We start from the raw sequence: 72,089 nt of genomic DNA, 5'->3' as shown, positions 1-72,089 counted from the left end.
AAATTACACAAATTCTAAACAATGATTAAAGGTGCATAAGCCCATTTTATCTTGCATTTGTCCAGACAATTATTAAAATCTTTGATAACCTAATTCTATTTTTACTTGTTCTTTTTCCTCCAGAAAAAGTATTATTTTATGTTAGTCTTCATAAATCCATCTCAAAATGTTGCTCCATTCCAACAGAACCAATTAGTAGAAATTGGGGGCAAGATAAGGTTCTAATTGTGTGTGTATGTGCATTAAGGATTTTGTGCTTAACTTGTTTCTGGCTTGCATTTAAAATATAAGCAATGTTTTTAAAGATCTACAAAAAAATGACCACCAATGGATGAAATAGGTTCATAAAAATGGTTGTAGAATCAAGGCTGGTCACATGGTGCCTTGATTTACAACAACAACGATTTAAAACCAAACTTCTGATCCCAATTTTGATTGTAAATCAGGGACTAATGCATTTCTGCTAATAATTTGGAACATACTTATGCATGAGTAGCTACAAACACCAAAAGAGATAGAACTTCATATAGATATATAGGCTAGCTAGATAACTAGATTAGACAGCTAGATGGATAGATGGGTAGAGGGTAGATGGGTAGAGGGATAGAGGGAAAGGGAGAGGGGGAGAGAGGGGGGGATAAAATATATAGACATATAGAAGATATATATATATATATATATATATATATATATATATATATATATATATATATATATATATATATATATATATATATATATATATATATATATATGTTGTATTTGTGCTGATAAAATAAAGGGAGACTGATTTGTGCTGATAAAATAAAGGGAGAAATAAAGAGGTATTTTAATATTTAGGCATACCAGGGGTTGTAACACAAACAAATATATATATATATATATATATATATATATATATATATATATATATATATATATATATATATATATATATATATATATATATATATATATATATATATATATATATATATATATATATATATATATATATATATATATATATATATATATATATATATATATATATATATATATATATATATATATATATATATATATATATATATATATATATATATATATATATATATATATATATATATATATATATATATATATATATATATATATATATATATATATATATATATATATCACATAATATATAAATATATCAGATATCCTCACCTTGTGGTCCAATGTTCCCCCAGCCTGCAACCCAACAACCCAATCTGGGAGGGAAGATGATGGAAGATCCTGGTAGGCAGGCAGGCTGGATATGCTGGGTGAAATTCACAGGTGTTTCAAGTTCTATTAGTGCAATATCTTTGCCTTCTATGAGCGCAGTGTAGTTGGAGTGCATGATAATTTGCTTCACATTTACTAGTACCGACTCTGGTCCAGGATTGGAGAGATTGTAGGATCCCAAAAGAATGGCAAATAAAGAGGGATCTGAGAGACTGTAGACCGAGAAAATAGCTAATATAACATAAACAGGAATATGGGGATGAAAACAGATATATTGTTTAAAATTCAGCTAGGAAGAGGAGGAGGTTGAAATTAGGCAGTTAAGAGAAAGTTGAAGAGGTATTTTAATTGTGGTTGGGAAACAGGAAAAGAAATCTTGTGAGGAGATTGGACTTTACACACACACACACCCAACCCCCCCCCCAAAAAAAAAAACATGATAGAATCTACTGGACAAGGTGTGACTGACAACTCACTTCCTCAGAAATGGGAGAACATGAGTCATGAGTGGCTAACAATAGCTAATAGCTTGAATCTATGGTTTCTCCGTGAAAGAATGGGAGAAACGTATAACCAGGATGCCAGATCTCTTAGTAAAAGGAATGAAGCTTAATTAGTTTAAATTAGTTCCAGAAGTCTGAGAGGTTTTGTATGAAGGGAGTGAAGTTTGGAAACTGATCTCACCTGGCAAAGCAATGTGCTGCTGAGAGAACCCAGCGTGAGGCAATGAGGGTTCCCCCACATTGATGTGACTTTAACATCTGTATGCTGGCCTGCCATGGCCATGAACCCACCTCAGCTTCTGAACCTCCTACTATTCGGGAAGAGGGGATAAATCGGCCACAAGCTATGGGGAGAGCAAGATAGGCAGATTAGTGTCTGGATCCTGAGTTCCCTGCAGCTGAAATCCACAGAAAATTTTATTCACCTGGAGGTGGCTGGGCCTCTGTAATGCCTGTGAAGATAAGAAAATAAATATCAAAAGAGACTGAATGGATTGAACAGGAAAGCCAAAGATAAAACAAAAGAGGGCATATATATAATCTAGAAGTTATATACTACATTAGGATCATTTTTAGATCAGGAATGTCTATCATGGCATGGAAGATACATTTTTGAATTCATTATTCATTAATTCATTCATTCATTAACATATGAGACTTGGAACTTTAAAAATGTGCTGTTATTAAAAATGACCATTCTCAGTGCAGCAAGTATCACTACTTTGTTTATCTCTGGTAAAATACAGAACTGAAGGAACTTTTGACCCAATACCATTCAAAGAGTTTCAGAGCTCAGGAGGATTTGTATGACATAAAACGAGTGAGACATCTTCAGCACTTTTCTTAACATTGCCTCTATACATTACCGTTCTCTTCCTTTTAAAAATTAAATTAAAGTATTACTTTAATTCCAAAATAAAATAAGAGTAGATGAGATATTTGTAAAATTCTGTTTTCACTTTGACATTATGGGATACTGAGTGTAGATTAATGAGAAAAAATGAATTTTAGCAAATGTAGAATCAGACTGAAGCATAACAAAATTGACAAAAGTGAAGAGGGTTTGAATACTTTCTTAATACACACACACACACACACACAGAGAGAGAGAGAGAGAGAGAGAGAGAGAGAGAGAGAGAGAGAGAGAGAGAGACAGACAGACAGACAGACAGACAGACAGACAGACAGACAGACAGACAGACAGACAGACATATGTCTGTGTATTTGTAAAACAGAAATAGCATGAAGGAAGAAAATGTTTCAAAAGAAACCCAGGCCTGGCCACAGAATATAAGTTGTGTGGGTGTAGGTGTGTGAAAACATTTGAATCTATATTTTTCAGTCCAAAGTCAACTTTCTCCTTAATGCTTTTTAAGAGAGAGAGTTAAAAGAGCATGAGAATTAGATTACTGAGTTTAACATTAAATGGCAACAGATCACACATCTCTATTAATTTTCCTCAAAAGAACACAAGTAAGCCAGTTGTTTTCCCAGGTGGCGAATCAATTCCTTTCTGTCCTTCAAACTATAAAAGAGAGCTTCTGTGGCAGGATAGAAAAATATTTTTCCCATTTTAAGTATAGCCCAAATGATCATTCCTTATATGTGCTTGATCCATATCTGAATGTAATCAAATATCCAATGCAATATGCTCTCTGTAAGTGAAGAAACTTAGCAGTAGAATGATAAACTGTTGTTGTTGTTAGTTGCAAAGTCATGTATGACCCATCGTGACCCCATTGACAATGTTCCTACAGGGTTCCTGTTCTCTGCCATCCTCTGAAGTCCATTTAAGCTCACGCCTACTGCTTCTGTGATTCCATCCAGCCACCTAAATCTGTCATCTCCTTCTTCTTTTGCCCTCAATCTTTCCCAGCATTAAACTCTTCTCCAGTGAGTCCTTCCTTCTCATTTGGTGGTCAAAGTATTTGAGTTTCATCTTTGGGATCTGGCCTTCTAAAGAGCAGTCAGGGTTGATCTCCTCTAGGACTGACTGGTTTGATCACCTTGCAGTCCACGGGATTCGCAGGAGTCTCCTCCAGTAAAGCCTCAATTCTTTGGCGCTCAGCATTTCTTATGGTCCAGTTTTCACAGCTATACATAGCCTTGATGATACACACTTTTGTTGGAAGGTGATGTCCCTGCTTTTTAGTATGCTAATAATATATTAGCTTTGGCAATAGATGACAGTCCATATATAATAAGGTTTAGAGTGCCCAATTAGCACCATGTAAGAACACCACAAATTGAAGTATCATTTCAAGAATAATTCTAGACAACAACAAAGAAGCAATGTCTTTTTTAATTTTTTGCCAATATCTAGTGATTTTCAACATTTTTGCAGCCAAATTATGGTACACCTTACTATGAAAATCAATATCTGATCCTGGATGCACTATAATTAGAGTATGGTAGTCAAAGCAATCAACAGAAAGACAGAAAATGTGAATGATCTTTTTTTTTTTACATATTTCTGAATTTACAATTAAATCTTTCCACCTTTAAACTTTTCTGCATTAATGTAAGTTTTCTACTCTCTTACTTATATGCTATATTCTTATAATTCTTCTTCCAATGCCCCTTAGTGAACATTTGAACTTATTTTTTAACTTCCACTCCTATGGGTCTATAACACAAGTATACAACTTGAGGCTCCAAGCTACATATGGCCCAAACACCTTGAGAGAGACAAAAATATCCCCAGAAGGGAAATATGTCCTAGACACTTGTGCGAATGTATATTGCAATATACAGCCTCTGGAGCCTGGGGAGGGCAAAAAATGGCTCTTAAAAAAGGGTGAACTTGCATGCCCTGACAAATGGCTCCGCGTGCCACCTGTGGCATGTATCCCATAGATTCGCCATCACTACTATATACTTCACTCACTGGTTACCTGTGCTTCACGACAAAACTATGTGATCAGGGAATGCAGAAGAAATCTGGTTCACTCTTATTCGATCTGTTGGCTCAGTGGTGGTCAGTGATTGAAGCACGTAAAGGAATATCATTCCCACTGCCTTGAATCTGGAAGCAGTTCCTTAGGTGGAAGGCATAGACATTTTAGTGAGGTACTGACATTTAGTACTATAAGGAGCCCCAACTGCTCCTGAGTGAAGAAGTGAAACATCTGCCAGTTTGAACTGAGGTAATGGAATGTGTGGCAACTGGCAGTTGGAACAGAGTTTTTTTCAGGTGGGGTGGGGGAGTAGAATGTCTATCTTCTTAGCATCACAGCATGTTAATTACTGTATAAGAAATACTAATGATCTGATAGTCATTTCAAAAAATACTTTCTTAGCGAGCACCTAGAAGCCAAGAGGAACATATGTGCCAAATTTCAAGTTTGTAGGCTTTAGGTTCTGGAGATTTCATCATGAGTGAGTGGTGCATATATAGCTTATCATACATACCATACTGATTCTGAGGTTACAAATCTAATAAATAATTGCATTCAACAGAAGAAGCATTTTTGAAATGGCAGTAAGCAAATGAAAACCATCCTTCCAATTATGCCTTCTAATATTATAGCCGATATATAATTTTTGTCTTTACTTCCTATAGTTCTGAACCATGGGAATTAGAGTCCAGAAGTACATTGTGTTGCTTTCTCCTGATTTTTAATATTTATCTAATATTTATTTAGATTAATCTGGAAAACAGTCCTAAAGGTATATTTAACTCAGCTGTAGGTCTCAGCCCATGGAGAGATACCATGACCTTCCACTTGCCGTGCTTGAAGAGCTTATAAGGAGCTGGATGTGGAGCAACAGGTTGAAACTGAACCCTGGCAAGACCGAGTGACTCTTGGTTTAGAGTTCTTTGGTCCATGGAGAATTGCCACCTTTGGTCTTGGATGGAGTGGAACTGTCCAAAACAGATCCTATGCATAATCTGGGGTTTTACCTGGACTCAAAAAGCAGGTAGCAGTTATGCAAGGAAGGCCTTTGCACAACTGTGCCCTTTTTATGCCCTTTCCTGGACCAACAAACTCTACTCATGGTCACTCATACCCTAACCACCTCCTTTCTTGACTATTGCAATGCGCTCTAAATGGGCCTGCCCATGAAAAGCATCTGGAAACCTCAGTTGGTACAACTGGAGCATGGCTTTGTGTAGATATTGATGCACACATGTATCATCTCTCCTGTAGAAGCTGCATTGGTTACTGATTCACTTATGGGTGCAATTCAAGATACTGGTTGTCACCTTTAAAGTCTTTCGTGGCTTGGGACCAGGTTATCTGAAGGGTCCTCTCTTGCCAGTCACATCTACCTGACTCACCAGAGTGGGGAGGCAAGGAATGTTGTAGGTTCTGTCCCCAAGGAGATACATTTGGCAGGACCCAGAAGAAGGGCCTTCTCTGTGGTGTTTCCCTCCCTTTGGAACCTCATTTCTCCAGAAATTAGACTGGCCTCCATTCTTTTGGAAAGCCCTGAAAACGTGGTTCTTCCAGCAGGCCTGGGGAACCTAGAGCGGGATAGAGCCATTTAATGAGATAGAGTCCATTAAATGGCTGGCATGAATGTAAGTTGTCACCTGGGTGTAGGGGGGTTATTATTTTACTTTTTTATTTATTTTTTATTATTTTATTTTGTGTTTTTATGTCCTGTAAACCACCTTGAGTTGCCATATGAAAGTAGGTGGCAATATGTGTTTTCTAAATAAGTAAATAATAAATACATTTTAAAGAGAGAGAAAGAAGGCACCTGTAGCGTAAACCTCAGGAAATATTCCATCAACAAATGTATGATTCTAGAATAATCACAGCTTAATAAATACTGCTAATCCCAATGTTGGGAAAATAATATTAAATCCAAACATATTTCTAAAATTTCCATTAAAACAAAACAAACCCTTTTTCAGAATCCAAATAACAAATTCAAATTATTTTTTAGTGAACAAAAGGAACATTAATTAAAAATCTGCTATTTAACAGTCCTGTATAAAGCCAGTCTCAGCTAGATATACAGGAGTTGGAAGACTGCTCTGGAATTTATGAGTCAAAGTAACTATTATACTCTTGTTACCACATTTACCAAAGAAAAGCATGTATAATTGGATTCTTTCCTGCCTTCAGAAATTTATCTCCTTAAAAATAAAATAAAAGATTTCTTTTAAAAAAAAATGTTTCAATTAAAATAGGAGATAAATACATAATATATTTTCATACCATTCTAGTATCAGATCTAAGATCTTAGCCAATTGCATTGATTTAAAGTAGAGATCCTTTCTAAAATCAAAACAAGTAAAATAAAATTAGTAACCTGTCCTGGATTAAATAGGCTAACCTTTCCCTTTTGTAAAAATAAAAAGGAGGAGTGATTTCTCTCATTATCTGTTGGTGTTTATGTTTAATTTTTCAAAATAAAAAAATGGGTGCCTAGTAAATGAGAGGAATGAATCTCTTTGTATTTTATACACCCACCTATTTTGAAAAAAAAAAGTTCCTTAAAGAAAATATATTCTCTTACCCATCAGAAGAGAGAGGAGGGTCAGACTTTCAATTCCAAGAAATCTCACCATCTTTGTTTAATGAATCTATTTTGATTTAAGTCAAATAATAAAAGAAGGAAAAAGTGAACAGGTAGATAAAGTATAAAAGAATATAAATAACTTTCACTGTACTCTGACCTCCTTTTATAAACTTTATACTCCCTATATAACTCCTCCCAACATCATAAAGGAAACAGATTGCTGTTTTTGTTTAAATAATGAATTTGATACTGATTTTTTCAAGGGGACTGAGAGTTAACACTTGACTCTTTCCCAGGGTAGGGTGGAGCCTTTTTAATTGTTTTACTCCAAGAAAGGGGTAGGTCCGTGAGAATCCAGATAGATCAAAGACCAATGAAGTATTTACAGAGCTTAGAAGGAATACACGAAAGCAACTGTGTTATGTGACTGTTCATTTCCAAAGAATGATTCTGTATTTGGACATAGTGCATGCATTTAAGGTTTCTTTATAGATTTCTAGGACTGTCCATGTCCTACTTACCCCACTGATTTGAGCTTCTGGATATAGTCAGGGGTGGGCTGCCACGGGTTTTCCCGGGTTTGGGAGAACCCATAGCTAATGTTATGGCCAGTTCGGAGAACCTCCAAATCCCACCAGGCCTTGCCACTGCAACCCCACCACGCCCCTCCCAGGAGTCTCCACACAGCCCATTTTGGATGCAGCCCATGGAGGCTCAGAGGGGGGAACTGACCACCTAGAAGGCCTCCAGAGCCCGAGGGAGGAGGTTTTTGTCCTCCCAGAAGCTCAAGGAAAGCCTCCAGAGCCTGGGGAAGGTGAAAATGCCCCCCCTGCCATGTTGCAGGAGTCTGACTAGGCCAGTGATGGCGAACCTTTTTTGGCTCGCGTGCCACAAGTGGGGGGAGCGCAGGGGGGTCAAGTGCGGGCGTGCCGCACCCATAATGCAACGCGCGACCCCCCAGTGCGCATGCGTGCACAACACGCGACCCCCCCCCCCATTTTTACATGTTTTTTTTTGCCCTCCCCAGGCTCCAGGGGCTTTATAGGAGCCTGGGGAGGGCGAAAAGAGCCTCCCCCGACCCCCCGGAGGCCCTCCGGAGGCTTCAGGGACTGTCTCGGACGGTCCCTGAAGCCTTCAGAGCGCTTAAAACCACCCTCCGAGCAAACCGGAAGTGACCCTATTTTCTTGCCACTTGTATGATTCATGCACATAGTATGGCACTCACAATTAAATGCTTGGTTTTGCTTGACAGAAGGACTGATAATATTACCTGCACAAACATCTATGTTACATGGACTGATAACCCTATGAGCTTTAAATTGCTGGCAATAGAAATGTTCTGTATCAATTAATTCTCTGTCTCCGCTGTTCAGTTTAAATGTTTATCCAGAAAATCTGTGAATTTAATGCCAAGTAACTCAGTCCCTTTCTTGGATGGGTGCAAACCATTTCTTTTGTAGAGGACCTGTCTTATTATCAGGGAAATACAGTAGCTATGCAGCCTATACATCTTGTATTCTTTCTATTCAAATATCATATAGTCAAATATTGCTCAAGTCAGATTCAGTTTCTGACGACTTCATGGATAAATTTATTTGTTTATTTTATTTTTATTCATTTTTATCCCAACTGTACTATTGTGATAAATAACTCAAGGTGGGAACAAACCCAATACTACTTCTTCCTCCATGCAGGCTTCTTAGTCACAATATGCAAATATTTTTTCTTTGTGTTCTGTTGTTGAAAACTAAACACTGGAAGATCTGTTCTTCACGAAGTTCAAATAAACCAGGCACAATGACAAAGCTGACTTTCAGTAAAACTCTTATACAAAAAATATTCCTCCAACTACAGGTATCCAAAAGAGAGAGTTTGAAATTATTATATGCACAATACATTTATGTGATAATTTCTATAACAATATGTGAAGTAAATACAAGATGTTAATGTCCATCTGGATATTTTCAACATTCCCTTATTTTATTCTTTATTGTTGTTGTTGTTAGCTGCAAAGTCGTGTCTGACCCATCACAACCCCATGGACAATGTTCCTTCAAGCTTCCTGCCGTCTATCATCCTCTGGAGTCCATTTAAGCTCATGCCTACTGCTTTGATGACTCCATCCAGCTACCGCATTCTCTGTGGTCCCCTTCTTCTTTTACCCTCAATCCTTCTCAGAATTAGGCTCTTCTCCAGTGAGTCCTTCCTTCTCATTAAATAGCCAAAGTATTTGAGTTTCATCTTTGGGATCTGGCCTTCTAAAGAGCAGTCAGGATTGTTCTCCTCTAGGACTGACTGGTCTGATCGCCTTGCAGTCCAAGGGACTCACAGGAGTCTTCTCCAGCATCTTATTCTACACTTCCATTAGAGTTTTACTATCTAAATTAAATTGCAGGACAATGGCACTTATAGCATCCCTTCTAATTCCAGGAATAAACAATCCAGCATTCATGAGTAAAGGTTTGCCTGGTATCTATAGGTCATATCTAGGTCACTCCATTATCCAGTTCTCCTCTTTTTATCTGCTTTTAATTATTATTAATATAAAATAACTTGCTTAATAAAGTGGTCAAGGTATCAGACTAGGAACTGGAAGACTGTGAATTTTAGTCTCATCTCTGTACAAAGGCACCTCAATGACCTTTTATTTTTATAAATTTATATTTTTTATTATTTATTGTCATCTTTTCTACTACCTTCTCCTACTGGTATCTTATGATTGTATTACTGTGTTGTTTGTACATATACTGCACCAGTTCAGTTCATGCACCAGAGAAAAATAAAATAAATTTGGCCAGGTATGAATATTCTATTTTAAAATACATCTGATGCACTTTTATTCATTAAAGAATTTTCTTTCCCTTCCCCCTTCTCCCCCCACTCTCCAAGTTAAAAAAAACATTAAGAATTAAATGTTTTGTAGTTCCTGAACACCCCCCCCCCAAAAAAAAAAAAACCACAGATAAAGATAGGGGGGGGAGTACAACCCATAGGAAAATATATAAAAAGCAGTGTAGTCCCCACCAGATGGCAATGTTAACACAATTTTTCATTTTCTCACACATGCACAAACTTATAGCTAGAATGTAAATCTTCTCTTAGTCTAAATATAATTTCCATGTATCTTTTTGAATGTCTTTTGGGTTCTCTTATGTTCCAGCTTTTGCTTTTCAAATTAATATGCACATTGCAGACTAAATTGAATATTCAGACTTGCACTCCATATGACATCATATTAACTTTTTCAAGAACTTTGAGTCCCAACAATATGTTTAAGCTGGATACCCATTTAATATTTTTTTAGAGTTCTCACATTATGTTCAGCTTTAAATTAATAAAAACAAGCAAAAATTGCCTAACATAAGTAAGACTTGGAGTAACACCCACCTAACTGCAATTCAATATTTAATAAACTTAGCATGCTGAAGAAGAGCAATTGCAACTGCTATGTGAAGAAAATCGTATCTGGGTTGTAATGGCAGCACAACTATAAAGGTTTTTGCATTTTTTTAAAAAAAAGTGATATCTAGCTGGCTTTTAACAGAGCAGATATCATAGCCCTATGTTAAACGTCTTGTGTCTTACTTTTTCTTTGATCTTTTAATATGTATTTTAAGTCAAAGCTTCTGCTTCATAATGGGATATTGATATACAGTATAACTTTGTAGTTCCAGGTCCTAAGTACTGTAAAAAAAACTTTATGGAAAAATTGGCAGACCTATGTAGAGTTTAAAAATCTGGACAACCCTTAGATAGAAGTAGAGAGTTATTTTTTCTACCTTCTTGGTATCTAGTGGTAGCTACATTTATAGAACCAAAATATGCTGGGCCTGCTATAAAGACTTTCACTGATGTGCTTGTGCATTAGGGAAAGTGCAGCCAATCTATGCATTTTGCTTAACATTGGTATTGGGGTCTCTATTGGATGAAGGGGACTGGCTTACCACTTCCATACTATCATCTATCTATTTCTCTCTCTCTCCCCCCTCCCTCCCATCCTCCCTCTATAGATTAGGTCAACAAGTCAAATTCAACCCAAAGGAGATTTTGTAAAAAATAAAAATTTAGCACCACTCTTATACTGAGCAAACTGAACATAATTCAGTGTAAGAATTATATCCAAAATAATTGAAAACCAAGCTTCTAGTAATTACAGAATCCATCACCAATTCTAAAGGATGCTGACAAATGTAGTTCTAAACCAGCTGGCGAGCCACCAGTTTGCTACTCTTAGCATGTGAATCGAAACTTTATTGATTAATGATGTGTCATCAACTCATTGATTCTTAACAACCAGGTAAATATTTAGTCTCCATGATGATCTGTCCCTAACCTGATCCTTCAGCTGTTCCAACAGTGCACTCTTCGCTGCAATAATATCAATGTTTCTTGTAATTCCTCCCAGCATTAAAGCATTCTTCACAGAGCTAGATTGTCCCATAATGTGCTTGAAGTAGGAAAACTGAAGCCTGGTCATTTATGTCTTAAATAAGGATTGTTTGATGATCTGTTTGTTCTTTTGGCTGTCCACAGAAATTCTCAAGAACCTTCTCCAACACTAAGTTCAAAAGCATTAATCCTACCCTGCTTCTTTAAATCCCAACTGTCACTTCCATAAGGCAGGGGTCTCCAACCTTGGCAACTTTGCAACTTGTGGACTTCAATTCCCAGGATTGCTCTTCAACTCCCAGGAAGTTATGCTGGCTGAGAAATTCTGGGAGTTAAAGAGGAATTCTGGGAGTTGAAGCCCACAAGTCATAAAGTTGCCAAGGTTGGAGACCCCTGCTACAGGGTCTCTTGAGAATATAGCTTGCCCAATTCTGATCTTTTAGGCACAATATAAACACACCACAATATTAAAATATATTTTCGAAGACCTTCATGGTTACTCTAAATAATTCCATTAATCACTTTAGCATCTCCTTCAGTGCTGTCCAGATTATCAAAATTTCTGCATGCTGCACTTTCTTATCCCCCCCACCAAAGGAGATACAATTTCCTCTCTCTGCTTGCTTGTTTTTTTTTTTATAAAGGGGCTTGCAGTGTGTTTTCTTCCAATTGTCTGTCAATTTGCAACTCCGAGTTCAAACTGGCACACTCATAACTTTTACCTCCTGGCAGATATATTTTAATTGGTATTTTAGGGGAACCATTTTAAATTTAACTTTCGGGATATTTTTTTTAGGGGTTTTTTAAAGATTGTATTTTAAATACTTTAATGTACAGTTCTTTTAACCTCCTCCATCTAAGTATCTAAGTTTTTAACTATTTATGTATTCTATGTATCTTTTATGTATTGACTGTACACCGCCCCGAGTCCCTTTTGGGAGAGGGGGCGGTCTATAAGTGTGAATAAAGTAAAGTAAGTAAAGTAAACATTATTAGGTGAATATTCAATTTACTAATTATACCGACTTTGCAGGAATTTGAGATTAAGAAACTGGTAAAAAAGAAAAGAAAATTTAAAAGAAAAAAAAAGTTCAATTCCTGCACGCCTGTTTGCACAGAAGGGACGAAAATGGCTACACACGCCAGGAAAAATATATGCAAACTTCAGGATGGAACCGAATTCCTCCTCAGAAACGCGTCCACCTTTTTACTACGGTCGGATTCTTTTTCTTCTCCGCCCATAAACGCCTCTTTGCTCTCCTCCCACGCGTCATCTTTCTATCAACTTTGAGACCTTGGTAGACCAATCCGCGCCACCTTCTTTATCTCCCTCCAGCACGGAGAAGTAGCGATGCCTTCTGCCCCCAATATGCTTCTTTTCATTTTCGCTTTTGACTCCTTTGCCCCAAGCTTTACAGAACCTGGCCCGGTACAGGTAAGGTAGCAAGGGGGTAGGGTCGACTTCTTTTAAGAACTTTTCCCCGTCCCTTCTGCCTGCCTGATGCGCCTTAAGCTGTGCGTTAAGATCAGCTGGCCGAGAAAAAAGGACGGGCGCTTGATTTTTGCTTCTTGAAACTTAACCAGTCATTTGGCGATATTTGTGGCATTCGCGATCAGTTCGCCTTTCACTTCAACAAGGAAAAAGAGGTTGGGAGGGAGAAAGGAAACGACGTCTCACTTTTCTGCTCGCTAGAGAGTATTTTAATTCTGCCAGTGAAGGATCAGAGAAAAAGTGGCAGTGGGCAAGAAGTGGGGATGGAATACCTATCAGGCGTGGTTTTCAAATAGTTTCCTCTGCTGTTTCACCAAACAACAATAACAATAAAAAGGTAAGATTTCAGAGGAAAATCCAGTTGTTTTACTGGAACTACAGGATCTGGTCGTTTTTGCTTGCATCACCGAAAATGAAAGGGGAAAGGGGAAACAACCAAGATGATTATTTTATTTTTTTCCTTACTACTTGCCCTCCAGAACAAAGATAAGGAAGGATGATTAAAATAGAACATGGACTTAAGGAGCAGCAGATAAGGTGCTTTACAGCTTCAAATAAACATAGTTGTTGGGGCAAAGCTTCCTTTCAAATCCTGCACATTTCAGAATTAGTGATAAGGGCTGGGCAGGGTGGATTAGACCTACAGAAAATCAGTGGGACAAATTGCTATTCCAGTTTACTGGTTATTATAGCATAGCCAACTTCTTCCCAAAGGAACAGAGATGCCATGACCTGAGCGCCATATAAATTTGGTTAAATAACTAAATAGCAATAACTTCTTCATCAGTTTCGTTGTTGTTGTTAGTCGTAAAGTCATGTCTGACCCATCATGATCCTATGGACAACGTTCCTCCAGGCCTTCCTGTCCTCTATCATCCCCCGGAGTCCATTTAAGTTCACGTCAACTGCTGACTGCGTTAGTGACTCCATCCAGTCACCTCATTCTCTGTCGTCCCATTTTTCTTTTGCCCTCAATCTTTCCCTGTTAGATTGGGTAATGGATAGGCACACACAGGCTTAACGGTAACAACAGCTCTTTATTAAGTACAACAAGTGAGAACAATCCAGCAATGGTTGAGTCTGATAGCAGCCCTTTTATAGGGAGCTGTCAGATCCTTCAACCAATAGGATTAAACCTCTGTTCCCGCCAGAACAGAGGACCTTGGTGGAAACCACTGTAGTTAGAACAAATATCTAACATTCCCAACATTAGGCTCTTCTCCAGTGAATCCTTCCTTCTCATTAGGCGAAAGTGTCATTAGCTATTCATTAATTCATCACTTTGTCAACATCAAAGCAGTCTTTCCCAGGAGAGTGTTCTCCAAATTGTTGGACTTCAAAATCCCAAAATTTCCGATCAGAAAAATGGCTGTGAATTCTGAGACATAAGATAAGTATAAGATGCACCAAGGTTTTGAAGAGGCAAATTAAGAAAAAAAGTAGGTAGGTAGGTAGAAAGAGGGAGGGAGAGAAAAAGAAATACAGTAGGTAGGTAGGGAGAGAGAGAGAGTAGTTAGGTAGGTAGGTAGATAAAGGGATAGAGACGGAGAGAAAGAGAGAGAAATACAGGAGGTAGGGGGGGAGAGAGAGTAAGTAGGTTGGTAGGTAGAGGGAGAGAGAGAGAGAAATACAATAGATAGGAAGAGAGAGAGTAGGTAGATAGATAGGTAGATAGATAGAGGGGGAAAGAGAGAGAGAGAAATATAGTAGATAGGTAGGGAGAGAGAGAGTAGGTAGATAGAGGGAGAGAGAGAAATACAGTAGGTAGGTGAGAGAGAGAGAGAGAGTAGGTAGGTAGGTAGGTAGATGTTTCCAGGTGTACTTAGCCATGTGCTGGAAAAGGAAATTGCTGACAATCTGCAGCACCTAAGACTTTGTTTCTGCTGGCACAGCACTTGATCAATGTAATTCTCATCAATCAGTTAAAGAGCTTTCCAAAAGGGGGGAGGGAGTTTTTGCACACTGCAAATCTCCCAAAAACGGTATTTCCCCCCCCCCCCAAAAAAGGCATGAATAGCCATGGGGAGTTTTGCAGAGTGCTCCTGGAGAGTGGGGTGGGGCCAAAAACAAGCAAAACTGGAAGTCTTTAAGAAGATGTTGGATAGCCATCTGTCTGAAACAGTATAGGGTTTCCTGCCTAGGCAGGGGGTTGGACTAGAAGAGCTCCAAGGTCCCTTCCAACTCTACTATTGTATTGTATTATTGTAAAGTAATATGGCTTCAATAGGGACTTAAAAACGAAAATATGAAGAGGAACATGTGAAAGGCGTATTATTTCCTGGCAGGCTTTTCTTGCTTGGCTGGCTTTTCCTATGTCCCCACCCTTGCTAATCACACTTAAATACAATGCTTTATTTTTAAATACCTAACGTTAAGACATTCAGGAACAGAATCAGAACTATGGGTATGGTTGAATACAGCCAGCCCTGAAATAGGTTATTTACAGTAATAGAAAATGAAACTTATTACAAAACGCTTTGTCTCTAGCAGTAGGAAACAAGAGTAGATGTTCCGAAGAGTGGAAGAATTCATTTTCTTCTCTCTCTAATTAGCATGGTACTGAAAGCTACAGTGTTGTAAAAACAAAAGGCAATATATTTTAACATTTGCTCTTTAGCTTACTCAACTTGTTTTTGAGTTCACTTAAGTATTAGAAAGATTGCACTTAAGAAGCTACTGTCAAAGATTGAAATTAAAATGTATAATATTTGGAGCACTTCCTTACAAAAAGACTTTGTGCTATAAAGACTTTGCATCTTACCTCAAACCCAATCATCAAGAACAGGCACTTCCTTTCTTTGTTATGAAGTAGATGAATGGCAGTGATGAAAAATGGCAACTCACTTTAAGCTAATGGTTGAAACCAGTGGTGGGTTCCGGATACCGTTCCAACCGGTACAGTTGGAACGTGCCCGGCGGCATCCACATGGACGCTTGCAGCGTGCACATGAGTCTTACCGCCTCTGCGAGCCTCCGCAACACTCCAGCTGCTCAGCGCAGCATTGCGCAGGCGTTGTACGTGCCATGTGCGGAAGCGCAGAAGCCTTAAAAGACAGGTAAGGAGCTTGGGCGGGCGGGTGGGCCCGCTGGAGCACCCTACCAGAACGGTATCCAGTGCTCCAAGCAGGCTCCTGTACGCCCATACCGGGGCGTACCTCCTGCAACCCACCACTGGTTGAAACCATATAAACTGAGATAAGCTTCCTGCAGAAATAATATTCATAATACTAAATCTCTCTTGCAAATTTACTGTGTAATACCAAATTAATGAATTCTACCAGCCTTTCTTAGCTTGGTATCCCCTAGATACTGTGGACTATAACTTCTGTTATCTACAGCCCATTTTTGTTTTAATGAACCTGTAATCCCTTGCATCAGGGTAGAGTTGGACAACTCAACAGAGCTCAAGTGTTTACTGGCCAAATGCCCTTCCTGATGCCTGTGCGGAGTTCACAGCAGATAGTTACTCATTGCGCCTAGATAGGGAAACATCTGCCACTACCTAGGATCAAACTCACAGCCTTCTGATTGGGAGGAGAGACCTCCACGTCTAGGCCACCATGCTGCTCTATCTATAATTTAACCCATTATAATATTCTAAACCTAAAATTAAGTCACTCTCTTTCATCCCAATCCACCTCGCAGAGTTTTTGTTGTCGGGAAAATAGAAGGAAGAAGATGTGTGGTATATGTTCACTGCCTTGAGGTGTCTGTAAAAACAATAAAGATGGAATATAAATAAATAAATAAAATAAACCCATTAGGATTTCTACTAATTAAACAGGCTGACTAAAATTAGAAGCGGGTCTTTTTGGCTGCACTCACCCGGGTAACTAACCCTAACCTCCTTTGCTTGATTTTGACAGAGTTTGTACTCAGATAAGAGACCACAAGGCAATCCCAAGTCCAAATGTTAGGCTGAAAAATTGAACAACTACAGCAACAAATTACTAAAGGCCATTGTAAACTATTATAGTATTGTTTCCTTTTCATAGATGTAACATAGACATTCCCATAACATCACCAGAAATCAAGTTTCACCTTTATCAGTGAACAAACATACATGATAACTTTAATGAGAATGTCCTGTTCCTTTCCTTCTATTAATCGAATTTCTAGAACTAATGTTTACACATGATCGGAACTGCAAATTCTTTTCAGTGAGCTTATATTCCAAACCTTCCCTGGATAGTGGGGAAGTGAACAGAGGATACTTTCAAATATATAAAAAAGATCCTTAAGAGGAAAATTCCAAGGTCCTCCCCATAATAAAACCTAGGATTATCTACAAGGTCCCTTATATATTTATCCCATCCCACTGTTACAAAGCTTTTTAAAAAAAATAGTTTGAAGCTGATGTTCTGTACATTGGCATTTCCCAACTTATCTGATTCCTAATATCTTGGACTACCGTCCCCATCATACCCAGCTTTGTTTTTGTTTTTCTTAGTGTTTTTTTAAATTCCCATCACTTAATATTGCTTATCATACATTTGATTTAAAATCATTATTAAGAATACAAAAAAAAAGAAAAACAGAGACCTTTGTTCTGAACTGTTTTGTATAGGATTCTGCTGTTCGTGTATAATGATCAGATGAGGGCCATTAAACTTTGCATTCTTGTTCACAAATGGTTCTTTTTATTTCTTCCATCCCAAACAAAGTCAAAGGACTGGTCTTTAATGACCCATGTCCTGTTTTCTTCTTTCTGTGCCCCATCTTTATTTCTCAAAATCTGGATAAGATAAGGAAAATCCAGTTTAGCCTAGTAGTTAAAGCACCGAGCCAGAATGCAGGAGTCCATGGGTTCAATTCCAGCCTTAGCCATGAAAGCCAGCTGAGTGACTTTGGGCCAGTCACTTAGTCCAGTGGTCGGCAAGCCGCGGCTCGCGAGCCACATGTGGCTCTTTACACATTTTAATGCGGCTCTTCTGTGTGCCGGGCGCCCGCTCCCCTCCCTCCTCTCGGGCACTTCAAAACAAGCGCCCCTTTCCCTTTTTTCTTTTCGACCCACAATGATTAGAGAGGATCCTGAAGTCGGGCGGGGACGAGAAGCGAGGAGACAGAAAAAGAAATGGAGGCTAAGGAGCTTTTCCCCCCCCTGCCCCCTCTCAGCAAAAATCTAACCGGGGAGCCGGGCGGGCAGTAGCAAATTAGCCGATCACGCTGCGTGATCGGTTAATTTGCTACTGCCCACACGGCGTGATCGGCTAATTTGCTACTTCCCGCCCGTCTCCCCGGTTAGATTTTTGCTGGGAGGGGGCAGGGGGGAAGCTCCTTGGCCTCCGTCTCTTTTTCTCCCTCCTCGTTTCTTGGGGCTCCACCAATGGGGGAGCAAGGCCCGCCCAGCGCCAGGCTTTGGGCTAACACAGAGGTCTGCAAAGTTGGCTGTTTTAAGACAGGTGGACTTCAATTCTCAGAATTCTGGGAGTTGAAGTCCACCAGTCTTAAGAGCCAATTTTGCAGATCCCTGGGCTAATATGATTGATGCCCTTGGTGGACTTCAATTCTCAGAATTCTGGGAGTTGAAGTCCACAAGTCTTCAAGCTGTCAGGTTTGAAGACCCTGGGGTTTTTTTTTTCTAAAGGGTTTGGGGTGCGAGGGTCTTGCAACTTGACAGCTTTAAGACTTGCATGCTTCAATGCCAGAGTTCCTGAGCCAACATGACTGGAGGAGGAATTCTGGGAGTTGAAGTCCACAAGTCTTAAAGCTGTCAGGTTTGAAGACCCCTTGGGGTTTTTTTCCTAAAGGGTTAGGGATGCAAGGATCTTGTAACTTGACAGCTTTAAGACTTGCGTGCTTCAAATGCCAGAGTTTATTGAAACTAAAAACAGTGTACCATCCTATGTATTTTCGGTTTTAAAAATGTGGCTCTCAAAATAAATTTCAATCGTGGTTTTGGCGAGATTTGGCTCAGTTGAAAAAAAAGGTTGCCCACCACTGTCTTAGTCTAACACAACCAGCAGGATTGTTGTGAGGAAAGATTTATTTATAAAATAATAAAAGCATATGATAGATTAGATAGATAGATAGATAGATAGATAGATAGATAGATAGATAGATAGATAGATAGATGATAGATAGATAGATAGATAGATAGATAGATAGATAGATAGATAGATAGATGATAGATAGATAGAATAAGGAAAAAAGGAGATGACCCACTTCTTAGCTATGTGATCTTTTCTCTTCTAGAAAGGAGGAGTTTGGAATCCCACAGGATCCTGGTCACCACAGAATGGGAAACACAAATAGTGCTGAACCGTGAGTTGGTTATTTATTTTCCAAAGAAAAATTTGGGGAAATAATGAAAGAATTAATGTAATAACTTGATCTAATTTCTGTGTTCTCATCATCTTCACCATGATCCACTTTGGTTTAATGGAATATTGGTAAAAATGGTAACTTCATAGCAACAAAGAATCATACATTTTTAAAAAATGGTTGTGTGCTAAGAAATTAAAATTCTGTGAGATGTTGCTATTTATTTATTGACAGAAATTATGCTATTTCTGTGAATTTTTTTAATTTTTAATTTATTTTTATCTATAAATTTCCAGTCATTTCAGAATGCATTGCAACTTTTGTATTTTTCTGCTTATTATTTAGTATTACTGTATTTTTTATTTCTTTTTGTGATCACTTTGGAATGCTGTGGAAAATTGATGTAGTCTGAACACTTTAAATAATATGTAAGCCCTTCCTAGAGTGAAGAAATGACAGCTTTAAGAATTCAAATCAGCTAAAAGAAAAACCAGAAAAAAGAAATCAGTGTTATCTAAGTCCACCTATGATTTCTTTATCAGTTAACTCTGATTATCAGTTCACTTTTCAAACACTAAGCATTTTATTTGTTTACTTTTGATGAGTCACAGAAGAAATAAAGGTAAGGCAATCATATATGTAGATTGCATTGTTCCACTTAAACCATAAAAATATGTAAAATTGCAAAGTTGACTTTCCCACCAGAAAAAAAAGGTTGTCACAAAGGGATATGACAAATATAAAAATAAGCCAAAATACTATGTATTATTAGTATACTTGTTTTGGACTGAGGAATGTAGGGTTTTCACTTTCACTCCCTGGAGACAAACAGAGATCACAGGCCCGGATAAACATTTTTTGTTCTGTGAGAATAACACTCATTGGAAATGGATTTTAGGAGGAAAGATGCGGATAGAAGACTGAAGTAAGGGATAGTGTTGTAGGGTCCAAATACAAAGCAGATGAAGTAATTGATTTTCTTCATTTAATATTTCCTTTTTCTCTCATTTAACATTCCCTTTTCTCTGGTTTTTAATCTTTCCTCCTCCTCCTCCTCTTCCTCACATACTGTGAGCCTCTTACCTGGGAAAATAATATAATCAGATTTAATCCCTATGAACTATCTATACATTTGGGCTGTAGATAATGATATAGTTTGGCCTTCTCTCATAACTGATGCTCATCCTTCAAGATGGGGCTTCTGGATTTCTGAAGAGCAGTTTGGTCCTACAATATCACATGAAGCAAAACTAGAGCTATAGATAGGAGTCTTGGCCTCCCACAATTTGATTCAATTCTTTTTCTTTGCCTCTTTCAGACCAACTTCATCAAATGTCCCTATATCAAAGTCTGTAGGTGGCATGATTCAGGACCTTCAGGAAGACATCAGATGTTCCATCTGTTTGGAATCCTTCAATAACCCTGTTTCCATAGATTGTGGGCATAATTTCTGTCAAGACTGTCTGTTTATACACTTGAATAATTCACAGTCTGAGTTCAATTGCCCTGAATGCCGCCACCTCTGCCACACTGAACACATGAAGCCAGATGCACGGATGAAAAGTTTGGTAGAAAAAATTTCACAATTTCCTCATCTGGAAGATACCAATAAGGTGAGATTGGATCTAGATGGAACTAGGAAGTTTTTACTGCATTGCTTGTCAGGTGCAAGAAATCATGAGCCAGGATACAATTCAAAAGCACTACAAGTTTATTTCATGCTACCTAGGCACAAGTGTCTGATCTACTAATGGTAAAGACAAATTGGTTCCAGATAAGGGTCAATGGACTTTAAAGGGAGACTTAGGTCTTCTGTTGGGTGGTAGCGATTCCAAACTGATGATGCGTTTGACCCTCCCTCGGCTCAATGAGGTCATCTCCTACATTGCATGTAGTTAGATTGATAGATGATAGGTAGATAGATAGAGTTTTAATTCAAAGACAGATTGATCTGATTCAATAAGCAATAAGTGAATACAGAAAATAAGCAATAAGTGAATACAGGGAAAAACAGTTTTGCAGATGACCAGATTCAGAGCCACAGAGATCCATAAAAGTGACAACCAGAACCTTGAATTGCATTTGTAAGACAAGGTGCAGCCAGCTCAGCTCCCAAAACTTGTGTGGAGCCTTGTGTACCACGGACCTGGCGTTAAGCGACACTAGGGTCCTGTAATCTTGAGCACCCGGGGGTGCAAGAAGGGCGATGAGCTGTCACCTATCTATAAAATGAAGAATGATAAAGAGCTGCATGTCAGTGATGGGATTTTACTACTGGTTCTGTGGCTTTGTGGGTGTGGCTTTTTGGGTGTGGCTTTGTGGATATGGCAGGGGAAGGATACTGCAAAATCCCTGCTTTCCAGCTCCATTCTCCTGTTCAGGGCAACAAAAGAAGATCAGCTAGAAGGCAGCAGGGGCATGGCCATCCTATTTGCTGGTTCTCCGAACTACTCAAAATTTCCGCTACTGGTTTTCCAGAACCTGTCAGAACTGGTTGAATACCACATCTGCTATAAGTCAAAAAGGATCCCAAGTGGTGGACCACTTTGAACCAATGAGTACAATCTTCCATAGAGTTATGGGACAGCACTTACATTGTTTGGTGTGGGGTTGACATATTATTACTGTTGATACATGACTGTGCCGGTGGATTCCAATGGTTTCATATAGATGTGAAGATAACCTGGGCCACTCCACAAAATAGAGGTCTCTGAGCAGAGCTGTCATCTCCTCCTCTGTTGAAAACCACCCTGTAGGAAGAGAAAGAACTATTGAAAGAAAATATGTCAGTGAGAACTGACTTCTTCATTTTCCATTCAAAATTATACAGTCCCTTTCCAAAAAAGCTCACAAATAGCAAGTTCTCTACCACTCCTGTCAATCTGGCATTGCCATTACAATTGCAGTGCCCTAGTTTCTTCTATATTGGCCCTCTTCAGACCTGAGACTGTCTCCAACTGAGTAAACATAAAAGTTGTACATAACTTATTTTTACCTGGTTGTCTTCCCCTTTTCAGATGATGCCAACAGCTTCATTGGAATTGGGGCAGCCAGTACAGCTAGTATGTTTGGATGAAAATGGGGATCTCTACTTGGATGCAGAGGCCCTGAGTACTTGCTTAGAGCGGGAAGAGGTGAAAGATACTCCAGTTTGCTTGATTTCCATCGTTGGGGAACATCGACAGGGTAAATCCTTCTTGCTAAATTTCCTCCTACGGAGACTTAAAAACTTGGTAAGTCTGAGAATAAGTGTTTACTTTCTTAGTGTTTTAAAATGATTCTGATTGGTATGGTCTTTTTTATTTTTTTAATATATTTTTTTTTATTTTTGAATAAACACAAACAAACGGAATACAACAAACACCACAAAAATATCTTCCATTACAAATTGTAAAAAGTGTGTCAATTGGTTACAAAGAGCTTTCGTGCATCCCTTCCACAGTCATCACCTACCATTCATATCAAGTTATATATTTTAAATCAAATATGTATGTATGTATGTATGTATGTATGTATGTATGTATGTATGTATGTATGTATGTGTGTGTGTGTGTTACAACCCCTGGTATGTAATATATATTACTATCATCATACCTCAATCTTCATATGACTATAATTGTTTTTAAGTTCCTTTATATAAAATATTCCAAAATTTAAAGCAAAACCATATGATGGCATTCTGTTATCTATTTTCAATATCATCCTGCAACATTACATCTTTATAACACTTTCTAAATAAAAAATAATTATGTTTAATAACAAAGTTTCTAAGCCTCCTTTCTTAATCACGGTTTACAATTTATAGCCAATTTCCTTATCATGTCAATGCAAATATTACATTATCATTAGCAATCATTTATTTAACAATATCCATCATCATGTCATATATATATATATTTAGAATTTAGAATTTATACCAAATTTCCTCTTATTAAACTAATATATATGTGTACATTGTTATCATTATCAATTATTTATCTAACTATATCCATTATCACTTCATTTTTAACATAATGCTCCAATTTTAACTAAATTTGAATAATATTTTATTATTAGTTTTCATATCTCAACCTTTCCAGTAATAGTGCAGTCTTATGTCTATTGCCATTTGTGGAATTAATCTTCTGATTATTTCCTTAATCAAATTTGTGTGGACTTCGCTTCGGAACTTGTTGCTTTTTACTTATCTTGTAAAATCTCGAGACCCTCCGTCAGCTGTAATCAACTTATCTTTAGTTATCAGTGGTGTTTTTGTCAAAGTTTCTCTCATTGAATCCATCAATTCTTCTCTTTTTTCTTCTTCTATACCTTGAAATCTGGGGTAGAGCTCGTTTCCATCTATCTTCCCTTTTCATGTTCCACTCTTTCCATCTCCAACCACACTCAGTTCACTGTCAGTATCCACAATTATCTTGCCTCTTTGTTCATTTCTCTCCTGGGTTTTTAGGACTCTAACCTCCACTTTTTCCATTTGCTGGATATCTTCAACTCTTCCATCAAATTTCACTGCATTACAATTTATATTTTCCAATCTCTTCTCAATTCTCTCTGTTGTTTCTAATAATTTTTGAATTTCAAACATAATCTGTTGTAATGTTATGCTTTCTTTTTGGAGCTGTGCCATTCTTCCAACTAGTAAACACTGCCACTCTAGTTTCAAAACAAGGTTTTGTTTTCACTTCTCTCCAGCTGCCAAAGAAGCACCCAAAGAGCACTTGCATAAACAACCCATGCTCTTCTCCTTATCACTTCTGTAAACAAGCTGAAGCCTTTGAAGTGCAAAGTCAAAATGATCAAAGAGAAAAAAAGAGAAACCAATATTTCCAGGACTCAACCTCCAACCTCCAAGTGGCAGTGCAACTTCTTTTCCCTCTGATATTACTAAATGGGGCAAAATAAAGAAAAAATCCATCCGAACCAATATTATAAAAATAAAGAAAAAAAGTATCTCATTGGCAGAGTATAAATGACTCTCAAGGGGTTTCTAAATTCCCAAGAGATTTATGCCATAAATAAATCATAAAAGATAATTTAAAAAATAAATAATAAAATGAAGAATAAAACAAAACCATCCATTTCACCGAAAGGCAAATTGATGAACTTTGCAGAAATACAGAGCAAAATAGGGAAAGTTGCTTGGCCAAGTGATTTTTGACATATTATGAAATATGTGTCATTTGACTAGCCATGCTATTGCAGCAGCTATATGTTTCTTATCTCATTTATTTCTTCCTTGCTGACAGGCTGCTGCGGATAACTCTTGGCTAGGCCAAGAAGATGAGCCATTGACAGGTTTTGAATGGCGTCCAGGAACTGAGAGCATTACCAAAGGGATATGGATATGGAATCAACCATTTTTGGTCCCTGATGAAAATGGAAAGGTAAACGTTTGAGAGTTCAATCCAAGAAGTAATTTCTTGTGTTTTCTGTCTTTTGTCTTCTTCTTTGTAGCCTCTATGCAGGTTTTTCAACAATTTTCAGAATGTAATGCATTTTCCACCTCCTACACATCAAACTAAATAAGATTTCATTAATGCTACCCAAAAGGTTGATAGTATGATAGAAAACATAGATCTTGCCATAAACAATGTCACTTGGCCAAGCCAGAGGTTGATTTAATTGAGATGTCTGCATGTTTGATTTGCTGATTGATTGCTTTGTTGATGATATGCCATCAAGTCAATGTTGACTTCTAGCAACCGAATGGACAGTTTTCTTCACAATGATCTATCCCTAACCTTCAGATCTTCCAATGTGCACCTATCATTGATGTAATAGTATGTATTCACCTTGTTGAGTGTCCTCTTCTCTTTCCTTCCATTTTTCCCATCATTAAAGTCTTCTGTAGAGAGCTAGTGTTTCATATAATATGTATGAGGTAGTATCTGATAATTTGTGCTTCAAATGGAATGACTGGGGTAATTTATTTTATTTTCCATTTGTTTTCATTTGTTACAATGAATGACTGTTTTATCTCTCTGTTTTTTATTCCATTTATCGTCATTTTGATTTTTTTTTAAATGTTAAGAATGCTGGGAGTTGTAGTTTAACCAGGACAGAATCTAAAAGATTTTCCATCTTGGCTAAGAGCATATAATATACTTCAGAAATGAATTTTGTAACTATGGACACACAACATTCCTAAAATGGTTATTAAATAATCCACATTGTACAACTTATTGAATAAGAAATTAAATGAAAAGGATTATATATATCCATTTATTTCTTTTCTCTGTTCCATCTCCAGGTAGCCTTGTTTTTGATTGACACTGAGGGCTCAATGGATATAGTGAAAAGCAAGGACAATGGTGTCAAGCTTTCAGCTTTCTCCATGCTGTTAAGCTCCTATCAGGTGGAGTTCTAGAAATGAAATCATTCTTTTTTTCTCTAGACTGTGAAATCAGCACATACTTACCACACCTTTCTTGTGTTTATTAATTGTCTTTTAGATTCTCAATTTATCCCATAAGATGAAGGACCCAGATCTGGAATACATGGAAGTGAGTTGGGCTTTAAATATTAAAAATGAAGTCCTTGTTGCAGGACCCATAGCATGTTGATCTTAGAGATCAAATTAACCCATTGTCTGAATCTGCACATCCATTGAATCATTAACTTACCTCTGGTGCTTGGTTCATGCAATTCACTGAATCATGAAAGCACTCCAATGCAACCTTATCAGGTAGAGGTGATATAAAAAATATTGCTAAAAGAAGGTGGCATAAACCAAAGCCTAGACTTCTGGTATCCTTTGATTCAGGTAACCAAACTGGAAAGATCCTAGATTAATTTACTTGATTACCTTGATTGAAAGCAAGAATCTGCCAGCTGTAATACCCAAGCAGTTTGAATCCGTTTCAGCATACTACAAGTAGAAAATCCATGCCTTGCAAAAGATTCCATAAGTAGTAGGGTTATGCAGGGCTTCAGATCCATTTACAGAAGATGCTGAGGAGGATGAAAAATGGTAAATGTAATACCCTTTAAAGCACCTGTATCTTTTCCAGGATATTTGGCAGCTACAAAAAAGCTAAGTTAACCTTAGAAAAGATGTGGGTATTTTAAAAGTTTTGATAGATGTTACAATCATACTCCAAAGAATCTTTTCCAAAGTGTTCCCAAAGCATTGCTAAGTCTTATTGTGGAGTAAATATTAACAGGAATATCATATGGCCAAGTCAGATTGCAAAAAAAGCCATTTAAGTTGGATGATTAGGCACAAAGAGTAATCTTTGTCCCAATGGAAAACATGGGCACCTAATAGTTATTATTAGATCCCTATCACTGTTGCCCTAGTGTGTGCATATGTGACCTACTCTCTCTTCGGTTTACTATAGTCCACAATGAAGACATCAAAATAGATTAGGAAAACCAGTAAGGTCATTTTCCAATTTACATGATTGACTCAGCCATGAATACAATCATTGAACAAAGCTTGAATCCCCACAGCATGTTGATCTTAGAGATCAAATTAACCCATTGTCTGAATCTGCACATCCATTGAATCATTAACTTACCTCTGGTGCTTGGTTCATGCAATTCACTGAATCACAAAAACACTCAAATTTTACAATTTGGCATGTTGTACAAATGCAACTGATAATTCTTTAACTGATCTGAATAAGTTGGTTGTCTCAATAACATTAAAAGTATTACCTGGAAAACTAACATCACTTTCTCTTTGTTTAAAAGCAATAGGTTAAGTAGTCTAAGGTGATTACTGTATTACATTTTAAAATGTGTAGGATGGGGATAGATATACCACCCATTAGCTTAAATACAGTACTGTGTTTAAGTATATTGTCCTGAATTCTCTGAAATAGGTCAGAATACAAATGTGACGTAAGACATTTTTTTTTAAATTTAGGTAGGTATTATTGTTGTCTTACAACAACAATAATAATATCACAATCTGGCCATTGAAACTACACGGCTATGGATGAAACATGTAACAGTGATACCCATTATCATCGGGGCATTTGGTACCATGTCCAAGAATTTTACAAAACACTTCAAGAAATTGCAGTTTCCTGCAATAACACCAGCGAAACTGCAAAAAACTGCGCTACTCGGAACATCATATATTTTAAAAAGATACTTGGTTGATACCTAGGATGCTGGCAGCAACCCATATCAACTATCAGTACCAGTCAATGGTATTTGTGATGCATTTTTAAATATTCAGTTGACTGAGTTTCGTGTTTAATGAATAAAAGAGAGAATAATAATGCCAAATGATAACATCTGTCTATCTTGTGTCCTGAGGAAAGACTCAAAAGGTGGATAAAAATGCCAAATCCAATTCAAACATCTGGCTGGCTGTGCAATGAACCATTATCATATCATTTCTAAAAATATAATTTTATGTGTCTCCTTATCTTTCCTGTCATCAAACACTCAAAGTAGCCAACAGTAAAAGCAATAACTCACAAAATCATTTATTTCCTAAATCATGTTCTAGTTCTTTATCTCTGCCACTGAGTGAACGGGCAATTAATTCCAGTGAAATTAAATCACCTAATTTAACAGTCACCCACTTCTTTCATCCCACAGATGTTTTTGTACATAGCGAAGAGTGTGGGCCATCAATTCAAGCTGAAGCCTGTTCAGGTACTGATCCCCATTTTTTCCTTCTTTCTTTTCATATTCATGTAATGTATACTTTCCCCCCTCTTCCACTGTCACCATTCCCTCAGGACTGTTGCCCTTATACATGGTCAAAGAGGCTCTTTGTTCCTGAATTCCTGTTCACAGCTAACGCCTCTTCATCTCTGTTTTCTTCTGCCTGGTACTCGCATCTCTCTTTCCTTTTCTTTCATTGTGAATTCTAATGATTTTTTTTTTACCCACTGCTATTTGAAAATGCACTATTTATCTCTATAATGTATTCATTTCTCATCTCGAGAAAAGACAATAATCTCTGAATAACACTTATTTTTTAAAATATTTTTTAAGAAAAAGTCAAAAATTGGATAAAGCAGGAATCTTTGCCACCATATTCATAAAATAAATAGTAGGATGATTTATTTTTCCAAAGCACACACCCCTTCCTTCCCTTACTGTGCTGTTCCCTTAAGAAAGTTTCTCTCTGCTTGATTTGAATGTCAGAACCTAATCAGGCAGTGAGAAAGTTAGTACAGCAAAATGAGATTTTCATCAAAAGCATGGATAGACAGCCTGAGGTCCTGAGGCTTCAAGTTCCATTTTACAGCAATAAGAAACTCTGTTCAGAATTATAACTTTTCCAAATAGGTGTTGTAATCCCTTAAAAGTCCAAAAATCAAATCTATCCAAAATGAGAAAAAAGCAACCCAAATGTTGCTACAATTCCCTTGACAATAGCAATAGCACTTTCGCAGTGCTTTTACAGCCCTCTGTAACAGAGGTGATATTCAGCCAGTTCCCTCCGGTTCAGGCAAACTGGTAGCAATGGCTGCAGGAGGCTCCACCCATCCGCTCCGACATAATGTGTGAGCATTGCGCATGTGCAGAAGGCAGTGCGCATATGTAGCATGTGCGAGTAAAGCGAGAGAGTGCACACACGCTCACATTTGCAAATCAGTAGAAAAGGTAAGTGAATCCCACCACTGTTCTCTAAGCGGTTTTACAGAGTCAGCATATTTCCCCCTATAATCTGTGCCACCACGTAGTATCATCAGCCCTACCTATTGTGATCTTTTGGAAACTGAAAAGGGGAAGATTGTTAAAAAGTAACAGGATCAGTCTAATTGCAGTGTGAATGTCACTTAACAAATGTTTCACTTTCAATATTAATTGGGTTTGTTTTTTGGATTGTTTCTAATTTCCTTTTAACTTTTGTAATATGTGTTTTTTAATGCTGTACGCCGCCCTGAGTCCTTTGGGAGAAGGGCGGCATATAAATCCAATAAAACAAACAAAACAAGCAAACTTAGCAACATAAATAAGGGGAAGTATTGTCTTATTTTCACTGTAATTATGGTAAATGATATAAATAAAATAAATAAATAAAATGAAAACCAATCTTTAAAAGTAGGACTGGCCTCAGAGAAAGGTCAAAACTATACCACTAGGGAGAACAGATTCTTTTCATTGTTATTCTCCTGCCCTCCATAAGTGAAGAGATGAGACAGCTTTGCTCCCCTTCAGCTGCAAGGCCTGGGACCAGAAGGAAGGGTAAGTGAATAAGCTGAGGGGACTTGCAGAGTAAGGAAGAATCTGATAAAGTAGGAAAGCCCTTAAAAGGTACAGATAGTCCTCGAGTTATGACCACAATTGAGCCCAAAATTTATGTTGCTAAGTGAAACATTTGTCAAACGAGGTTGCCCCATTTTGTAACATTTCTTGCCACAGTTATTAAGTGAATGGTTGCATTTGTTAAAGTAATAACCCAGTTGTTAGTTGAACCTGGCTTCCTCATTGACTTTGCTTATCAAAAGGACCCAAAAGATGATCACATAACGCGGGGACACTGCAACATCATAAATATGAATCAGTTGACAAGCACCTGAATTTTGATCATGTGACCATGGGAATACTGCAGCGGTTGTAGGTGTGAAAAACGGTCATAAAGCACTTTTTTTTCAGTGCCATTGTAACTTTGAATAGTCACTAAATGAACTGTTGTAAATTGAAGACTGACTATATTTCATCCAGATTTCTTTAATAGGGAAGGGTCAGGGGTGAACTGCTACCTAAATGCAGTACTAAAAAAAGTAAAAAAAAAAAAGTTCTGACAATCGCATGCCATACAGCCAAAAACGGGACGTGGGTGTGTGTGTCTGTTTTTGCTCCTAGCAGGCTTCCCTTAAGCCTGCTAGACCAAAAATGGGGGGGGGGGGTGTCAAATATGGGGACTGGAGGGTTCCATTTTTGCTCCCAGCAGGCTTCCCTGAGGCCTGCTAGGCCAAAAACGGGGTGGATGGTCAAAACAGGGAGGGGTGTCAATTTTTGCTCCCAGCAGGTTTCCTAAAGCCTGCTGGGCCAAAAATGTGGGCTAGGGGTTCTGAGAAAGAAAGAAGGAAACAAAAGAGAGAGAGAGAGAGAGAGAGAGAGAGAGAGAGAGAGAGAGAGAGAGAGAGAGAGAGAGAGAGGCAGAAATAGAAACCAAAGAGAAAGAGAAAGAAGGAAGAAAGAAAGAAAAAAGAAAGGGAGGGAGGGAAAAAGGAGAGGAAGGAAAGACTACAAACCTGGCCATAGAAGCAACTTCAGAGGATAATGCAGGGCTGGAAGGATCATGGAGGTCATCTAGTCCAACCCTGCTCCAGCAGGACATTGTTAAAGTGAGTTTCTGTCTTTTGATCCCCCAGTTACATGACTACATAGTCACATGACACCCTCCCCCCCCCCAAGCCATGTCCACCAAGCCACGTCCATAGAAACAGTAGTAAAAAAAAATTAGATTTCACCACTGGGAAGGATCCTAGTTTTGCAGTGGTATGCATTACTCATCTGTCTCCCTGTGTTGTCAGCATTGATAGACATGCCAGATGCAGCTTTTGGCAGGAGAAGGTGATAAGATTGGATAGAATCAAGATCACGTGAAGTGTTAATACCACTTTATAATGCCTTGGTAAGGCCACGCTTGGAATACTACATTCAGTCTTGGACACCACGATGTAGAAAAGATGTGGAGATTCTAGAAAGAGTGCAGAGAAGAGCAACAAAGATGATTAGGGGACTGGAGACTAAAACATATGAGGAACAGTTGCAGGAACTGGGTATGTCTAGTTTGATGCAAAGAAGGACTAGGGGAGACATGATAGCAGTGTTCCAATATCTCAGGGGTTGCCACAAAGAGGAGGGAGTCAAACTATTTTCCAAGGCTCCTGAGGGTAGAACAAGAAGCAATGGGTGGAAACTAATCAAGGAGAGAAGCAACTTAGAACTGAGGAGAAACTTCCTGACAGTTAGAACAATTAATCAGTGGAACAGCTTGCCTCCAGAAGTTGTGAATGCCCCAACACTGGAAGTCTTTAAGAAGATATTGGATAGGCATTTGTCTGAAACTGTATAGGGTTTGGCTCCTCGCTATGCATCAGCGGCCCTGCCAGAGCTCCTCGAGATGATCGCAGAGATGGCGGTTGAGACCCCCAAGCTGATAGTTATGGGGGATTTCAACCTGCCGTCGACGGGCGAGTCATCCGAGGGGGCTCGGGAGTTCATGGCTTCCATGACAGCCATGGACCTGACCCAAGTAGTTCAGGGCCCCACACACAAGGGAGGACATACGCTGGACCTTATTTTTGTCTCTGGCCAGTGGATGAGTGATCTGGGAATAGGGGATTTAGTTATCACACCCCTGTCATGGTCAGCTCATTCGCTTCTCCGGCTCGACTTCCCAGGCGCTACTCCCCATCACAGGGAGGCGGAACCAGAAGGTCCTAGATGGTTCCGCCCCAGGCGACTGATGGAACCATACAGGTTCCAGATGGAACTTGGGCCATTTCCTGTAGCCCTGACCCGCTCCTGGACGGAGGACCTGGTGGTCACATGGGATAGTGCGGCGGCCAGGGCCTTGGATCGGGTTGCGCCTTTGCGGCCTCTCTGGTGACAGCGAACCACCCTGGCGCCTTGGTTTATCGAGGAGCTAAGGGTGATGAAGCGCCACAAGAGATGCCTAGAGAACAGATGGAGATCCTCACGCTCTGAATTTGACCGAACACAGGTAAGAGCCTACTTACGGACTTACCTAGTGGCATTAAGGGTGGCCAAACGTCAATATTGTGCCACTCTTATTGCGTCCGCAGAAAACCACCCTGCCGCCCTGTTTCGGGTGACCCGCTCCCTCCTTTCACAGAGGCCGCGGGAAGCCCCTCTACAGGGTAGAGCAGAGGAATTTGGGGAATATCTGCAGGATAAAATCGCCCAAATCCGGAGCGAATGGGTCTCCCTCAGTGATCCAGGGGTGACGTTGGAGGCGAGTCTTGAGGGACCACTCTAGGAGGAGTTTGACTCTGTTGCCGCCGAGGATATGGACAGGTTACGCGGGCGACTGAGGGCCACCACATGTTTGCTGGACCCATGTCCCTCCTGGCTGATACTGGCAGCCTGGGAGGTTACACGAGGCTGGCTCCTGGGACTAGTGAACGCTTCATTGAGGGAGGGGTCCTTGCCAGCTGTCTTGAAAGAGGCGGTGGTGAGGCCCCTACTTAAGAAGCCTTCCCTGGACCCATCAGAGCTTGCCAATTATCATCCTGTCTCCAACCTTCCCTTCTTATCGAAGGTTGTAGAGAGTGTGGTGGTGCAACAGTTCCCTCGTCACCTGGAGGAAATTGACTATCTAGACCCGTGCCAGTCCGGGTTCCGGACCGGTCACAGCACAGAGACGGCTTTGGTCGCGTTGGTGGATGATCTCTGGAGGGCTAAGGATGGGGGTTGTTCCTCCATCCTAGTCCTATTAGATCTCTCAGCGGCTTTCGATACCATCGACCATGGTATCCTGTTGCGTCGGCTGGAGGGATTGGGAGTGAGGGGCACCGTTCTGCGGTGGTTCTCCTCCTACCTCTCCGGACGGACGCAATGTGTGTTGGCAGGGGAGCAGAGGTCGACCCTGAGGCCACTCACTTGTGGGGTGCCACAGGGTTCGATCCTCTCACCTCTCCTGTTCGACACATACATGAAGCCGCTGGGTGAGATCATTCGAGGTTTTGGGGTTGAGTATCATCTATATGCTGATGATACTCAGTTATACATCTCCACCCCGAACCACCCCAACGAAGCCGTCGAGGTGATGTCCCGGTGCCTGGAAGCCGTACGGGTCTGGATGGGCGACAACAGACTCAAGCTCAACCCTTCCAAGACGGAGTGGCTGTGGTTACCGGCACCCCGGTTCAGCCAGTGGGTTCCATCTCTGGCCATTGGGGGTGAGCAACTCACCCCCGTGGACCAGGCGCGCAATTTGGGCATCCTCCTAGACACACGGCTGTCGCTGGATGACCACGTGATGGCCGTGGCTAGGGGGGCCTTCCACCAGATTCGCCTGGTGCGCCAATTGCACCTCCTACTGGACCGGGACGCCCTTCGCACAGTCACTCACGCCCTGGTGACGTCCCGCCTGGATTACTGCAATGCTCTCTACATGGGGCTCCCCTTGAGATACACTCGAAGGCTGCAGCTGGTCCAGAATGCGACCGCGCGGGCAATTATTGGGAGTACCAGGTACTCCCATGTAACACCTCTCCTGCGCGAGCTGCACTGGCTACCTGTGGCCTTTCGGGTGCATTTCAAGGTGTTGATTCTCACCTTTAAAGCGCTCCATGGCTCAGGACCTAGTTATTTGCGGGATCGCATCCTACCCCATACATCCCTGCGACCAATTCGCTCTCACAGGGAGGGACTCCTCTGGGTGCCGTCCGCCAAACAATGCCAGCGAGCGACGTCCAGGAGTAGGGCCTTCTCTGTGACGGGCCCGACCCTCTGGAACGACCTCCCCCCTGACATTAGAATCATTACTGACCTCCGCTCCTTCCGTAAGGAACTCAAGACCCACCTGTTCCAATTAGCTGGCCTGACACAATCGCAATCATGATCTAATCCCTTGATCTTCCTGACTGGTTATTTTAAATTGAGGTATTTTAATTTGGTTTTAATCATTAATTAATCTAGGCATTATTGTACAGACTTATGTTTAATTTGTTTTATGGGGTTTTGTAATTTGCTGTATATAATGTTTTTTATAATGTTTTTATTCTGTCTGTACACCGCCCCGAGTCCCCTAGGGGAGAGGGAGCGGTTAACAAATCCAGTAAAAGTAAAGTAAACTAAAGGTTTCCTGTCTAGGCAGGGGGTTGGACTAGAAGACCTCCAAGGTCCCTTCCAATTCTGCTATTGTATTGTATTGATTGCAAATACTTCTTGTGGTTCCTTGTAATGGTAGAATCAGCCCCATAATTTTGCAGCCATATGTACAATCTACTTTCTAACTCACCTTTGCTACCATGTAGAGTAAGTTTGTTGCTTCCATGCGTCCAGTGGGACCAGAATAGGAAGGAAAGAAATCAAATGCAGATTCTCTTGCTTCTTTGTTGCAGCATCTTGATGTCTTAGTTCGTGACTGGTTGTACCCACCCATCTATGGATTCCAGGGCGGACAAGTTTATCTCCAGGACATCATCCAGGTAAACCTATTATAAAAATTATAGAAATATATCCTGTGTTGATAATGAAGAGATTCCACAGGAGTCCTTCTAAAGAAGAGAAACAGAGTGATTGTGAGGTGGTGTTACAATGGTTGCATCTTCTATTTGTCCATTTAACCTCAGAAGCTGGAGGGTCAACCCAACCGGTATTCACAAACTCTGGAAATATTAAAAAGCACCAACACATCTTGTTACCTGATGCCCTTCCCTGGCAAGGCGTTGGTGATGGGAACTGAAGGCACCATAGCAGGCAAGAAGCTCTTCCTTTCCATTATACCTTCTTCATGTTCCTCCCACAAGCCTGGCATTTTCATGAATTTTAAGAAGGAATAAGCACAATGACTTCATTCTATCAGAAGGAGGAACATTAATACCACAAATCCTTCCTGATTAGCGTTGGAAAACAATTAAATCAATTCATTCTGTGGCTTGTAATGGAATTGGGAATTTTTGTTTCCTTCGCGGGAACTGAGATGTGTGTGTGTGTGGGGGGGACAAACTATGGAACAGGTGTTTTTTTCTAATATCATCCTTTAAAAATTGCTCTGTATTCAAAAGACAATGTAAAATGACCGTGGTGAAACCAATAAGATTTTCCACTTTCCCAGAGTATTTTTATGAAATAAATTCTTATTCTACAAATAATTGCCATGGCTAAAATTCACCAAAACTTTCTTATTGTGCTATTTGATCTTTGTGGCTTATAGCTAAATGTGCTTTTTTTCGAAAGAGCTCTTCATCCTTCCCTTAGCACTACTCATGGTTGATAGAATCGACTTTGCAAGCCCTCTGCTGCATTTGTTTTCCCCAAAGCTTATAAGATGCACGAAGTGCACATCTTATAAAATTTGTATTTATTCAAAGCGCACTTAAAAATGCACAAAGCCTGAATCTTTGAGATATTAAAAATATTCTAAAATAACAATTTTATTTCTCCAACTACCAGCACCCAAACACACTGCATATAAACATACATACTGGAGCAAAGCAGTGACGTGCAGTCAGGGGAGGCAGGGGAGGCAGAGCCGCACCGCTCTCATCATCCCCTTCACGTTGGCTCAGGAAGGAGGGGAATGGGACCACGTGTGCAGGGGAAGGGGATCGCGGCTGTGCTAATCTGAGGCTGTGCGATTATGTTACCTAGGCATTTTTTGCATCGGGCGAGCCCGGGATCCTTGCAAGGGGAATGGGACAACGTGTGCAGGCGGCTCCTCAGCGCACAGCCTCAGGTTAGCACATCCGCGGTCCCCTTCATGTTGGCTTAGGAAGGAGGGGAATGGGACCACGTGTGCAGGGGAAGGGAATTGCGGCTGCGCTAATCTGAGGCTGTGCACTGCTGAGGATCCGCCTGCACACGTTTTCCCATTCCCCTTGCAAGGATCCCGGGCTCGCCCGATGCAAAAAATGCCTAGGTAACATCATCAGTGCTAGAAGGGGGGCAGGAGGAGGAGAAAGGAGAAGTTTCTCTTCTCAGAAATATCTTCTCAGTGGAGCTGCGGCAGCCTGCCTGCCTCTTTCTGACATTTCTGAGAAAAGAAACTTCTCCGTTTGGGCTGCGCCCGTGCGATCGGAGCAACCACGCGGTTTGATGACGTCACCAGCCTCACCAGTCATAAACATCACCGCACGTCACTGAAGCAAAGATTTATCAGATAGGATAGTTCCCATTTTAAGGCCAAATCCAACACTGTTGCATTTTGGAGTCTTGGGTTAACTCGGGTTGCATTCAGATTTTTTTCAACCATTTCCTCCAGAAAAAGTTTTTTTAAAAAAAAAAATCTCCTGGCCAGAACAGTCTGAATTGTTTTTTTGCAGGTATGGATGAGGATTTTAGGGGATTCCTGAGTGATTATGGGAATCATATTGCCAGATCAGCTGCAATGCATGTACAGAGAAATCAGGAGAACAAACGTCTCACCGGGACAGAACTTGCTGATAAGATAAAGGTGAGAGTTATGGGAATCAAATGATGAAAGCAACCTATGCAGTGGTGGATTTTACATTTTGTTATCACTGGTTTGCCCCGCATGCACCCGCCCACTTCACACCACCTTCCATGCATGTGCCTGGTCTTCCGTGCATGCACTTTGCTTGTGTGCTCATGATCCCGCTCTCAAAAACATGCCTAAATAGGACAACATAGAGCCGGGGCACCTCTGATTTCCGCTACTGGTTCGGGTGAATCAGTCCAAACCAGCTGAAACCTTTGTATTTGTGCTAGGCATATAGAGATTTCTATTATATCCAAAAGAGATCAGTTTCTTTAGGTATTTCTCAACCTCAGGAATTTTAAGATGCATGGACTTTAATTCCAAAAAGCCCCCATATTGGCTAGGGAATTCTGAGACTTTAAGCCTACATCTTAAAGTTGTCAAGTTTGATAAACACTAATACAATTACTCCTTCTCTAATAAAATTACTTATATAATATTATTCATTACGATTACATCTATGCTGTAATCTGTGCACTGTATCTCTTCCCTAATTGGTGTGCTCTAAAACATACAATATTTCTCCATTACTATCTACTAAACGTTGATGTCTTCTTATATACAGGTAATCCATAATTGAACCCAAAATTTCTGTTGCTAAGTGAGACATTTGTTAAGTGAATTTTATTCCACTTTAACGACGTTTCTTGCCACGGTTGTTAAGTGAAGTGCTGCAGTTGTTATGTTAGCAACACGGTTGTTAAATGAATCTGGCTTCCCCATTGATTTTTGCCATTGAGGGTTGCAAAAGGGGATCACGTGAGTCAAATTGCCAAGCATCTGAATTTTGATCTCCATGGGAATGTTGCATCAGTCATAAAATTGTCATAAGTCACTTTTGTAAATTTGAATGGTCACTAAATGAACTGTTGTAAATCAGGGAATACCTGTAGTCTATTCTGACTCTCCCCCGGCCCCCCCTTTCCCCCCTGGGAATTAAAAGTGTTGTCACTTTTAACAGCCAGCAGATGGAGCTCTTATACTTTTCTAAATTGTCCTTTTTCTTTCTGTACATTCTGTGAATTTTTTTCACTGTCCATTCCTTCCAAAGGAAAAAAAACATCTTCTATCTTTTTTCTGATGATGACTGCAGAGAACATACATCTCCTACACTGCCTATCACACCTATGCAAGGTTGCTGCTTTATTGGCAACTAACTCTGCTACCCTAGTGCTAGAGGAAAGGTTCAAATGAGAGGGAAAGGAGCACCTAGAGCTGAAGCCAGCAAGTGCAAACTTTGTGAGATGCCCTATTCTGGATAGGTGAAAACTGGTTATATGGAGAGGGACCGTTTAGTTTGGACTAAAATTGTATGTGTGATTGACAGGCAACCAGGAAAAGTCCAGCACTGCCTGTTCAAAATATGATTTCACAGAAACAAAATTCCCAATCATTTCAAAAATCCATGATTGTTGAAGTACTATTTGATCACATTAAACAAAGTCAGTGGATAGTTACCACATCAAGGTGATTGTTCTGAATCTCACTGGGAGCTTTCAGTTGTTGTGTGGGTTAGTGTGAGCCTTGTTACTACAGACTCTGAAGGCAAGGAACATGGTCCAGGGGTGTGCTGCTGGGGGGTTGCAGGGATTCGGGAGACTCTCTTGCTAAGATTCTGTGCAGTTCAAATCCCACTCCTGGCTGGCCCTGCCTACCCCTCCCCTCCCCTGAGTCCACACGCGGCCCATTTTGGATGCAGGTAAGTGCAGGGTATGCTCAGAGGCTTGGGGAGGGTGAAAAATGGGCTTCCGGAGCTGGGGAGACTGTTTTAACCCTACCGGAGGCTCAAGGAAAGCCTCTGGAGCCCAATGAAGGCAAAAACATTGCCCCCCCCCCCCCCATACACACACCAGGGGTGAGTTGCTGCTGGTGTTACTGCTGGTTCGCTTTGCGTGCATTTTGGAAATCCTGCTTTCAAGTGAATCTAAATCACATAGCACAGCTGTTCTCTCCCCCCTCCCCGCTTTTCTACTTCCTTTACAGAGTCTTAATCCTCCTTTTTCAGCGCTGTGCAGAAAAGGCGCACGCACAGGTGAAGCGAACCGGTAGCAGACCTCAGAGCATTTCACCCCTGCTCTCTACATATCTTAAAGTAGTCTGAATAGCCAACTAGGAGAGTCTTTTGTTAATCTATTTTTACATGTTGAATCCTCCCTTTTTTATTCTTTCAGGCTTTGTCAGAACTCATGAAACAATATCACACTGGTTTTTCCTCGCCCACAGAGGTACTGACTTCCCCGTTTTCCTTCTGTATTTTTCCCTGGTATACACTTATAACTAGTCTTCACTTTTAAAAAAGGAAAACACCCTTCAGATCAAGTTCCACATTAATAGAATTCTGTCAGCCAAATGTAATTGCTGACTCCATGAACACATCCATGTTGTTTTCTGATCAACTATGTAGAAATGGTTTGCTTTCACTCTTTTCTGTTTCATTTTGTTTTAATCTTAGCCTAATATTACAATTCTTAATGTTGCTGGGTGGATTCCCAACAAGGAATTAATAGGGCCTGATAACCATAATTGGGCACGAAGAAGAGCAAAGGAATCTTGCTGAAACTAAGTTGGACTGGACCTAATTAGCATTTGGATGGAAGAACATGTTAGATCTGGCATTGGAGGTCCTTAGCAGGAAATCCTATTTCTCACAGCTGAGCTGCGTGATCATCGGCCCCTTTTAAAGCATGTTGCAAGATTCAAGACGTAGAGGAGACTTTAGGTTACCAAATTGGGAATTGTATTAAGCAGGCCACTGTATTAACATGGATGGAATAATGCCTTGTATTGAGGCATACAAGATTACTAAGTTTGGAAGAACATGACCTGCAACTGGGTTGGCATGCTTTCTTGTGGTATGGGAAAATGTGGTTATTTTCAAAATTTTATATAGCCACATCTGCTAATATTTCCTTTTTCCTTCTGCTCAGATGGCCTATACCTTCAACCAGAACAACAATAAAATGTTCCAGATGAAATTTAAAAAGTTCATCCAAAAGCAGGTAGGACAAGCCCAGTTTTATTATATTTTTAATTTTTTTAAAAGGCAAAAAATGAGGATTCTGAAGACGCAAATACTTGGAATGTCTTGGAGAGAGAACAAATTTCTATGGTTTGCCTACTGTAAATTGGCATGTAGTGAAGGGGAAAGGATTGACATTTAGTCAGAGTAGGGTAGACTAGAATCAGAGGTGTAATAGAAAACAGAGGGCTGAGCTTTTAAAGTTCAAGTGCAGATAAGGACCATAATTTTGCTTGCTAAAAGATGTGGTCATTAAGTATTAAGTCATTCCATGATCAGATCCCTATTTTACAAACATTTTTCCACAGTTGCTAAGCAAAAAACCACAATTAAGCAAATGAATTATGTGGTTATTAAGTGAATCTGGGTTCCCCCATTAACTTTGGTTAAAATTAACTAGATCACAAATTGGCGTCATGTGATAACAGGATTCTGCAATTGTTGTAAATGCAAGCTGGTTACTGAGCTTCCAAATCATGACTTAAATTCAAGAACATGCTAATCACTTTTTTCAAAGCTGTTGTAACCATAAGCTGTCATTAAATGAACAGTCATAAATTGAGGACTACCTGTAGTGGCGTTAGTAAGTATTTAAATACAGAAAAAGGAAATCAAATGATTTTTGATTGATACTGTCTGAGGATGGACTGTGTTTTGCAAAATTTAGCAGATAAAAACCATTGACCCCTGGTGCTGCAGTAGTTAGATACAGTATTGCAGGCTAACTGCCCATAACCTGGAGTTCAATCCTGACAGGGTTCAAGTTTTGACTCAAGCTTCCACCTTTCCGAGGTCAATAAAATGAGGACCTAGATTGTTGGGGGCAATATGCTGAAATTGTAAACTTCTCAGAGTGTGTTGTAAAACACTACGAATCGGTATATAAGTCTAAGTGCTATTGCTTATTCCTAGACCCATAAAAAAAAGTTAAAATATTTTGGCAATTCAAAAATTATCCCACAGGTATGGTTTTGTTTGTTTCTTTCACCTTAAATGACCAGGTGGAATATAAAATGGCATATTTGGAATATAAAATGGCAAATTTAAAAAAAATCTGGGGGTCTTAGATATAAGGACAGATTAAGTATATATGATAAATAGTGGGATAATAAGAAGTGGCATTGTTATGAACAATGAGATGATTAATATTTCTATTAATCTATTTCCGTAACCTACCACCCTTTTGTCTTCAAACTTAGGATAAATTCTCACACTCAATGTGGGCAAGCCTACGTGTGTCCCCAAGTTCAATGGCTAAGCGCTTAGATGAGAAGAAAAAGAAACTGCTCAAACAGTTCCAAAACTCATTTCAGGGTGACGAGCCACATCAGACCGAGTTTTTAATTTGCCTGGAGTCAAGCATCATGTGTGAAACGAAGGATTTCTTGGAAGATTATCGACGCCGCTTCAAATCCTCTGCTATCAAAGCCGGAGTAGCCATTGGGGTGGGTGCTGTGGGGTTAGCTGGTGGAGCTGTTGGAGCTGGCATAGCAGCAGCCTTGGTAGCAGGTGAAGCCATTGTGCTGGGAACTGGTGCTACTTTTGCAATTGGGACTGTGGCCGGGGCAGGCACCTTTGGTCTTGTTGGGGGAGGAGTGGGAGCTGGTGTGGGGAGACACTTAGGGGCTTCTAAGGCCAATGATGACAAGAGTGAGGCTAAAGATGATAATAAGACAGAAGAAGAAGAAGAGGAGGAGGAGGAGAATGTATCAGATGAGAAAAGTCTTATTAGCTGATGAGGTTAACCTTAAGGAATTGAAGCCCCACACTTCCTTTATTAAAGAACAAATCCCTGCTATAAAGACATAAATCCCAAAAGACTAGTCTCGTGTGCACTCCTTTGTCTCAAGAACTATGGAAAATTAATTATTCTGTGACCATTCGGGGATAGCCATAAAATAGCATAGTTCTGGCACAAAGATTTGGACTCGCAAGTGACAATAAAAGACAAAGGCTTTTAAAAGAATAATTATTTCTTCTGGATCTCTCCCTCGGGGGGGGGAGGGGGGGAGAGAGAGGCGCTCCAATGAATTACCAAGCCTTTTACAGTAGCATGTTTCTCCTGCTCTAGCATCTATTCTAAAGGAGAAAAGGAAATTATATCCATAGCATTAACTGTAGACATAGATCCACTTAATGGTATCCATTTTGCAATAGTCTGCTTTGGATCAAAATCTAGAGCAGACTAAAGTGGGCTTTGTTGTCATCTCAAAATTTATCACAAGAGGCAGTTCCTTCAGCCTTCATAGAAAGATTGTAACAACTCCCAGATGGAGCTCCTTCAAAGCTTGAATGTGTGATTTATGTGATGTCACAGTTACAACTCTTCCTGAACAAGGAGGCCCTTAGCTTGATCTTTCATGCCCCAGTCATCTCCTGTCTGGATTATTGCACTGCACTCCACATGAGACTACCATTCAAAATAATTCAGCATCTTCAGTTATGTGAGCTGCATTGAGTGCTGGGTTGTTTCCATATCCATCTCAAGGTGCTGGTTATGACCTTTAAATTCCTATATGGCATAAGGCCAGATTACCTGTGCCATTGTCTTTATCCCATTACATTGATCTTCCCCACCTGGTCAGGCAAAGAAGGTATACTGCAGAATCCATTGGGTAAAGAATTTTGACCGGCAGGTTCAAGGAAGAGAGCTTTCTCTGCCATTGCCCTCATTCTTTGGACATTCTCCCTGCAGAGGTGAGGCAGGCCCCCACTCTCCTTGCTTTTCATAAGTGCTTGAAGACTTGGCTCTGTTGATCCACAGATGAGCACACAACCATGGGGCTGGCTAGCACCCCAAAGCCTCTCCCTGCCTTTTTTTAATCTTGAACTTTCACTATTCTGTTCCTGTTTTAAATTCTTTTTATTATCATATATGTAGAGCTTTTATGATTTTGTATCTATTTATACACTCTCCAGAATCTCTCCATGAGGGAGATGGGCAGTTTGTAAATACGATATATAAATAAATTCAAGATTCTGGTGGTCATCTTAAAAGCAGGTCATGGCTGAGACCAAGTCAACCGATGGCCCAGTGAGAACAGGGAGACAAGATCTGTTAAAGTCTCCCTGTGCTGAGAGAATATCATATTCATGGCCCCCATTCCTAAGATCAGGAATCCCCAACCAGCCTGCTACCAGTCCGTGGCCTATTCCCAACGGGGCTGTGTGAGTGACCTGGTGTACGCACAGGTGCAAATGTGCAGTGCCCTACTTGCATGAGCATCAGGGCTCGCAGCTCCACTCATGCACGACCTTCTACCACAAAACCACCCCCTCTTTTCCTCCTCTCCTCCCCCCCCCCCCCCCGCTCTGGCCTGTCAAACTGGAAAGGCTAGGAAACTCTTCCTAAGCTTTCTCAGTTGCAGCAACCTCTTTTGCAAATACCTTCGCCAAAACATTTCAGAGAACTTTAAAGGCTCTTTTGGAAAGAGAGATGAAATGCTGGGTTCTGGGATCATAGGATATTCTTTGTGGCTCCATGTTTTTAATTTGTACTACTGTAATAGATTGTGGATAATGATGGTGACTGATGGATAACAACTAAACTTTTTTTTTTCTTACAATAACGTAAATACTTTGGCTATATTGTTTGCACATTTACCAAAAAAGTTCCTTTCTGAGCTTATGATATACTGACTCTTACGATATTACCAGAATAATTTTTTAAAAAACTTCCAATTTTTTTTAACATTGATGGTTTGTATTTGTTTTTATATGTGTATTATTTTCATGTAATTATACTACATCGCCCAGATCATTTTGCATTAGACGGGCAGCTCTATAAAATAATTTAATAAATAAATCCTAGGTCTCCAACTGGAACCTGAATTTCCAAAGAACACTAGTCAAGTACAAGATTTTGTTTGTTATTTGTATTGTGTTGTAGGAAACTGGATGGGGGGAGATGAGTACAGGGACTTAAATTTTTCTAGAAAGGAAATAAAACACAATTCCTACCAGCTTCCTTTATTGTTTTCTGTTGCCTTAAACAAAATTTCTCTCAGCTTGCCTGGATGCCAGAAGCAAACCAAGGTAGTTTGTTACAGAGTGGTTTAATTGAGGTACTTTCAAGTTCCTAGTTATTCAAGGAGCGGATACCACCACCCCTGAATCTCTCTTAAAACAATGAGAATCGGTGTTCAGGATGACACATTTTCTCTGTTCAGCCAGCATATTAAAGGCATCTCATCTTTCTCCACACCAAATGAAGATCACCAAGAAACTGGGTCCCACTGCCTCCGCTGTCGTTATAGTATCACCATTCTAATCCAGATGTTCCCCTGAACACTTTAGTAGAAAAAATAAATAAAAAGAATCATTTATAATTCTTCCCCCTCTGCCAGGCTACAAAGGAAAAGCTCTCCTGAAGAAAGGGGAAATTTGCAGATCCATGGGTGATCTGAAATTGGAAGCTTGGGCAGCTGTTTGTTTCAGGAGGTGTGAGGATTTCTGTTGTGAGTGGGACTTGGACTAAAGGCTCTCATACAATGCTGTAATTCTATCATTCTATTTTGTCCACGATCTCCTCAGACAAGCCAGATATAATTCCTATAACAGCTCAAGATTGTAGGGTTACAAACCTTTTTCTATACGTTATTTTCATTGGAATAACCAGACCTTTACCTTTGCTACTGAGCTAGGCTAAAGCTTTGGTCAAGGCTATAGTTCCTCCTTCTGCTGGGAAGGAGTTGCTGAGATGACAGATGGTATTTTTATCTGTAGCAGTGCAGACTGACCCAGATGGGTGTATCCTGTTTTTCACTTCTCCTTTCTACCCCAAACGCAATAGATAGAATCTGATAAGGTCTGCACAATTCGTTCGATGTATGTAACTCCCTTTTCTTTCTGTAATCTGTACTCAAATATCAGTGTTTTCCAGTTCCTCGCAGGACCATGTATGGCAAATGTAACACCCAGTTAATGTATACGTAATTTGAAGTATAAAAACCTGCATTTGTAAACCCTTCGGGGTTCAAACAATTTGCTCTGTTCTGGCTGTTTGGACCTATGCATAATAAATTCTTTCCTGCATTGAAGAGCTTGGCCTAGTCCCTTCTTTTCTACAACACTACAGTGGTGGAATTCAATTTTTTTACTACCGGTTCTGTGGCCGTGGCTTGGTGGGGATGGCTTGGCTTTGTGGGCGTGGGTTTGTGGGCGTGGCAGGAGAAGGATACTGCAAAATTCCCATTCCCTCCCCACCCCACTAACCTGCTTCCCAGCTCTATTCTCCAGTTCAAGGCAACAAAAGAAGATCAGCTGGGAGGCAGCGAGGGGCGGGGCCAGCCTATTTGCTTTTTCTCCGAACTACTCACAATTTCTGCTACCAGTTTTCCAGAACCTGTTAGAACCGTCTGAATACCACCTCTGCTTTGCTGCCATATGCACAGTTTTGTTTCTAGGATATCTTTGGGAGGATTTGCAGAAGGTCTGTCAAATCCCTGTTGACAAAAGCTATCAAGCAGAGAGTAGATTTGTTGCTATTATGCTTCCAGTGGGTCTGTGTGGGTTTCAGAAATCCATCAAGCAGTGGTGTCCAAAATGTATGTCTGCCTTACGCAGTGGCGTAGCGTGGGGGGTGCAGGGGGGGCCGGCCGCACCGGGCGCAACATCTGAGAGGGGCGCGCTCGCACTCGCGGAAGCGCTCGTCTGCCTACACCTGCGGCTCGTAGCTCTCACGGTACTGCCCGCTCCTCCGCCGCCAGTTCGGCAGGAGGAAGGCGGGGTGTCCAGCAGTCTGAAAACGGGGCGGGGACAGCGCCTTAAAGACACCGCCAGCGCCTCCCTACGCCAAACATTTGCCCCTTGTCGGTCCTTCGTGGCCGCTCTTGGCCTTCCCCCCTCTCCCCCCCCCCCGACGGACCTCCTGCGCCTTTAAGGCGATTGCAGAGCTGCTACTTTTGGGGCCAACTTAGATCTGCTGGGGGGGGGTTGGGCTGAAATCCGCTCGGTAGAGCTTTGCCCTCCCGTTCACGCAGCTCTTCGAAGAATAGAAGTCGTGCCAGGGTGAAACATGTCTGTCCCGGCTGACCTTTTTCTCTGATACTAACATAATTTGGGTTCCGCTAAATGTTTGTGTGGGACATCAAAAGTCTCTTGCATCCCTCAAGTAATCTGGAAGAAACCAAAGTGGGCGAACATATTTATGCAGCTGTGTAAAACAGGTGGTGGTTTGCTTACTTGTGGCTTGTAAATCAAGATGTGCATTTAAGTCACACGTTATGTGTGAGTGGAGACAGGTCGGGCTTAGCGAAATAATTAGGAGTAAGCAAACTATGGATTTACCTGGGGGGGGGGGTGAAATCTGTTTCCATGAAAAGCCATAGTTGGCTTAGCTGTGGTTTGTTGACTAAATTGCATTCATACAAATTCATGCCTAATTAAAGAATAAGACGTGTGCAATCTGTGGATTCAGGAGTAAAGTAGTATGATTCTAATAAAAGAGAAATATTTGTACCTCAGGGTTGATATGAGGGGTCCTTGGTGCTCCCTGAAGTTGCTTGCGTTTCATTACCCAAGCTAGGTAACATCAGTGCTAGTGACGCCACACTCCTTACTAGCACTGATGATGTTACCTAGTTTGGGTAATGAAACCTCTGCAAGAAAACAAGCAAGCTCAAAGAGCACCAAAGACCCCTCATAATATGATTCTTCTGCAAGCAGGCATGTTTGACCAATCTTGGCAATCCAGTTTCTGTTCTTGGGAATTTAAATCAATAGTAAGCAAAATAAAGTGTTTGGACATTAGGATGGTCTTGTGAAAGTCTCTGTGTTTGGGAGTACATAAAACACAGCTGCCATTGAGTAATATAATCCTAAAGTTGCAGACACAATAACTGGAGCATATTAAATTCCCTTGCATTTATTTCTGCTGTTATTTTCTGAACCTGTCTAAATCCTTCTTAGTGTGATGCTCTAAATTGTACACAATAATTCAGCATGCGATTTGGCCAACACAGAATGAAAGGGAACACTTCCTTCCTGTGATTTGAAAAGTATACAAATTGTGCTTGCCTTTTTTGCAGCCACATTGCAACATTCACTCATATATTGTATGCAATTATTTTATCTTTTCAAAATGCTTGCATGTTCTATTACCAAGACATCACCATGTCCTCCATCCTATACCTGTAGATTTGATTTATGATTTCTAAGGGAAGAAATGTGCATTTGATTCTGTTAAATATCATTACATTATCTTCAGGAAGAAAGTATTCAAGCAAGGAATATAATTATGTAATTATACAAAATACTAGATAATTGCAATAGAAAATACCTAACTTTGATGACTAAAAAGCAGAGGCTGACATCTTAATTAGATGCAATACTCTTAAATAATAAATTCTTCCTAGCCAAGTGCAAGGTAGAATGTAGGAAATGACTAAAGAGATTCAAATTAAGCACTCTCTGTTAATTGTGACTGTATACAGAACTCCTTCAAAGGTCATTATGAAAATATTAACAAATATCTATACCTAGTGAGACAGACTGAAGTCCTTGACTTACAACAGTTCATTTAGTGACTGTTTGACGTTACAACATCACTTTAAAAAGTGACTTATGACCATTTTTCACACTTATGACTGTTGCAATATCCTCACGGTCACATGATCAAAATTCAGATGCTTGGCAACTGACTCGTGTTTATGACTTGCAGTATTGTGGGATCATGTGATCCCCTTTTACGACCTTCTGACAAGCAAAGTCAATGTGGAATCCAGATTCACTTAACAACCGTGCTGCTACAGTGATTCACTTAACAATTGTGGCAAGAAACTGGCCGCAATTTCTTAACATAGGACAAAACTCACTTAACAAATGTCTCACTTAGCAACATAAATTTTGGGCTCAATTGTGGTTGTAAGTCAAGGACTATCTGTAATACTTATAAAAGGTAAAGGTTATGTCTGATTCTAGGGGCCAGTGCTCATCTCCCTTTCTTAGCCGAGCAAGCCATCATTGTCCAAAGATGCTTCTGTGGCAGTGGCGTAGCGTGGGGGGTGCAGGGGGCCCCGGCCGCATTGAAAGGAGGCACGCTGGTCATTCTGCATTGAAAGGGGGCACGCTGGTCTCTCTGCATTGAAAGGAGGCACGCTGGTCATTCTGCATTGAAAGGGGGCACGCTGGTCTCTCTGCATTGAAAGGGAGCATGCTGGTCTCTCTGCATTGAAAGGGGGCATGCTGGTCATTCCGCATTGAAAGGGGGCACGCTGGTCATTCTGCATTGAAAGGGGGCACGCTGGACACTTAGCAGGGCATAGGCAGGATCACTAAACTCAATAAAGTGTTTGAAAATAAACTTGTATTTAGATGCATTTTACTTTAATTACATCAGTATTTTCATAACAAACAATACATGTGCTTAGGGGTAAGGGTTTCTTTAACTAATCTAGTGGAAGAGACTCGAGTGCTAAAATCCACGGGTTAGGGGGCGCAAATTACTTGCCTTGCCCCGGGTGCTGATAACCCACGCTACGCCACTGGCCTTACGCAGAGTTTATTTGGCTTTTATACAGTTTTAACAAGCAAGGCAAAAGCAGGGGTAGCAACAGCATCTTATTGGTACATTTTACTTGTCAATGTCTAAGTCCATCCCAGCCAGAGTAGAGGCTTCACATATCTCCCTGGTAAGGCCTGTCTCTGCTAGGTGAGATCATAGGTTAAAAGGTAAAGGCCACTGAGATCATGGCAGCTTGCTGCGCTTGTTTTTATGTAATCTTTCCTCTCATTCCTACAGATCTGTAGTGGGAGGAAAGTTGTGGGAATGGAGTTTCTCTTATCTCTGTTGCAACATCACAATCTCTTGGAAATTGATTGGATCATCCCAGGCACATATGGATACTGAGGACAGAATTCCCCCAACCCCCAAGATGGGTGGGCAATTAATTTTCTCCAGGGGCTGCACAAGAAACTGGAACTGAAACAATATAATCTGATTTGAAATCCTCTAACTCCATCACCTTAACTCCTCAGGCTGCTTTAGGTGAGGGGTGAGTGCTGTCTAAAGATAAAAGGTTCCCCTTGCACATATGTGCTAGTCGTTCCTGACTCTAGGGAGCGGTGCTCATCTCTGTTTCAATGCCAAAGAGCCAGCTCTGTCCGAAGCTGTCTCCGTGGTCATGTGGCTGGCATGACTAAACACAGAAGGTGCACAGAACGCTGCTACCTTCCCACCAAAGGTGGTCCCTATTTTTCTACTTGCATTTTTACATGCTTTCGAACTGCTAGGTTGGCAGAAGCCGTGACAAGTAACAGAAGCTGATTCCGTTACATGGTGCTGGGGATTCAAACAGCCAAACCACCGACCTTTCTGACTGGCAAGCTTAGCATCTTAGCCATTGAGCCACCATGTCCCTATGAGTGCTGCATCGGTGCAGAAAAATGCTTTGTCTCCTTGCTCTCTTACAGCTGCCAGTCAATTGTAGGAACACACTGGCACAGAGCCACACTCAGTTTGGCTTCTTCTTCTTCTCCCTGTGATGCACTTATTTACATTTGATTTCTAATTTCTGATTTACCTCATGAGGGCCAGACAGAGACAACCAGAGTTGGATGTGTCCCAAGAGCCATAAAATACCCAGGTATGCCCCAATACATCATTCACATAGACACGTTGCAGAAAGCATGGAAAGCTTTATCTTGTGTTCAGAATTGGAACTTGATGTTCGAGTCCATCTTCTCCTTATGTGATGGTTTTACAATGGCCGCACATTGTTCCCTCTATTTATCCATTTAAGCTCATTAACGAGCTGGGATTCAGGAGCCTCTGAGGCCCTCAAAAGCATCAGTAGGATGATGTCCATCGCTAGCAAGAAATAAGTAATGAAACTCACGGTACCACAGTTATAATCCTTCATGTTTTTCCCATGTACTTGTATGCTCTTTATTAGCATAAATTCACAGAAAGAAAGACAGGATTGCTGCATTTTATCACTAAAGTTCTATAAATTCACCATTTTAATCTTTGGTGGAATCAAAAAAAGATTTAGAGTAGACTAATTCTCTTGCCTGGAATGAAAGCAGGAAGTTTAGGAGGAGGAGGAGGCTTGCAAGGAGGGATTCTCACCAAAAAGAATAATAAAACAAACGGAAGACTGTTTTAGAACTATAAAAAGCAGTGATATTTACTCTTTCCAGTCAAGATTTAGGATCTTTTAAATATGATTTTATTCTCTCAAGAGAGCTATGAATATGTTTTGATTAGCCTCCTTCAAACTATTTTCACAATATCAATAGCAGTCGTTTTGCAGATTAGTGAAAAAGAAATAATACAAATTCAGTACATATTTATTTTAATCTTGCTTTTATTATTTTATAATAATAACTCAGGGTGGCAAACATATCCATCAAATCCTTCTTCAATTTTCCCCACAAGAACAGCCCTGTGAGGTGAGTTGGACTGAGGTCACACAGCTGCCTTTCATAGCTAAGGCAGGACTGGAACTCACAGTCTCCTGGTTTCTAGCCTAGAACCTTAACCACTAGACCAAACTGGTTCTCCATTGTACTAATATGAAGAGGATTATCTAAACTAAACTGAACTGAACTGCACTAAACCTGCAAAGAAAAAGTGTTTCTGCAGGGAAACAAAGATGCTAACTTCACTTTGCTGATGTAACCATTAATGCTATATTTTCATCTCATTTAATTAATTAAAACATGATTATATATTTTATCTAGAACTTTATAACATTGAAACAATTCCTTCTTTTTTTTTTTGTCTTTTCAGTCCTTACTGTCTATTCTCTTTATTGAAAAGTCTTACTGAAAGAAACATCAGATTCTGAAATTTTGTGGAAAATCATGTCATATTCTTTTATGAGCATACTCATTACTATAGAAACTACTAATTCTGAACAGATTAACATACAGCACTGGACATCAATACTTATTTTTGCTTTGCTTTTCTATCCCAAATTTGTAATTTTATTATCATTTTTTAAGGTTGAGAGATTTCTATTTTCCTATCCTTGCATTATCCACTCTGGCCAGCAGGAGGTGCAGCATCTCCGTATAGTTGGTGTTCTGCATTTGTCAGATGGATCTGAATTATTTCTTCCAGTCATCATTGAGGTTTTAAAGGACACTTGCGGGATTATGAGAATAATATTGTCAAATCAGATAGAATCACAATCATGTGACTGCAGGAATGCTGTAAATGGCTACAATTTCAAGGGCTGGCTGCATGTCTCCTTTTTTAGTACCCTCGTAAGTTTGAGTTACTGAACAAGTGATTGCTAAGTGAGTGCTACCTTAATGGAGATAAACATGCATTTAATCTCTTCTTCTCAAATATGCATATTAAAGAGAGCACATTTTAAATTAATATGCACCTAGCATAGAGATCTGGAAATACATTTACAGGAATCATGCTGAATATATGAAGAAGAAGCAAGCTTTTGTGACTGAGGAAGCATACTTGGTGTGAATGGAAAACTGGAGAACAATGACAAAAAGACTAGATAAGAACTTTTGATGGCTTTTTTTTTTCTAAGTCAGTTTGGACAAAGCCTATTTTAGAGACTTGCAAAATATTTTGCATGAAATCTGCCTAAAATAACAAGAATCCTTGAACTTTCAGCACTGGAATTCACTGCATAAGGTTCAGAGACTACTAGCTGTGTAACCATAATTCCTGGCTTCTGATTTAGTAATTAGGGCAGGGATGGCAGACCTTTTAGGCACTGAGTGCCCAAACTGCGTGCACATGCATGCCCAAACTGAAAGGTACGCACATGAATGTGTGCACATGCAGATATGCACACATGCACAGCAGAGATCCGAAGACCAGCGGGGAGGAGGGCATCCCAACAATGGCAGCAAGAGGTAAGATCTTTTTCTTTTGTGAGCTTCTGTTTTGTCATTTGCAGGGAAACAGAAGCTCACGAAAGAAACGACTTGGCGATCTGACCTATGGGGCAATGGTGCACCTACCTACAGAGAGGGCTCTGTGGGCCACCTCTGGCACACATGCCATAGGTTCATCATCATGGAATTAGGAGAATGAGCTAGGTGTCCTCATCCTTCTTTCAATGTTCACATGTGCAAATGAACGTCTGCATAGGATATAACCTACATTTTATCAACTATTCGTTTATTTATTTTGTGTAAACAAAATGTCAGAGAAATCTATATATGCTATGCAGACAAGGCAATCCTGACATGGAGAATACTATTTCATTCTGTTCAGTACATACACACCTGTCCTTGGTGCACTGCAGAGTGCAAATTAGCTTTAAACCAATTAACTAGTGGCACTTGGGTTGCTGTCTCTTCTGGGCTCCTCATTCGGTCTTGCCTCATCTTGTTTGGTGATCCCTCCTATCCAACCATGTCCAGTGCTGGCTTCCCTCTTCACACACATGATCAGAGTTAAATTTTTCCCACCAAAGTAGGAAAATAGATAATCCAGATAGATTAGCATTTTCAGTTAGATCCAAAATTTAGCTCACCAATCTGAGTATGGATTTTTTTTTAACTTCAATCGACCTAAGATGGTAATTGTGAACTTGAAGTGGGGGTTTGGAAGAACCCGATCATACAAGGAGGATAAGAGGAGGAAGAAGGGGAAGGGATTAAATTGTTGACTTGTAACTTGATTAACACTTCCATTCCTCCCTTCCTCAGCCACTTCTCTATTGCTTCCACTTCTTTCCTCTTCCACAAAGGATCATCTGTTTGTGAACCCAAGAGAAACATCCATACCTATGACTCAGCTCCTTCTGAAGAAGCAGCCAAAGCTAGTCCAAGAATGCAATGAGTCACTTCAAGGTGGTGAGCCAATTTTGACAAGTTTCACCTCATTATTGAAATCCCAACTGCAAGATGAGGCTGAAGGTTTTCTGAAAAAACACATCCATCATTACCAAACCGTTTGCTTTAAAGCCATTTTGCTAAGCACTGGGAATTTACCACTGGGAATATGGGAGATGCAAGCACCTTTGCACTGTTGGAAAAAGAATGGGAGGCTACTGTGAGGAAGAACATTAGGAAACTCTCAGGCTCAGAAGGCTGAGAATGAGGTTAAAGAATATTGCAAGGTTGAGGGGGGGGGAGTCTTTTTCTCAGATACATCTTAAGGGTTGGAAAAATCTGAAGTCTATAACTTCTTCTGTTTTAGCGCTCTCTTTTTGGCCACAGATATCAACAGATAGGTTACACATGAATTTCTCTATCCTAAAAACTATGAAAAAAAGTCAATCCTGTATTATGGCACCATTAAGGAATAACAACAAAATGACATACTTACCAGCATCAATATTTTGATTTGCTGGTAATGATCAAAACTAGGGCAGCATGCTCTCTAGTGGTAAAGAAAGACATAATGCTTTCACTGTATTTCTCCCTCCTTAATGAATTGCCCATTCTTTTTCATTACATGTATCTTTGTCCTAACACCTATCCTAATGTAATAAGCAAAATGGAGGGAAGTGTGGAATGCCATCTTGCTCACATCCATTGTATTTCCACGAGAAATCCACTCTGGGATTGCTTTGGGTGCACAACTAAAGCAGTACGTAGTGGGCATAGCTGTCATATCTTAAATTACACCATAAGAAACTCCTTTATTCTTTGTGCAAAAGAGATGAAATATGAAATCAAGAAATCGGAAAGATTCTAAAAGTGTAGGATTTGTTTCTCCTAGCTCTCTCTCTGTATCTCTTTTCATCTTTTTTTTCAATAAAGTTCAAATGGCACTACTGATTTTTGACAGTTACCTAAAGATTCAGTCTTTCAGTTAGAGAATATGGGGTAAATTATGCAGTTCCCAACTCTGCTTGCAACATGGTGTGCTAAGAAATTTGTAGTGACTTAGGAAATCAAAACCTCTTATCTCGTCCTCGAGGAAGTTCACCTTTACATAGATTATATGTAGCTCAGGGTGGAATTGTGGACTTCTTTGTGCTTTCTGAGCTTGGTTGTTTGCTGCAGATTTTTCAATGTGCTATTGCTGATGATGTTATCTAGTTGAGTAATGAAACATCTGCAAGCAAATAATCAAGTTCAGAAAGTACTAAGGATTCTACAAGTCTTCTTTCCTTTATACTGTCAGTGAACTATTTCATTTGTCCCCCCCCCCCCAAAAAAAGAAGACATCTCTTTCTAAGTTTTCAAAATGCATCTGTTTTCTCCAATACATTCATTATCTTAATTTGCATGGTTGCTAATGACTTGTATAATGTTTCCAGAAATTAATTATTTTAACTTTTTGGCTTGGATTTTCTACATCTCCTTTTCAGATTACAGATCCAAACTTTCACTGTTGTAGGTCTAACCACCAATTTATCACTCTCTCCCACAACATGCTTTTGCAAGATCCAAACTGATTTCTTTGGAACATGCAAAAGAACATCAGGTTTTCTGGGATCTCTGCCCATTTCAGTACTGTAGCCTCAGGTGTCCTATAAACTTAATTGCTGAGAACAGAATCCAGATGTTGAGCAGGCTGTAGTCAAAACAAGTCTTTTGGCAAGATACCAGAGTAGGCTAGAAGGAGGATTTTCATCTTCAGATTTTTACTTTAGAACTTGGACCATGTCACTGTCCAGACAGATGCTGTAGAAACAGTTTAATGATTGGGTAGATGTATAGGGGTGGGATTTGGCCCAGAAAGGGTGGCCTTAAAAGCCTTTATATTATTAACAGTTCTACTGGTCTCTCAATTGTCCATATTTGGAACAAAGACTTTCTTTTTCTTTTCTTTTTTTAAAGCAGGATAATTGCTATCACCTTTGGGAACCTTTTCCCTGAACCTTACAATACTTGGTCCCATCTGCCAGAAACTTCCAATTGGATGTGTCTTCTCTGATTATTCTTAAATGTTTTCTCCATTTGGTCTTAAATCGTCTGGTACCTGTAGTTTTAAATATTACAAATCCTTTGTTGGATTTGTTATCAAGGACTGGGAAATGGCTAAAGCAGGAACATGGCTTAGATGAGCCATTCTTCCAGTTCTGCCAATACACTTTACCTCATTTTTATTAATTGAGGCAGGGAGATTAGCCTGGAACACTACTATAACCTCTATAACCTCCTCCATTTTTTCTTTCCTGCTGGGCTGCTGAAGAGCAGCGATCAGCTAGAAGAGATGGGGCTTATTTCTGGTATGTTCCCAATGCAATTTTTTATTTGGGACATTGAAATGGCAGGTAAGACCCATGGCCAGTGATATTGATGTTGGTGATACAAACCAACATCAGGTTTCCTGGAAGAGCGGGATGTTGGTGGCTACAATAACTGTGGTGATTAGTAGGATAGGGCACTGGTAATTATCTAGTTGTATTGGATCTCAGTAAAGCAAGGCCTGAGAAACGGGTATCTTTATTGAGAGTTGTGTTCTCTGAGGAATAATTTGGTGCAGGCTGCATGCTAAAGGTAGGAAAACAGAGTAATGAAATACATTAATAATTGGGAATTCAGTCTACATCAAGATCCAAGTGGCCTCTAGAGTAGAAGAATGGGAAAAGCCACTAGCTGCCTTGGATCTCAAACACGACGTATTTTCATCTCACTTCTCTTGAGGGAATAGTAGAAGCCTTTCCACTGGTACCAGTTAATGCCATTGGCATAAGACAGATGTGGTCCACCAAGGTAGAAGCCATTGAGGTTGGAAAAATGGCAGCTCTTGAACCACCAGGCACCTGATGACAGAGCTGCACAGTTCTGCACATAGAGATCTTGGTCACGGTCAAATGTGGAGAACTTCTGGCCACTGTGATAGGACAATGAATCACCTGGTGGGAACATCAAGCGAAATAATGGTAACAATGAGACTTCATGAGGCTGGTAAGAATAAGGAGTAGTGTCCTTGCTTGTATATTTGAAATTAGATCCATTGGAGCCTAAGTATAGGGATAGCTGGCACTGGAATGTTTTCATGCACATCTCATAACATGTTTCAAGATTGGAAGGAACATGCTGTAAAAATCTTTTAAATGACTTCTAATTTCCCCATAATATACTCTGATTCCATATACCAAGGTAAGTGTCCTTGCTAGATCCATTGGAGACTGAGTATATTGGTCAGTAAATCATCTGTCTTAGGAACAGAAATATTGCTGGCTGCTGTAAACATCTTAACAACTCACATGTGGGTTTATGTTAGTATTTGGACACCCCTGGCCCAGAAGCGTTTTGGAAATTATAGACCCAATATATCAGAAGGACAGCAAAGGATGACTGATCTATATACTAGACTGAGGACAAACATTATCTTAGTATTCATGATAATACACAGATCCAAATTGATCCTACCTAAATGCTTGATTACCAAGTTTGAAACAAGACTATGCTTTCCAACTTTTAAAAAAAGACAGCTGCAAATGTGTGGCAACTATCTTATTGTAAATAGGGTTTCCTGCCCTGATTTTGAGTCTCAGTCTTACTCTATTTGGTACTCATGGGATTGGGAACCTGAGCTCTCTTACCTGCCCCTCCATCAGTAAATCCAGATACATGGAGCGTGTAGCCATCCTCTTCTGCACTGATTGCATTTGGGGAAAGGGAGAAGTCAGCATATTTGGCAAAGGCGGTATTATTATCAAAGTCATCTAATTCCACACGTAGCTCATACTTCTGCTTCAGGGTGAGAAGGTGGATATTTTGCAGTCCTAGACCAGATGGGAATTATAAAATCATTTGTGGGCACATCGTTATGGTGCCTTGGGAAGAAGTCCAAAGCACCTCCATTTATTTTCCTACCCTTTGGGGATGACCCCCGTTCTCTTAACCAAAAAGTACTGGCCAGACAGAAAAGCAAGACAATTATTGGCCGAGCTTGCTGGCCTTGACTCATAAAAAACAGAGCAATTGCACTTCATGATGTAGTTTTCTGGCCCAGGTTTCGGCTGCTTAGGGGAGAAACCCAAACATTTTACATTCCAAACGTTTCTGGCAAAAGGAGATGTCTGGACCAAGAGATGCATAAAATTATGAGACTGGAGAGAAGCCAGTGAGGGAAAGGGTGGGAAAAATCAAGGGTTTTTGGCAGACGCTTCTCAGAAAGCAGGAAGAAAGGGAGAAAGAAAAGGAGGAGGAGGAGGAGGAGGAGGAGGAGGAGGAGGAGGAGGAGGAGGAATTTTCTTTATCCCTTCAAACTTACCCAGCCAATATTCGCCATCTGCTTTGCCAAAGCCAAACTTGTAGTCATTCCATCCCCGAAAGAAACTGATTGACCCATTGAAGCGTTTCTGGAAAACCTGCAAAGTATAAGAGTTTTGAGGAAAAACAATTGTTAAATTAACATCAATTTGTCAACAGTTATCCTGAAGCTGTATTTCTGTCAACACAATGAAAAGGAAGATTAGACATTATGCTAAAAATGGTTAATTGGATAAGCCAAAATAATTCATACACTGTGCTAAGCCTTACTCTTAACAGCCTGGGTTTAAGCATACACACAAATCCTCCTCCTCCTATTTTACATGTATATTTGTTTGTTTGATGTCTGGTCTTTATATTCCACTTTTTCATGCTGGACACCAGCTTCTACATTGGCTAACAAGACAAGGAAAAGTACAAGGAATTGGTTATATCTGTAGAAGATGGTGCTCTTTTGTGATTTTTGTGGCCTACATCAGAGGTGGGATCCTCCCAGTCCAGTCCAGTATGTTAGAAGAGGTAGTGAAAATCTGGTGTACTGGATGACCTGGCCACTCCCCCAAACCTCTTCTCCCATCAGAAGCTTTTTTAAAAAAGTTGTTTTTCCCTGCTGGTTCAGGCAAGGGGGAAAAAAGCTTTAAAAAGTAAGAGAGGAAGGAAGAGAGGGAGAAAGAAAGAGAAATAAAAAGGAAGAAATAAAGAAGAACACTCACTTTTCAGCCGGGAGATTCAGCAAAGGAGAAAAACAAATGCTATCACTTTAAATCGGAACTGAGCATGCCTGGCTGTGGAAGTCTGGGAGTTGAAGTCTACAAGTCTTAAAGCTGCAAACTTTGGAGACTCCTTTAAATTGAAAAGCTGCTCAGAAGGAGGTTTGCAAAGTGATATTCAGCAGTTTGTTTCTGGGTCAGCTGAACAACAAACTGGATATAGGGAAGGATTCTTATATGTTTCTGTGTGTTTGAAGTTTTGGGATTTATGCAATATGGGCTTTGTGTTTGAATGATTTCCTGTGAATGGAGCCAAACTTTCTGTAGGCTCATTATCTCAATCTGGCAGTAATGTGGAATGAGCTTCAGGTAGGTTTCTTTGTTAGCAGCTTGATTTTTCCTTTTCTGGGAGTAATACTTTATTTGGGGGGGGGTTGCTTCCCACAGAGGGAAGGGAGAAAGAAAGAAGAAAGAAAGAATGAAAGAAAGAAAGAAAGAAAGAAAGAAAGAAAGAAAGAAAGAAGAAAGAAAAAGAAAGAAAGAAAGAAAAAACCAGCATAGCAATTTAGGGCTAGAAGGCTACTTGGGGGTCATCTAGTCCAAACCTCTGCTACAGCAGGAAGCCTTACATTGTCTGGATTATTTTGGGCCTCTAACAGAAAGGAAAATTGCCAGAAAGGAGAAGGAATTTACTAGGACATGGCTGCCATGCAGTGAAAGGCAGAGATAGTCCTTGACTTATGCCTACAATTGAGGCCAAAATTTTGATTGGTAAGCAAGAGCATTGTTAAGTGAGCTTCACCACATTTTACCCAATCCATGACATCTCCTGATGAGTGGCATCAAGTTGGCGAAGCCCACCCAGTCATATGACCATCAAGCCATATCCACAAAATAGACCATGTCCACAGAATAGGTAGTAAAAAGTTTTGAAACCCATCCCTGGCCTACATCCATAAACAGGAAGACACTACACAAAATGTGTATTTCTGATTAATTCTAAATGTTCTGATGTTCAAATTAAGGAGTGAAAAGAATCACATGAGACACAGATACCTTGGCCCCATGAAAAAGAGTAATGGAGGACCTGGATTGGAAATATCCAGGATCATTGCACCATTTGACATTAGAGCTCAATGATTTTTTTTTGCCAATTCCTCTTCTAGTCCAATTTATTTGAGAAGGGTCTGTAGTGATAAAATGATACACCCTTCCATATTTGTTTTCTTGAACTCCCAGGGGGAAAAATGCTTGTAAGATAAATACTACAAGTTTTTTTAAAGCTTTATATAGAGCAATATCAGCACCATAAATGATACTGAAACTACAACTGTAGAACAGGCTGAAATCAAAGAAATCAAGGTTATGAGAACTTCCACCAAACTAGCACTGAACAGCCAGTACTAATATAATCCAGTCCTAGGATCTCTTGTGCTTCCATAGGATACACTTTCCCATCTTGGACCCATTCCAGGGATTTCATTACCGTCCACTTTCCATCATCAGTGGTCATGTCACAGTACACGGGGACAGGGACACTGGGTCCTGCTGGAAAAATAAGGTACACGCCATCTGTCTCTGAACCTTGATCGTATATGTCCTCACAGTCAAGTGGAAAGGAATCTTCTCCACAGGGTTGGGATTGCTGAGCTGTCCCAGTGGGAGGAAAAACATATTACTTTAAATTTAAATAACCCATCAAGCATATGACATTACTTTGGCTTCTGACTGATCATTTTGCTTTAAAGCAGAGAGTTAGTAGTCCAAGACAATAATTATAAATCTATTGCTGTTATTCTTTTTCAAATATATTACAAATAATTCTTTTGTTCAAGATTACCTTCTATTTGGGCAAATGTGACATTTCTGAGAATAGCTAAGAAATAAATACAAATATTACATTTTATTAATTTAATTTTTTCCCCTTCATTCATGTTAAAATTTATATATACATTTTAGTACACATTTGTCCAAATTTAGACACATTTTTTATATTCACCCAATGTAAACAGATGTTATAAATAATTTTTATTATTGATTTTTGGAGGGGATATTACTTTAATATTACTTTAATTTCAATGCAGTCTTTGCTGTCATTTAGAGTACATATATATTAATTCTGGAGATTTGGGGACAACTGTAAAATTTTGGAAATACTAACTTTTAATGTGCAATGCAGGTTTGTTACCCCAAAAATATATAATTAGATTGTTTTGTCATTCACAAACAATCTGAATGAATTTGTATGTGATCTGCTTGAGATTTGTTCAGGGGAGGTTAATGATTACTTTTAGATAGCTTGAACCTATAAAGGGATACTGGACAGTTTTCAAATGTATACTTATTTCTCTTTATTCCTCAATGAAACAGGTGTTTATAAGTTGTGGGGATTGCGCATATGTGCCTGTAACTAAAAGACACCAAGCATGAAAAGCTCTTAACAGTCATATAAGCAAGCATCTTCTAGCCAAGACATTAAGGAATTGTTTTAGTTATTATCTCTGTCAAAAGCCACTCTTGAGGGAGTGCAGGGATAGCAAGCGGTGATATATTGTAGTAACTGCCATTACCAAAAATTTTCTAGACATTCTTCCATAATAGGAAGCTATTTGTTCAGCCTTCCATTACAATTTAAACAATATATGTGGAGGAAAAAATACATCAGCTAACAGATAGAAAATGGTTAAAGAGACATCCAGTCTAGAACTAAGGAGAAATTTCCCGAAAATGAAAATAAATAATTGATGGAATGGCTTACCTCTGGAAGCCGTGGGTGCTTCATCACTAAAGATTTTCAAGAAGAGATTGGACAGTCATTTGTCCACAATGATACAGGGTTTCCTGCTTAAGCAGGGGGTAGGACTAGTCACTAGAAACTTCCAGGGTCCCTTTCAACCCCATTATTCTATGTTCTATGAAATATTCTACCTATTATAGTAGGATCATCTGACATTACTCGAGACTCACAAACATATAGTAATTTCATCCTCTAACAAATAACATTACTAATAGAATGGTTATTGGGAAAGAAGAAAACAGTGGACAGCAATATCTTAAAAGAGAAGGGTGGTCAGTCGTAAACTTGTAATATTTTGTTACAAAGGAAGAAGTGTGATAAAATGCCACTAAGGCTAGATGTTGTCAACTTCATTCAACTTCTATTGTTCTTCCAATGACGTATGTATGTATGTATGTATGTATGTATGTATGTATGTATGTATGTATGTATGTATTTGTGTTACAACCCCTGGTATGCCAGGTTCAAACCCCAGTAAGGGTATGGCTAGCTGATGAGAGCTAATTAGCTCGAAATAGATCTATACTAGTCTCCCTTTATTTATTTATCAGTACAAATACAACACACACACACACACACACACACACACACACATGTGCATATACATATATGTGCATATATATATATATATATATATATATATATATATATATATATATATATATATATATATATATATATATATAATATATATGTATGTATGTATGTGTGTGTATATATATGTGTGTGTGTGTGTGTGTTTGTGTTACAACCCCTGGTATGATGAGCTGATGAGAGCTAAACAGCTTGAAATGGATCCATACTAGTCTCCCTTTATTTTATCAGCACAAATACAACACACACACACACACACACACACACACACACACACACACACATATATATATATATATATATGATATATATTTAGGCATACCAGGGGTTGTAACACAAATACATTCACACACACACACACACACACACACACACACACACACACACACACAGAGAGAGAGAGAGAAAGTATGAGATAAGATACTTATTATCCCAACAGATTACTGATGTTGTGAGTTTGGATAATAATGACAGAGATTTTCAATGCATCTTCTGTAGTAAGAAACGGTGAGACCACAGCTCAAGGCTGACACTCTCTATTGTCAATGGTATGTGAGAATTATCTTAGGAGGCCATGTAAAAAAAGATTCTGTCTAGTGAATGGTCAGATAAGAGACAGCATAGCCTACAGCTCCATTATAGGAAGATTAAGAGGCTGAGGAGGGGTCCTTCCTAAATTATCGGGCTATAATGGACATGGCAAGAGAATTGTACTTTCAGATTTGTGTTAATATAGCTTTACACTAAAGTAGAATTATTATCCGGTCTTGTTCCTTTCTGGTCCACTTGGCAAGGTTGACCCCATTATATCAGGGATGGGATTTTTCCTTTCTTGCAGATTCATGTACCTGAGCAATCAGATCAACGTTTATGGTCCCTTCTTCATCTGAGATATGAAGGCACTAAACAGCAAGAAAGTTTTTTTTTCTATCGTAGGACTAGATGCTCCAGTGTCTTCTTCAAGCAGGTGTCTCCCTGACTCCATAATTAGTGCCCACTCAGCAGCCAGAAACAGGATCTTCTAAAGGACTTTCAGATTAATGCAAATACATATCTTAAATCTTTTCATTTTTTGCTTTTTTCCATAATCTTTTCTGAACCCAAGATAGATTTGTGTTTTTCTTTTGAAATAATTATTCAGTTGGTGAATTAACATTGTGCTGAACTACTGGTTAGGAATCTTTCAGATATAAAGATAGGATATTTATATTGTAACATATAAAGGATTAATATGGAAGTAAGAGAACAGGGCAATCACAGCTCAGTCAGTTAATATTTGTATTGCATGGCAGGAAAATCCTGTTGGAACACTTCAATATCCAGTTAATAGGCAGCATATGATCAGCAAAGTCTCCCCTTGGAAACCTGGAACACTGCTTTCAAAGTAGCCATTTCTGGGCTAGATGGACAACAGACCTGACACTTCTTGTGTACTTCAAGATTCTCTATACTGCATTGTAAAAATACAGAGACATCTCATCCAAGAAGCATTACTGTTGTATATATCCGTTGTGGTACTGTGGTTAGATTGCAATGTTGCAGGCTAATTCTGCTGACTATCAGCAATTCAATTCACACCAGCTGACTCAACCTTCCATCCTCCTGAGGTCAGTAAAATGAGGATCCAGATTGTTGGGGAAAATATGCTGACTCTGTAAACCATTTAGAGAGGGCTGTAAAGCACTATGCAGTGGAATATACAAAGTCTTAAGTGTTCTGGCTATTTTGGATATTCGAGAACACTGCCTTTAACTATGGTGAAATGATCTGATGATTAAAAAGGCAAAAGATGCTATAATGTAAGCCAGGCCGGGCAGGCTGCAAGCCACAAATGACCTCCTAACATGAGACTTTCTGGCTAACTGGAAGCAGTGTATTTTTCTATACAATTTGATTGCAAACAGCTGTTCAGAAGCTGAGAATATAATTTAAGTGCTTGTTTGTGTCTTTTGTGCTTGCTTGAACATGGACTATGTTTTGATGTTCTTCATTTATTGTTAAATGGCTTTCTGTTCGGCAACTTAATGCCAGATTTTTTTTTTTTAAAAAAAAGAATATGTATGCAAAGAGCAGCTCTGGCAACAAAGTTTCTCTGTCTAGAAATGTTTTAACAAATGGACTTGGCTGATCTCAGAAGCCATGTAGGGTCAGTCCTGATTAGTATTTGGATTCGGATGATTATGAAATGCCATGTCTGTTAGCTAGATTAAAAAATAAAAGAAACCACAAAAAAACCAGCAAACTTTCATAATCCTGCCAAAAGAGCTTCACAGTCAGAATCACCAAGAGTTAAGCTTGACTTGAGAGTTTCTTTACTTTTTAGCACAAATTATCTATTTAATAATAGAGGAATGTGCTTTATACTGAGTTGTGCCAATGACATTAATATACTTGAGACAGTGTAAATGGCCATAGTTCTAAGACTCGTAATTGAACCTATAATCTTTAGAAAACAAACTTGGTTGATGCAGAGCTGATATACAACCATAAGAGCTGTGTTGGCACAGTGGTTAGAATGTAGTACTGCAAGCAAGTTCTGCTAACTACCGGCTGCAGCAGTTTGGCAGTTCGAGTCTCACCGGCTCAACATTGACTCAACTTTCATCCTTCTGAGGTTGGTAAAATGAGGACCCAGATTGTTGGGGGCAATATGCTGACTCTGTTAAACTGCTTAGAGAGGGCACTAAAGCACTGTGTATATAAGTTAAGTACTATTGCTATTGGTAAAGGAATCTAAGCATTTTCTCGGGCAGTATAATGTCTGGGGGTTCCATGACAGACAATACATAAACTTAACATGCACTCCTAGATCAGTCACTAAATGGCAGGAAAGAGAAAAGTTTCTATATTGTTGGTGCTATCTAGGAATCATCAGTATTTTTTTCAACCCACATCCAATAATGAATGGAACAACTTCTACGGCCAACTCACTACAGCCAACTCACTGCGGGACAGCTCGCCATGGGATAACTGGTGGCAGGACAATTTAACAGTTCAATTTAATTATTTAAAATAAAAAAAATGATTTTAATTTTTATCATTCACATTTCATTCTATCCCTGCTTTTGCATCCTTTTTAATTATTCTATTCCACAATTTATTTGATATTAGTGTAACTCTTGTCCTGCAGTGAGTTTTCCCATGGTCATAGCAAGTTGGCCATGGCAAGTTGAATGTGGTGAGTGGGACGTGATGGTAAGTTGTACATGGTAAGTTGTACATGGTGAATTATCATAGATCCCATCCAATAACCCAAATACTGGTACAATTTGCTGGCAATATTGCACTCCCAGGGGAGCTCCCTAAGCTGCTGCCCTTTCTTCCTGACAGAAGCTTGTATATACAAAGCCCAAGCATTGGAGCACATGAAACCTTGAAGTCTTCAACTGATGAGTCAAATTGGAATGGAGAGCCAGTTTGGTATAGTGGTTAAAGCATCAGGATAGAATCCAGGAGACCATGAGTTCTAGTCTGCCTTAGGGACAAAGCCAGTAAGGTGACCTTGGGCAGGTCATTTTCTCTTAGGAAGTAGACAGTGAAAAACCATTTCTGAAAGCTTGCCAAGAGAACTGAAGGAACTTTCTGATCAGTCACTAATATAGATTGACGTGAAGACACAAAAAATAAATTAATGTATGGAGAGGCATTTGAGAGGCTTGTTTTGGAGTTTAGAGAATTCTACTTATGCCCCGAGTCATAACAAGCTCTGTATTGCCTATATTGACAAACAGATTTTCATGGTCTTAGATAAGAATTATTTCCTGTCCAACCTAAAGATGGCTAAAATTACTTTATTAAAAGATGATGTCACTGCCTTCTTTCAGGTGACGTAATATAGAATAAGCATGTAGAGGATGAGTATGTGCCATAAATCTGTCTCAAGACCCCTTACCTGAGTTGATGGCCTGTCCTTGCAATGTTGGCAGCTGAAGAAGTAAAAGGAGGAACAGAGAGATGGGCAAAAATGAGGAAGCCTGAGAAAGCTAAAAAAAAAAAAAGGCATGACTTGTCATCCATGATACATAGTGAGGAAAGAGGCACCTTATTATTAATAGTAATATAATTATCCTTATACTATAAAGATCTGCAAATAGAAGTAGAATGAATGTGGCAAAGGAAAGCAAAGGTATTACAGATAGAAAACTTGGATTCAATTCCAAAACAGCTGAAACATTACTTGAACACTATCAGCATTGACATAATCACCATCAGTCAATGGCAGAAGGCAGATTTACTTGGAGCAACTTACATATTGGAGACAGTACCTTCAGGTTCTTGGGAAGAACTTGATGGTTGGACAAAAATGCCAAACCTAGTCTAAACATGTTTGACTGTGTGACCAACCTAATTATAATATAGAGTATATACTGCCCAATTCCCAGCAACTCCTTCTGACACCGTCCTAATACATTTGGCATTGTCTACCAAGAAAAATAAAAATAGAAATCTGTCATGTGTGCTTAGTTTGCCTAGGGCTTATTTATGTCAAACCTTCCTTTTGGTCATTTTCACATTAAATATTACCATGGCAAAAGATAAAAATCAGGCTTTGCTGTCTCAAGTGAAAAATGTGAATGCACATTTTCTTGGGTTCAGAAACTTGTTGAGGGCCTTAAAAAGCTTCTTTGCTAATGATAATATGAACTCTAGCGCTCAAAGTTTCATAGCAATATATGGTAGGAAGAAAAAGAGAGAAATGGATTCACTGATTGAAAACAGAAAAAAAAAATTGTCAGAGATGGAAATACAGTATATCACAACATAAACCTGGTACTTGAAACTTGAAAAGTTGCCTACATATTTATTAGTCAAAGCAGCGCCTGTAGAAGGAGCAAAAGGAATCAGGTTGATGAAGGTGGCCTTGTCTTGGTGCAATACAAACCCTGTCCCTTTTGTAAATGTGTTGCAATCTTGGATGCCTGCTCCATAGGGAAAGATCTTACAGTATGGTGCTGGAATGCGGCTTTTGTCATTGTGAGGCAAGCAGCAAAAAACGTGGATGCTGGTGGAGAACATGATTTAGAGACATTAGCTCATGATAACTGGCCTAATGTTCAGGTCACAAGAAGCCCTAAATATTAAGATTCAGAAACTGGCAAATAGATAATTTTTCCATCTGATCCAACATTAATTAATATTTGTTAGTTCCCAAAGTGGGAGAATGAGTAGAACTCTAAAGTTAATCTACTATTATTCATTTTCTCCTTAACTTTGATCATCTATCAACAATCTGCATGGCAGACACAAGTTTAGGTAGAAACTTTTGTGTACTCTGTTGTTTTTCTTGGCCACAGAATTTTCTTTTGGCCTGTGGCCTAACATCGAGGGGGAAAATGCATCGCAGGAACATTTTGACCAGATTTGCCAATTCGTTGAATGTGTTCCTGTCCCAGTTACTTACTTTTGAAATAAAATGTTTATATAATCTGGTCTGCTGCTGTTGTTATTATTGTCTGTTTGGTTTTAAAGTTTGTGAATTTACAGCTAGATATCTGTCTATTTTTCTGGGAATATACACTGTTTTCTTACTGTATGAAGAACCAATGAGAAGAACCAAAGAGATTAAAATGAAAAATTACAGATTCTTAAACTGCATATATACTTTTATTTGAAGCTCTGATGTATAGTGGGCAGGTAGTCCTCAACTTACGACCACAATTGAATTCACAATTTTTGTTACTAAGTGAGAAATTTGTTTTGAGTTTTGCCCCCCCCCCTTTTGCCATATTTCTTAAGTGAATCACTGCAGTAGTTAAATTAGTAACAGTTGTTAGGTGAATCTGGTTTTCACATTGACTTTGCTTGTCATAAGGTTGCAAAAGGGGATCACGTGATCTTCAGACACTGCAACTGTCATAAATGTGAGTCAGTTGTCAAGCATCCAAATATAAATCATGTGACTCTGGGGATGCTGCAAGGGTCATAGGTGTGAAAAAGGTCATAAATCATTTTTTCAATCCCATTGTAACTTTGAATGGTCATTAAGTGAACTATTGTAAGTTGAGAACTGCCTGTAGAGCAGTGTTATTCAATCTTAGCAACTTGAAGATGTGTGGACTTCAATTCTCAGAATTCCCCAGCCAATTGAAGTCCCCACATCTTTACATTGCCATGGGTAGGAAACACTGCTACATAGCATTGCTCACTTTCATTAATGTACTTAAGGTTGCAGCCAAGCCCTTAAAGAAACTGGGTGGAAATCATAGCTCACCCCTAGAATACCTGCAGTAACATTTGCAAGCAAGCAAAGAGCAACCCATAGGAAACGTGTGAAGAAATCATCTCTGTTTCCACATCATCTCTCCCAGCTATCTCTCCAAGCACTTCATGTTTAGGGCATCACACGTCGAGTAGGAAACATAACAAGTAGGAAACCTTGAGTTTGATTCTGGCATGGATACAGAAAAGCTGCCTGCAATAAACAATATTCTACTTGAAACTAGGGTGATAGCCTCTATTCCTGATGAAAATATGCAGAGGCTCATGAAAAATATTGGCCAGTAAGCTTTCTTCATGCAATCAACGGACAATATTCTAGATAGTGCAGAAAACCAATACACACACACACACACACGTGTGTGTGTGTGTGTAAAAGATCTGGTTTTATTTTACTTTTGGCCCCCAAATAAGCACCAGGTCTTCTTTTTGGGTGCTGTCTTACCCGCCTACCTTAGGACCACTGCAGCCATGGCTACAGCACCTTGGCGCTGCCACCGCGAGCAGCAGGAGGCTATGTGGTGCATTGTGCCATTGCACAGGTGAGTGGTGGAACCGGCACAATGAGCCTTGTGGTGTCCTACCATGAATGGCAAAGCCTGCGCAGCAAGCCTTGTGGTGTTCTGCAATGAGTGATGTGACAAGTCTTGTGGTGTTCTGCAGCGAGCGGCAGCACTGGCTCGATGCACCGCATAGTGTCCAGCTGCAGAAGTCGAGCAACAGTGCGACAGGTGTCTGGGCATAGGAGCCCTGGCCGTGATGGTCCTAAGGTAAGCGGGCGTGGGGTGTGTGGGGCAGCTCCACCCCGCCCACCCCCACCCTAACTTGATTTTTACACCTGTGCCTTGCTCTACCTTGTACAACCAGATGGCGGGCGAAGCTTAACCAAGGCTTATTTTGGAGAATAGGGCTCATATTAGGTGTATGAAAATCGGGCTACATATATATGTATGTATATATGTATGTATGTATGTATGTATGTATATGTATATGTCAGTGATGGCGAACCTATGGCATGCGTGCCACAGCTGGCACGCGGAGTCATTTGTCAGGGCACGCGAGGCGCTGCCCTGTTAGCTGGCCAGCGCACATACGCACACTGGCCAGCTGGGATCACCCTTTTTTAAAGCCATTTTTCACCCTCCCCAGGCTCCAGAGGCTTTATAGGAGCCTGGGGAGGGCGAAAAGAGCCCCCTGCCCTCCCCGGAGGCCCTCCGGAGGCTTCATGAGCTTCCGCGAAGCCTCCGGAGCGTAAAAAACCGGCCCTATGGGTAAACCAGAAGTTTGGGAATGGACTTCCAGTTTGCTCGGAGGATCATTTTGAGAGCTCCGAGGGTGTCTGGGAGGCCTCTGGACGGTCCCTGAAGCCTTCGGAGTGCTCAAAACGACCCTCCGAGCAAACAGGAAGTGACTTCCGGTTTGCTCGGAGGGTTGTTTTGACTGCTCCGAAGGCTTCAGGGAAGCCTCTTGAAGGTCCCTGAAGCCTCCGGAGGGCGTCCAGGGGGGCGTGGGAGGCTGTTTTCGCCTTCCCCAGGCTCCTATAAAGAGCCTGGGGAGGGCGAAAAAAGCATGTAAAAATGGGGGAGGGGAGTGCCTGTAGTGCACACTTGAGCACTGGGGTGTCACACATCACATTATGGGTGTGGCACGCCCGCACACGACCCCCCTGCACTCCCCCCACTTATGGCACGCGAGCCAAAAAAGGTTCCCCATCGCTGGTATATGTGTGTGTGTGTGTGTGTGTGTGTGTGTGTGTATGTATGTATGTATGTATGTATGTATGTATGTATGTATGTATAAAACTGCTCAATTTTTGTAATGTAACAAAGTGTTTTCCTTCATATTCAAGACAGTGCAATTACAGGGGGCTAATTTATCTGAATCAGATATGCTCCTTGCTGATCTCTAGTACGTCTCTGTTCATGTACCTTTATGTAGATAGATAGATTATAAATAGATAGATAGAGAGGGAGCTATATAGTGGAGATAGATAGGTAGGTAGGTATGTATGTAGGTAGGTAGGTAGGTAGATGATGGATGGATGGATGGATGGATAGATAGATAGATAGATAGATAGATAGATAGATAGATAGATAGATAGATAGATGATAGATAGATATAGAAAGATATATAGATGTAGCTATCATACATATAGATAGAGATAGAGATATCCATACTGTAAGTTCGTACAATCATTTTGGCTCATCTTTATTTTTTAAATTAAGCTGCACCTTCTTGTTCTTCCCATTTCTTGTTGATCATTTTTCTCTGTGGAAATTAATATCCCCTTATCTCTTTTCATATGTAGGGAATTGGGCAGTTTTCCTCCCCTCCATTCCCTATTAGTTTTGCAAAGCATTTTGTATGAAATAGTTCACTTCATAGAATCATATTAGGTACTAATTAGATATCAATAAGGTTTACTCTGCTCAATTAGTCCTTGTAATTCCACTATCTTGGATATGAAATGGAAAACATTTCTCGCCTTTGTTACAGAACAAAAATAAACTAGATAAGCAGTTCAAGGTGTCTTTGTTTGGAAAGCAATCCTGTAATAGTATTACAGATAGAAAAAGTAAACATCCCTTTGTTTAAAGAATCAACTTCATGATAGGGAAAGCAAATGCCAGGATTTAAGAAGACAAGGAAAGCCATCCATACCAAAAGAAAAGTTTATTTCATTTAGCATTTTACTTCCCTACAATGGCCAAACAGAATTCTTCAAGAATCTTTTACTGAAATCTTTGGCACATCTACCATACATTGTATTGGGAGGATATCTTTATTGATGTGTTAATTTTATATCCTTCCACAATACAGGGCACCTCACAGAAGGCTTTTCCTCCATTTAATCCTTGCAGCTATAATTTGATGTGGTTAGGCTGGGCCCAGAGAAAGGGACTGCCCAGTGAGCTTTGATGGCTGAAGGTAAACATGAATCTCCCAAACCTTAATCTTAGCCAAGCTTCTTAACCACTCCACTTTGCTGGGTCTCAGTTTACCACATTCAGCTATCATACTTAAAAGTTACTGAAGCTGGCTTTCACCATTTGTTATAAGTGCAAATTCCATCCATCACATACAACATTGAAATAGAACATTACAAACATTAATTTGATTGAGAGAGACGAGAGAATGCAAAAGTCCAGCTGAAAAAAATAATCAAATGTTATTTCACAGCCTAATAAACCTTCCCTCCAAAAATATCTGTTGATCCAAACTTTCAGATTCTTCGTTGACTTACTGTACCTTCATGTTGTTCTGTGGTTCCTGAGCTGTCACTCCTGTTGCTCTCTGTATAGGACTTTCTGTTTTCTTTTGAAGCTGCCTCCTTCAGTCTCCTTTGCAGGCCTTTAGCTATACACCTCCCACCCACACTGCTGCCTGCCCACTAACATACCCCAAGCCAAGGGAAAGACATGATGTGTAAATCCTGGATTTATAGCCCAAAGAGAAATCTCTGGATTGGGAGGGGAAGCGGAGAGCAAGAATGTGCTACAGAAAACCAAGGCAGGAAATGAAAAATTGGAGAGAAGAGGGGAAACACAGAACAAGCCAAGAGCTAGATGTTTTCCAGGGCTCTTGGCATGAACATAATGCTGTTATATGCCCTTCTCACGTATGTGCAAGTAGGCTCCCCCAAATCTTTCTCTGTCTCTGTGTTTGTGTGATCACATTGGAAAATGTGTTACATTTTAACTATAGTTGGGAGAAAATATTATTCAGAGCCAGAACATTTGGGTGTATTCTGTGAAGTTCCAAAGAGGGACTTCCAGTGAAATAAAAAAATGATGGTCTTGAAATTAGGATTCTTGTCTACTGTGGAAGAAGGGTGTGATCTAGTAATGGATTAAAACCTGGGGTTCTTGCCCACAGACACATTAAATGGAGCTAGTAGAAAACTATATCAGCATAAAATGTGTTGCTCCCACTGGTTATTCACAATCTCATAGATACACAATGATAGCAAATGTTGCTTCCTTATTTTCAGAGTCCAATGGATTCACCGGGTTTTGATTTCTTCAGCTCTCAGCAAATGTTATTAGTAGAAAAACACCCATCAATCAATCTCTCTATATAGGCTGAGACAAGTGAAGGGATTTAATTTTAACAGATGTCTATAGCAGTAGCTTTAGTTTTTTGTCAAAAACTGCACTGGATTTCCACAAGAAATAAGTCACAAGGCTTGTTATAGCATCCCTCTAGAAGAGAGGCACCACAAACTCACATCGAAAAATGAAACCATTGGTTATCAATTAATGTCAGAAAAATTGCTAAACTTGTTGTTATATTGTGAAGAAGCAGAGAATCACATTTCCCTCACCTTCCTCCCTCCCTCCCTCCCTCCCTTTCCCCTCTGTCTGTCTTGCTTCACTACTGCAGGTCATTAACTCTCAAAACTCATTCAGATCTCCAACCCAGAGTTTGTCTGGAAACATCAGCCATGTAGCAGGGTGGAGTTGAGATTGAGAAGTAAAAGAAGAGCCTTGGGAAACATTGCCATGGGATTGGAAGAAAAGGAGTGATCTCACACCAACCGAATGTGATCGCAAACCAGTATAACGTAATCCAGACTGTCCCCACCTATAAAACTAATCCAAGCGCACCCCTAAGAGAATGGTAGTGCATGCTGCTTTTGCATACTGTGAAGTCAATCAGGATACAGATACAAACACTAATGCTGGTACAATTAACTGATGACTTAAAAGCTGCCTCATCTGTGGAGTGTCATAACAAGGATTTTAATGTGTGTATCAGATTAAGAGAGCAAATAATGAAGAAACTACCGGTAATCAAACAAGAGTTGGATATTTTTTTTTCTCCTGGACTATGGACCTAGTTGACATCCCCAGAGAATAGTCCGGAGAATAGAAAAGACAATAGTCATTTTTTTCCCATTAAAAACCCAAAGTGTGTTTTAACTTATTGAAGGGCAATGTATTTTGCAAATCAAATCCATTCAGTCAGAAGTGAGCACCAATATATTCAGTGGAGTTTATTCCCAGTGAACTGCATAGAGTTGCAGTCATACTGTGTGTGTGTGTCTGTGTCTGTGTGTGTGTATATACAGGTAGTCCTCCACCTACGACTACAGTTGAATCCCAAATTTCTGTTGCTAAGTGAGATTTGTTAAACACCCCATTTTACAACCTTTCTTGATGC

At 39.9% G+C, this 72,089-nt stretch overlaps 3 protein-coding genes across 4 annotated transcripts in view; 1 reads left to right on the top strand and 2 right to left on the bottom strand.

Annotated features, from left to right (window-relative positions):
* Nucleotides 1-7,329, bottom strand: part of LOC309382237 (serine protease 27-like) — a 12,631-nt gene extending 5,302 nt beyond the window's left edge. Inside the window, exons 1-3 of the mRNA XM_081933823.1 lie at nt 7,230-7,329; nt 1,939-2,101; nt 1,195-1,466 (exon numbers count right to left, since the gene is read on the bottom strand). Of these exons, the coding sequence (XP_081789949.1) occupies nt 1,195-1,466; nt 1,939-2,101; nt 7,230-7,281 (487 nt within the window). The 5' untranslated portion in view covers nt 7,282-7,329. The remainder of the gene's footprint in view (nt 1-1,194; nt 1,467-1,938; nt 2,102-7,229) is intronic.
* Nucleotides 7,330-12,940: 5,611 nt separating this feature from the next.
* RNF112 (ring finger protein 112) lies at nt 12,941-44,499 on the top strand. 2 transcript variants are annotated; one of them, XM_081971375.1, is made up of 14 exons: nt 12,941-13,056; nt 19,309-19,377; nt 20,696-20,990; nt 22,395-22,610; nt 24,621-24,758; nt 25,625-25,729; nt 25,827-25,877; nt 27,931-27,987; nt 34,389-34,475; nt 34,620-34,746; nt 36,312-36,442; nt 38,659-38,712; nt 39,415-39,486; nt 40,706-44,499. In XM_081971375.1, exons 2-14 carry the CDS (start codon nt 19,352-19,354, stop codon nt 41,240-41,242), a joined length of 1,896 nt encoding a protein of 631 aa, XP_081827501.1. In that variant the 5' UTR covers nt 12,941-13,056; nt 19,309-19,351; the 3' UTR covers nt 41,243-44,499. The 2 variants fall into 2 exon arrangements, with proteins under 2 accessions (XP_081827501.1, XP_081827502.1); XM_081971376.1 differs by lacking the exon at nt 12,941-13,056 and adding an exon at nt 13,259-13,450.
* Nucleotides 44,500-54,816: 10,317 nt separating this feature from the next.
* Nucleotides 54,817-70,398, bottom strand: MFAP4 (microfibril associated protein 4). The gene is made up of 6 exons (XM_081970810.1): nt 70,176-70,398; nt 64,603-64,693; nt 58,806-58,969; nt 56,611-56,707; nt 55,937-56,119; nt 54,817-55,243 (listed from the first exon to the last, which is right to left on the bottom strand). The coding sequence occupies exons 1-6, from the start codon at nt 70,179-70,181 to the stop codon at nt 54,996-54,998; spliced, it is 789 nt and encodes a 262-aa protein (XP_081826936.1). The 5' UTR covers nt 70,182-70,398; the 3' UTR covers nt 54,817-54,995.
* Between the last annotated feature and the right edge of the window lie 1,691 nt (nt 70,399-72,089).

This window comes from Natrix helvetica (assembly GCF_964273705.1).
Source record: "Natrix helvetica genome assembly, chromosome: Z".
Lineage (NCBI taxonomy): Eukaryota > Metazoa > Chordata > Lepidosauria > Squamata > Natricidae > Natrix > Natrix helvetica.
This window is presented reverse-complemented; position numbering and strand designations above follow the sequence as displayed.

Excerpts from the sequence above, each read along its gene's own strand:
- RNF112 (XM_081971375.1), top strand. The coding sequence starts at position 19,352 with ATGGGAAACACAAATAGTGCTGAACC. Across the intron at positions 25,730-25,826 it reads TGCTGTTAAGCTCCTATCAG|ATTCTCAATTTATCCCATAA; the intron begins GTGGAGTTCTAG and ends ATTGTCTTTTAG. Across the intron at positions 25,878-27,930 it reads CAGATCTGGAATACATGGAA|ATGTTTTTGTACATAGCGAA; the intron begins GTGAGTTGGGCT and ends TTCATCCCACAG.
- MFAP4 (XM_081970810.1), bottom strand. Across the intron at positions 56,708-58,805 it reads CTGATGATGGAAAGTGGACG|GTTTTCCAGAAACGCTTCAA; the intron begins GTAATGAAATCC and ends TATACTTTGCAG. Across the intron at positions 56,120-56,610 it reads AGATGGCGAATATTGGCTGG|GACTGCAAAATATCCACCTT; the intron begins GTAAGTTTGAAG and ends CATCTGGTCTAG.